General features: G+C 31.3%; 2 protein-coding genes across 3 annotated transcripts; both read left to right on the top strand.

The window, feature by feature from the left end:
- The first annotated feature begins 23,793 nt into the window (after positions 1-23,793).
- Positions 23,794-32,050, top strand: LOC134691058 (uncharacterized). Of its 2 annotated transcripts, XM_063551255.1 has the most exons (6): positions 23,794-24,405; positions 26,214-26,327; positions 26,991-27,125; positions 28,016-28,145; positions 29,658-30,414; positions 31,037-32,050. In XM_063551255.1, the coding sequence occupies exons 1-6, from the start codon at positions 24,030-24,032 to the stop codon at positions 31,904-31,906; spliced, it is 2,382 nt and encodes a 793-aa protein (XP_063407325.1). In that variant the 5' UTR covers positions 23,794-24,029; the 3' UTR covers positions 31,907-32,050. The 2 variants fall into 2 exon arrangements, with proteins under 2 accessions (XP_063407325.1, XP_063407326.1); XM_063551256.1 differs by lacking the exon at positions 26,214-26,327.
- LOC134691059 (uncharacterized) lies at positions 31,901-36,367 on the top strand. Its single transcript, XM_063551257.1, has 4 exons — positions 31,901-32,128; positions 32,694-32,789; positions 33,336-33,431; positions 34,683-36,367. Exons 1-4 carry the CDS (start codon positions 31,994-31,996, stop codon positions 35,241-35,243), a joined length of 888 nt encoding a protein of 295 aa, XP_063407327.1. The 5' UTR covers positions 31,901-31,993; the 3' UTR covers positions 35,244-36,367.
- The last annotated feature ends 35,722 nt before the right edge of the window (positions 36,368-72,089 follow it).

Here is a 72,089-nt window from a genome sequence, read left to right on the forward strand (position 1 = left end):
TGCACTGATTGTATTGGTTCATTATACCTTGTGTTAACTCAAAAACTGATATGTGTCACTGAACTACAAGGTTACGTTTTCCATTCGATATTATCTTTATCTATAAATGAATTTGTGTATCTTTAATGTTATAAATATATAGGCAATACAGGTATCCATCAACGTTCAAATGAACAATTATAGACAACTCGGTAGTCTCCAACAATTAGGAAAAATCCTTCCGTAGGGTTGCGTTTAAAAGGCCCCAACATGAAAAATATGAACAGTTCATTTGCCAAAAAATGAACGACCTGATTCATGCAATTTATAACCAAGTAATTTAAAAAAAACAAAAAAAACAACATGATAGACATTTACCGACGACAACCAATCAACTGTAGTTATTTGACTATGATCAGGTACATACAAAATATGGCGGGGTATACAGTTTGTGAGTGATTTATATTTCCTAGCCTTTGATATAGGTGGAACCGTATAGCAAAATATTAAAAAAAAACTATAAACATCAGTTTGCAAAACACTTATATGTCAGTTCCTTCAGCTTCGATAATATTAGGCAAGCATTCAATGAGAATGGTGGTGAAGTCTGTATGAATATTTTTTTTTTGTAACTTAAATATTTGTTTAAAATAAATAGAAATATCGTAACGTTTTCAACTTAGGCTTTGTTGTTAGGGATTTTACTTGTGACGTTATTTAAGTTATGACGTCATGTTCAGTGTAACAAAAGAAACGCAGTTCATCAGATAACGTGAATTCATATCAAAGTAAAAGAATTATCAAAATCATAATACTAGTATTGTGTTCCTTGAGTTTCTATATTTACTAGACTAATCAAAGTAACACGATAACGAGGCCAAAAGAATGAAGTACATGTCTGCGTTCTGCGCAAATGCGGAAATTAAATAAAGCGACAACGAAAAAGTTTGAACGTTTTTGAGTTCTTTAGTACAATGAAAATTTCGGGAAATTTCCCCCATTTTTTTTTTTAATTAATTGTCCCCTTATCAACATCCATTGCATGTCACAATATTCTCCACAATAGGTTTTATGATCTATCATGTCCGTGGTAGTCTTGTATTATTTTTTTAAAACATAAACGTGTTCATCTTAATAAATCACATCTGCCAACATATTTCTTAAACTTATGACTGCTTCGGGTTTTCATAATCCTTTTCTAACATGATTGTCTTTCATATGTCAACTATTTACCAATTATTAATATTAATGTCGAGCATGATCAATGAGGATTTATGCAACTTTGAATATGTCATCACGATACTTTGATTTACTTATGAAATGTATATTAAAAACTAAAAAAAGTTCTGATACACATTTTTTTTAAACAAACAAAACTCTGAGCGATTATCTGTACAAGTCGATGAGCAATCATTTTATTTTTATTTTATTTATGAAGATATTTATTAGGTTACCTGCGTAGTTTATCGTAAACACACATAATGCGACACCATGAGTTGGTGTAATAAGCAACGTTGGTGTACCGAAAATATGTTTACATAAGAAAGTGACCTTTGGAAATTAGAAATTATGAATTTAGTATGAAAAGTACAATGAAGACTAACAAAATGCAGATGGACATGTTGGTTTGTGCTTATTATTATTTACAGAGATCTAAGGTACATGCTTCGATAATTATAAATGTGAGATTAAAACAATAGAGTGCATCACCGCCACGATATACATGTAGCACTGATGCGACGTAAAACAAACTCTGATCAGTCGACTTATCAAAATTCAATGAATTACATTACATAACACTTTATTTGCAATCAAAACAGGCAACATCAGTTCAACAATAACAAAACATGAGACGATTACAAAAAATTTAAGTATCAATCATTATAGAAACACATTTACTCGTCACTAAATAATGTCTCCAAAAAATTAATCCACACTCTTTAGTGAATGAAATTCCTTATACACAATTACCGATAATGATATATGATATCCAGAGTTAATGGATAGACACAATTACCGTCTTTAACGAACGCACAATAATGTTACTGATCAAGGACGTCTGCCATTTAAATAGTGAACAACTGTGTTAATTAGGATAAAGTGTGCTCCAAAGAGAAAGAAAGACAAAATTGTTTATCTACACACAATGTATTAGGGGAGCGGCGTATCTTCTAGAGGCTGAATTTAAGGATGAATATAGCATCTCTGTTTATTTCTACGTCAACGGTAGTTCTGTTTGCTATTTAGTGGGGTTGTTGTAATTAGTGGGAAAGAAAAACAACCACCTTCAAGAGGAAAACTGAGACACATTCAATTACAGTTATGAAAAGTTACAAATAACATATCATATTAGTTATAAAAACTTCATTGGCTCTAATTCAAAATATGAACAATGTTGTGTTGAGGGCGTCTTGAAATCTTTTGACAACTTCCGAAGTGCTTATTTTTAACCTTTTTCAGCTGGACCAAATCACTACTTTCTTTTAAAATTCTGGACCCACATTTTTTTACAGTGTAATTTCACCCCATACTTGCAATTTGAGGCATTATACATGGAGAAATAAATTTGGCCACTAGCAAGAAACAAACTTACAAAAATGTTCACTCGGGCACCAAAGCATCTGCATTTAGTAACTTAACAATCAAACATATTTACACTTGAATTTATATTATGTAATTTCCAAAGCCAAAGACAAAACTCAATCGACAAAAACATGTTTATATTTGTTGTTTAGACTTACTTTAGAATATAATGCAGGATCGAAATATTCTTCATGATATATGAACAATCAGAAAGGAGACACAAGAACACATAGAGATGAAGAATTAAAAACGAATATGAACCTAAATATAACATGGTTTGTAGGTATTCAACATATTTATTACTGCTGTAGAAAATCTTAACCACTGAACTCTTTTATGTCTATCTTTCTTTTTTTAAATATCACGTTGTCTGCCTAAGACAGTTGATCTAAAGTAGATTTAAAAGTAGCTTAACAATTATCATGTGGTCATTTGTAGGTAAAAATGCGGTATGGCGTTGAAATCATTATTGAAGGCCTTATCATGCTTATGGTGACCTCAATTTGATAGCTAACTTATATCTGATAAGGTCTCTTGTACAATGTTGTATGAATTACAATCCTGCAAAATATACTTGTTATCATACGAGTTATCAATATCGTATTTTACATTTTGTCATTATTTACAAAACAGCGTGCATTATTTGTAGGTAATAAACATATTCATCGCTGCTGTAAAACATCTTAACCAGTGAACTCTTTCATGTCTATTTGTCTTTTTTTAAATCACGTTTTTGCTGCCTAATATATTTGAACTACAAGCAGATTAAAAGTACCTTATCAATTATCAGATGGTAATTTATAGGTGAATATGCGGTATAGGGTTTAATCATTATGAAAGGCCTCATGGTGACCTCAATTTGAAGTGAACTTCTATCTGATAAGGTCTCTTGTATAATGTTATATCAATTACGATCCTTCAAAATATACTTGTTAGCGTACGAGTTATCAATATCCATATCAATATCGGTTTTTAATTTTTGTTATTATTTACAGAACAGCATGTGTTACGTTAGTTCTTATCCTTTTTTTGTACTTTTTTTTTTTGATGAAAAACAGATAGATATTTAAAAAAAATAATAAGCCCAAACAGATGGTGATTTTTCTTTGTTTGAAAAGACAATGTCTATGTATGTCTACCGGCTACGGTATTGGTAGTTTTTCAACATATAGAGATATAAAACAACTTGGTATGAGTGTCAGTGGGACAAATTTTAATCCAAATAGCAGTTTTTAAAATAAAACATTATAGGTCAAAGTACGGTCTTCAACACGGAGCATTGGTTCATACCAAACAGCAATAAATAACAGACCATGCATATCATGACGAAAACTAAATCTGACTTTAAAAGTATTGTGAAACAAATTGATTATTATCCAATGATTATCTATAACGCCAAATCAAAACACTTAATTTTTTTGTCATTCTTTGCATGGGTTTATCAAAATTGAATAATTCTTTTGATCCCTCGAATCTCCATTTTTAAATACACATTGCATATAGTATGAACAATTATACATTAGTTTTCTTTAACATCGATAATCATATCTAACAAAGGCAGCGCGTGTTTCCTATCAGTACTATAAGTTTAATATAAGTGCAAATCGTGGGAATAAAAACGGATAAATATGTCAGTATAAGCCTCGCCTTTGTCATTGGTCTCTGATTTATTTTATAAATCATATTGTTGTAGCTAAAAATAGCAAATTATAATTCAAACAATAATAGTTGTCAAAGGTACCAGGATTATAATTTAACACGCCTGACGTGCGTTTCTTCGTAAAGATATAATGACTGACGCTCAAATAAAAACAAAAGTTATAAAGCCAAACAAAATTGAAGAGCATTGAGAATCCAAAATTTTAAAAAGTTTTGCAAAATACGGCAAATTTCTGGGATAAATAAATCTTTAGTTTTTAAAAAATCAAGCTGTGTACACAGGAACTTTATAAAAATGACCATATAATTGATATGCATGTCGACACCGAGACAAATGAGCAAGTGCTCCCAAAATCTAAAGAGACAAAATCAACCAAATTGAATATGACAAACGGTACTCTGAGTTATATAGTTTAATCAGCTATCACTACTGGACGAAAAAACAACTGTCCATACCAGTAACAGTCGTTGTACGACTGTCTTTGTCTGTTAAAGACAAGTAATGACTGTCAAATCTATCATATTTCGTTGCAACAGTTCATTTATGTCTGTCCCAACGTTTCTATGGGTTGTGAAAGTCAAATAATGCTACCATCAGTCATTTCAGAACTGTTTCAGTGGTTTTCGGCGTTGTCATAGTCAAAATCTATTGATTACAGTCTTTCTTATAGTTGTCGCAGTTGCATAATGTCCGTCCCAACCTTTTAATAGTTGGAATAGTTAAAATCTGTTTGTGTCAACTTTTCAGACGTTGATGCAGTCAAAAAATGTTTGTCACAACGTTTTAAGAGTTGTGACAGTCGATAAATGTTTGTTACAACTTTCTAAAGGTTGGCACAGTCATTAAATGTTTATTACAACTTATAAAAGGTTGACACAGTCGTTAAATGTTTAAAACAAACACTTCATAGGTTCATACAGTCGGTAAATGTTTTAATACAAATATTTTAGCGTAACGGTAGCCCATCAGTGTAAAAAAAAATTACGTCTCACCCGGCTCTCAAGATTTAATTTTGTTGTGAAATAGTCCATAACTTATACTATTCTCGTCTTTTGTGCGATTGTAAACATGTTTGGCTGTTTATTCATTTATTTTGCGATCGTTGTTTGTCTTTTGTCGTTTTCCATTTATTGCCGTGGCATTGTCCGTTCATTTTTGACAGTCATGTGCGTTTGACTTTAAATGATCCTTTTTTATTTTATAATATCTGTTATATAACATCTTCGTTCATAACTGGTTTTAAAACCAGAAGCTTTCGTTTTAAATAGAGTTTTAATATTATTGCAGAAGAATGAGAAGATGATAATGGATTCATTCAAATTTATACTTGAAAAAGTTTTGATAAATTCTGCGCAATAGAAAAATGTACAAGGATGTACTTGAAATAAATTTAAAGATTATGACTAAGTTACCAATATTGTACATCATAATAAAACAGTTTTAATTCGAATTACACCAAGAGGGACATTTCCGATGATTAAAAAAATAATTAGTAAAATCTGTCAAGTTTCATAAAAAAACGGAAAACAATTCTTCACCGTAAACGATTTACCCTCTTTAATTTTTTGTCGGCAAAAAACCCCAGACCTCAGGTCGGCAAACTTTATTTTTACACAGGTAAAACTACAGATGTTAGACCACATGTTCAATAATCTGAGCTGGAAATTACAATCGGTGAGTAGAAATTATCAATATTTTAAAGCATGTCTATCGAATAATCATGGATTGATAATTTTGAAGGGGAAAATCAAATGTGCACATTTGTCGGCTTACAGACCTTACAATATTTGTTCTCATTGGCGGATCCAAGGGGAGGGTTCCGAGGGTTCGACCCCCCCCCCCACTTTTTGCTGGGCCGCTCAATGCATTTTAATGGGGACATATAGTGGGACCCCCTTTTTTGTCCTGGGTTTGACCCCCCTCTTTTTTTTAAATTGCTGGATCCGCCACTGATCCTACGGAATCTATATTGAGATACCCCGATAGGCTATATAGCTATGAATCGAGTTCTATATTACCACACTCGTGCATAGTTGCATATTCCTGGGAAAATATAGGCTTTGAGCTGCAATGTAAAAGTTGTGCATCATAATAAATGAAATCAATGAAAGTTAAAAAGGACACTGTTCCCCTCCCCCTATTATCATGTGTATGTCATTTATTCCCTTAACTATTTTGCATACATCACCCTGAGTGGAATACAAAAAAGGTTACTCTAGCTATCCTCTCCTTTTTTGTGGGAAAAATTTGGTGGATTATATAGGGAATCACTCATGCATGACTGGATCCGTGCCAGTCAGCGTCCCTGTCCCTTATGAAAAGTTCTGGATCTGACCTATATCTCATGTAGTGTACATATTGTATGTTAAATTACTAACTCGGGTCCTTAATTTGCATGAAACACTTGTCACTGGACATTTTATATAACCAACAACCAACCGATCTTTACATGTACGTATCCATATTAATGTGTTTCTTATCATGCTTATGCTGGATTACTAGGATTTCCTTGGTTTTGTTTTATCACCTGATAATTTCCTTGGTTTTGTTTTATCACCTGATAGTTTTTGTTCTATTAAGAATGCATTGTGACGTCACAATTTCCATAAAAAAATCATGCATAGTCATGATAGTACAAAAACTCAGTCTGCACGGTTAGCCACTAGTCCGATGCCCCAGACTAGTAAAATTTGATTCAGAGTAGTGAGTTTTTGCAAAATTTTGTTTGGACCAATAAGAAAAATGTCAGAATATTTGTCTTCGGACTAGTAGTTGAAAACGTTTTTGGTGCAGACTGTAAAACATATGATTTGATCATAAAATGTTATGAAATTATTAACTAGTGACTTATTTAGCAAGTGTCCACTTTCATTTAGATTTAAAATAATTCTCAAATCATGGACAACAAATTAAAACATTATCAATTTGATAATAGCAGACATTAAGTGAATAGGTTATTAAAATAGCATTAATAATCAAAATAAAACAATATTATTAAATTAATGTTCCTGAAACAAGACACAGAGTCATAAACAGTTGCCATTTACACACACTTGATGAAACAAATTGTGTTAATTCAATTAGTAATTGTTTTATCATGTACATTGATGTACTACATTGTTTAAAAAACACATATTAAAAGAGCAAAGCTAGCATCATAATTTTATTCTTTTTAGATTTAACATAGAATTTATATTAAATCACTATAATTTGTTAATACTTTGAACCTAAACTATATATATAATTATTTCATGTGAAATTTTTATATAAATTGTGCCCTGTTAGCATGGTTTTTCAAAATTCATTTGTGCCATACATGTTATCTCACTTACAAGTAGTAACATTCATTAGTCTTTTTATTTATTCCGCAATGATTAAGGACCTTCTAATCATGAGTCATATTTTTTGACAACTTTTTGGGTTGATGCATCATTGATATATCCCACATCTCCTTTGATCATGTGCATTCACATACCACTGCAGATTTTGTGCAAAGTATTTTATGAAGCTCAAAATATTTTTTATAGATATAGTATTATCCAGTAAGTTGTCATAAAATTTAATGTGTTAATGGTACATGTTGTATCTACTAATTTAGTCTATTTATATTTTTTTTTTATTCAAATTCAAAATAAACAATTAAAATATTTGTATTTACTGAATATGACCATGCAAATGTGACCTTAAAATAGGTAATAATCAGGATGTTAACATTGGATATCCATAGGTAATAATCAGAAATGATGTAACTAATATACAAATTAAGACACAATGCTAAGTTTATTGCCCTGGGGGATAACAGTTAATCTGTCATTGGTATAATGATATGATTTTATAAAATGTTCACAAATTATCATGATTATCAAAATTGTCCTCTTCAAAATTTTAATAACTTTTTCAAAACAAATTATGATTTAAGATAGGATATACTATTATTTTGGATTTAAATATGCAAATTTTAAAAGTAATCTAGGTATTGATTTATTAAAAAAAAAGTGTTGTCTGATCTGCAAAGCATTATTTAATGCAAGCTGTAATAACAAATGAATAAGTAAAAAGTATTCAGGGTAACACAAAAAATGTAAAAGTTATTAAACTCAAGGATTTAAAACATTGCCTGGCCTGGGATGGTTATTATTTACATTACAAAGGTTTATTCATTATATGCACTGGATAAAGGCAAAGTCAATATCATCTACATGTATAAAGTAACAGTGCATTTATTTATTTATTTTATTTTTTCATTCCTTAAACTTTTCTTTTGTCATGTTTGTAGTATCAATATATTTCATATTAAATGATAAACACAATTAAAATGAACAAAAGAAATAACCTGTTGTGTTTTAAGAGGGAAATAACTATGTCCATGATTTCTGACTTTAAAGAATTGATGAAATAAAGTATGGTGTGAGCCTCAGTAAGACAGTAACCCTTCAATGAAAGTACACAATCACACTTAAAAAATCATTAATGCAGGAAAAAAGACAACACTATATAACATTTGGACCCCCCTTAAAAGATTTATTTTTCTTGTTAATAGGGACTTGAAAATAGAATTGTATTAGTGCTTGAATTTTTCGGTTATCAAATGAGAATTGCTAGTTTTATCCAGGTAAATACAGTTATTGTAATTAACTTTCTTATTATTGCACACAATGTATATACATGTAGTATTATATATTTCATGTATTTATTATTACATATTACAATTATACATATTTGGTGTATGAAATGAGTGAGGTGAATAAATGTCTAATTTATTACAAGACTTGCATGGGACTTTGACGTCAATGAAAATGTCATGGTTCATTGAACAATGCTTAGTTTTTGTTGTTTGATCTATTTCCAAATTTTTCTCAGATGCTACAGTATAAACTACATGTACATGCATGACATGTATAGGATCACTAGTTTTGGCATATTATTGGATATTCATAAGGTGTACAAGTTTGATTGGCAGGCTTTACATCTGACCATGACCTCATTTCATGTTTCATTGGGCAATGTTCAATTTTCATGGTTTGGATATTAAGAATGTTAAGTCTATTTCACAGACAGTCATGACAGTATAAATCACTAAATTTTGTGTATGGAATGTCAGTTTGTATGGTGTACATCATCTGTCTGGCATGGTTAATTTTACTGTGACTTCTTTTTCAAAGGTTTTAAAAAATGGAAAGTTTGAGTGATACTTGTACATGTACTAAAACCTTCATACATGTAGGAAAAGCAGACATGACATTTCAGCATTTGCAGTCACTCTTGTTTACATTTGACACCATTAATCATGTCTACCATATCGATTATACACATGTAGCTGCTTTTTGATAACAAAAGTCTGACAACTATTAACAATAGTTATAATTCATTTAATAATACTAGGTATTGTATAACATGAATACTGTATGATAACCAGAATAAGAAGATGTGGTATGAATTTCAATAACACGACCATCAATCGTAAGCCAAGTGATGTAATTGTTAGTAACTGTACATCCTTCAACAATGAGCAAAATCAGTTCCGCATAAGTGTGATAATGAAAAACCTATAACAGGCCTAGCCATATTGGATGATGTAACGCAATGTAAACAAGTTTAGATGAGAAACCCAAGTTTGATTTTTATACCATGTATACAAAAGCAACATTGATACATCAATGATGACAAATATATTGTGTTCAACCAAAAACTTATACTCGAATAGGTGATTTTCTGCCCTTATTCAAGTTTTTTTTCTACAAATCCATTCTATCTGCTTTTGAGTAAATGTGTTCTAAATATATGACCCAAGATGTTGAGCAACATTTTCCCATTGTTTTCCATAAACACAATAAGCATTACAAAGTCATACATGTATAATGCGCTATTTAATAGTGAGCTTTTTGTTGTAATTTAATTATAATATTTATGTTTGGAAGCATATTTTTGGGGTTTTAATTTGCTATTGTCCAGTAGCAAATATTACATGCATGTTCAGGAAAAAAACACAATTTACAATGAATACACTTGGTAGGTTCTTTAATAGTTGCCATCCGGGATGAAACGAGCCACTGAATCTGGTTTTTTTTCTAAGGTGTATATGTTCCAGACAGTATATGAGTATTTGGACCGGACCGTATACGTATACGCGTACGGTCCAGCTGATCATACATGTTTTGGGAGAATATGGGTTAAATTTAAACAAACACTTTAATATTTATACAATTGTAATTATTACAAAATAGATGGATAAAGTGAATAAGCGAACAATTGAAATTAAATGTTTTTTAATTGTATATTCGTGAATTCTATTTTGTTACTCTGGCCAAAGGTGACACTTGCTTCTAATAAAAACGTCGTATTTTTTACATTTACAGTGGCGGATTCAGAACTCTTTCTAAGGTCCACTGACTGACCTAAGAGGGGGCCCACTCCAGTCATGCTTCAATGAATCCCTATATAATCAACCAATTTTTTTCCACAAAAGAGGGGGCCTCCCAACCGTATGCATATTTTGAAAAAGTACGCATATGGTCCAGACTACGCGTACGTTCCAAATACTCATACGGTCTGGAACATATATATGAATTCAGAATATGGGACCCATTTTCGTAATTTATAAATGTGACCATTTTTAATATTTCCATTACTGTACTGTCATAGATATAGGGAGATGGGGTGTGTGTGCCAATGAAACAAATCTCCATTCAAATAACAATTTATAATAGTACACCATTATAGGTCAATGTAAGGCCTTCAACACGGAGCCTCTGCTCACACCAAACAAAAAAAATATTAAGGGACCCAGAATATTGTCTACATCTAGTAACATAATTCATTGTTAGTTTTCTTTACTAATGGAATAGTATGTCATTATTGTACAAGCATTTACAAGATTAAATAATTTGAATTTGAACAATTGAAATGGGAAAATATTTTGGATAAACGTAATTAGTACGACATCTGATCAACTGAAACCACGTAAGAGAATCCGATGTCAGTCTTTAGAATTGACCAAATACATCAAGTTCTAAACCGTGATGTGAAAAAAAATAAAAGAAGATTTGATTTTCCTGTCTGAAACAATGCGAGTTTTCTTGTTTTGAACATTTGAACTTTCACTTGCGCTAGTTATTTTGTCGGGTCTTGTATGTACAGTACGTCCATCTACTATAGTATTTACAAATGTACAAAATATGTATGGTAAATTGTTTGCGAAAAATCCGGTGAAAATATGAATTTTTCTCACGAGTGATAATATTTGTTTACCTCAATCGTGAATGCTGACGTGCTATTCATATGTATCATGTGTATCATGATTCAATTACAATTGAACTCATAGACCATTCTGTACAATATACAGTACAAAGTCGAGTTAATATTGAACTATTCTAAAATAAAATACGATAAAATAGAATAAATTAAATTTGGATAGATTTAAGATTTGTTTTCCATAGCTGCAAAAGATGTGTTAATGTCCGTGATAGCTTTGATTATATTTTTTACATGTATAGAAATCAAAATGGTTAATACGGTAATATTTATAATTTTTAAAAGAAAAAATGTAGCCCCGAATAAAAGCTCAGAATAAGTGTCTGAAATAAGCCCTCAAAAATATAAAGCAGTTTTACATGGGGATAAGTTTGACAAGTGTGTGTATAGTTCCCCGCTAGGTTTAGAGTATATCATGTATATTGAGCGTTATATGAAGTAATTTGATTCGTAAAACTACTGGTATTGAAAACAATTGTGTATGCATGAATGATTTCACACCTTACTAATTTGATAAAAAAAAATAATATTAAAAATTGTCAACTGTTAATTCAGTTATAAAGATACATTTGGTTTACAAATATATTGGGTAACGTTTTTCGATTTTTCTGTTAGCAGTTATATTTTATCTAGTGAAATTGCAGGTATCTAGTGCTGGTTCCGATTTTATTTGTTCGAAGAGATAAGGGCGAGGAAGTGTTAAAAAAATATATAAATTCAGCACATTATATAAATAACCGAGGAATACAAAAATGTGTTCAGCGGCAAATATTTCAAAATACTATTTTTTTTTAAAATCAATATCTATCTAAAATTAATGTATTAAATGGGAATGAAAAGTTGTTTCTCTTTGTCACAACCTTATATTTCACACGGTAAAATTGTTTTACAAATAATTTAACCTTTATCCCGGGCCTGACTGTCCGACATTTTGTATCCGTGACTTTTAAGTATACACAAAGATCAATGTTTGGAAGTTGCTACGCTTATAAATAAGCTTTGCCTATACAATGGTTGAAGCTATTATATTTTAACTGTTACAACTTTTTCTGCGTTTAAACAGTTTATTTATGACTGTTTCAACGTTTTCCGTGTTGGGGCAGTAATAAAATAACTGTTACAACTTTCAAATAGTTGCATCAGTTTTATTACGACTGTGACAACCCTTTAGGAGTTTAATCAGTTTATTTATGACTGTTGCAACGTTTTTCGAGTTGGGACAGTTGTAAATCAACTGTTGCAACTTTGAAATAGTTGTATCAGTCCTTTAATGTCTGTGGCAGTTATTTCTTGCGTTGTTGCAGTCGAATTATGTTGTAGACAAACACTTTTAAAGTTGGGACAGTTACAAAATAACTGAAGCAGTGAAATTTAAGAACTGTTACAACTTTAACAGACCTTATCAGTCTTAGAACGACTGTTACTGGTATGGACAGACGTTTTTTCGTCCAGTAGTGTATGTGATTCATCATTAATACATGTAAGGGAAACACATAATTAAGATTGAACAGCATTCGTAAATTGCATTACCAATTGAAGCATGACCTTTAGAATTTAAAAGAAATAATAATTCTGCAATTGTCACATAACAAACGTAACCTGTAATTAAATAAGGTAAATGAAGTTTTCAGAACTCATTAACACTATTTAATGAATGAAACTATGTTTATCAATTATCGATAATGATATAGGATATCAAGAGTAAATGGATAGTCAACATTCGGTCTGCAACGAACTCCAAATAATTTTACTGTTCAATGACGTCTACCACATAATAAGTGAGCAGCTGTGTTAGTTCTGTGTTTGTCTCAAAGAGATAAAAACAAACAACATGCTTGAAGTGTGTTTCTTTCAAACAACACTTGTAACGCATAGCAGTCTCTATTTGTTTTTTGTTTTTTGTTTTTGTTTTTGCGGTTTGTATTCTACCAGATGTTGAGTATATATGTACACATTCTTTAGTACAAATAGATAATGTACAGCGGTATGTTATTTTCCATTCAATTTCCATAAATCTTGACACATGTTCACTCCTTTTTAGGGGGGGAGAATCAAGGAGTTGAAATTCACCTCTTTGTTGATGTTTACACACTTTTTTTATTGCTATTGGTTTTTTTTGTAGAAATATTTTATTGTTGGAGTCCATTTGATTGGTTGAACTCTGAATCAGTCTGAAAAAATAACGGTTTTGAAGAAAATAAATGTTTTTGCCTCTACATTATTTGAACAATATTAAACTAAAGTTTTGTAGTATTGTCAATATGTTAACTACACATATCTTATAGGTACAAATTAAAGTTAATACTAAACCGATTTCAACACATATCTAACATTTATGAACATTAAGGTATACATGCATTTTCTGATGACGGTCATGAGTGTACTGTTCATCAATTCCGGAATTAGCCTTACTATGTTTCACAACACTCATGGCTTATTAATATACCTATGTTCTGTTCACATTTTTTTTTCAAATGTAAAGAAAAATATAATTCGGAATCTGAGAGGTTGCATACAATAATTAAGTTTTGATTTGGCAGAACTCGTTAACAACCCAATTGACTAGCACTTTCAAATTGTAAAATTTTGTTATCATGTGTTTTTGAAATTAAAGGATTAGGTAATTTGTATTTTATTTCGAATTACACGAATGCGACCTATGTGATTTAAGACAAAAATACTCATTAAATATTGAAAATCCTGTAGTTGAAATGTTCGTGAATTTGATTTAAACGCATCGATTATAATCAGTAGCAAAAGTCAATGTTAATTAGATACTAATTGCATTACACATTGATACCTCACGAGTCAATACTGATAAATAAAGTAAAGTTAGGGTATTCAATGCTAGGCATTTCTTACACCAATGCAGATGTCTTTTCCGATATAATATTTCTACCCATTACATGTAATTATAGTCATTTAGCGATAATGGAAATTGTAAGACGGATTTTACTGGTAATTCAAAGTATTTTTATACTTCAACTTGAACGTAAGTAATTAAATAAATTAGATTTTATGCAATGAAGATTTGTTGCTTTACTAAGATATTAAAATTGAAATTAACATAAAGTGTAAAAAAATGTATTAAAGATAAATATATTAATGTTAAATATGACTGATTTTTGTCTCCTTATTAAAAATATTAATATGTTAATTCAAAGTCTGTACAAAAAATGTGCGTCACTATTGGAACAAACTGTGATCGGGTAAGCATAGTTTAATTAAACTTACATAATGTTCTGAGTAAATTTAATACTTGTTCTAGTAATTACAAATATGAAATGATACATTTGTAAATCATAGAAAGTTTGACGGCAGTTTTTAGATTAAGAAATCATATATAGTGTATAGAAGTTATATTAAAGTAGACAACAGCTATTTGATTTGATTTTGATATTTACTGTTACATGTTAAAAGTGGTATTTGCTTGTATTAAGTCAGATATTTGACAGTTAGTTTCCATCCGTTTGATGTGTTTCGGCTTTAGATTTTTGCAATTTGTTTTAGATTTTTTCTTGGAGATTGATGTTTTTGTTATTATCTGGGTTTTTTTTTCTGGCATCGAAACAGTAAACGTACATTGTTAATTAACAAACAGGACTGGATAAGGAATATAATCCCATTGTTTTCATTAATCTTTTTATTGGTCTGTAGTTAAATATCATGTCCCATCTACTATTAGGTGAATATATACCTCGCATGAACATTCGGATATTGTAGTATTTCAATTGTCTGTTAATATCATTGATATCAATTGGAAATGAAGAAGAGGTTTGAATTTAGTTTTGTCTGCGTAAGACTATATATTGGTTCAATTTTAGTTACATCAGCTGGACAATTTTGTATACAATTTAAGTAATCTAATTTGTAAAACCATTTAAAAAACTTAAAGACAACAAAGTTCACAAATTCTCATAAAGTGATTGTATGTAGGAAATTATTTGTATGGTAGCTCAATGCTGCATTACCATAACAAATACGAATTTGTTTCATGTTTATGTATATGTTATAAAACATAAAAACATTTAAAATTAAGAAGAACTTGAATGTTTTGCCAACGTTTAGCTTGCTTATTGTCATTATCGATTAGGCCAGCTGATAAACATTTGTTTTTGGATAAAATAACTCGAACAATCAGTAACTGATATTAAATGATGCACTTGAATTCCAATGCTAATATAAAACAAGACTGTAACATAAAAACAATATACCGCATAACTTGGTTCGAATAGATCTGAAAATATGTAGCTCAAATACACACCACAGTACATAACATATTTATAAAGCATCTTTCTGTAATGCTGTAGATTTTGATAAGTCTAATATTAACGATCCACTTGAGCTCACACTCATACATACAAACAATTTACTATTATTATTTTCGTTCCGTGTGAAACATAAGGCTGTCACAGTCGCTCTATTTTGGGCTATTCTTTTTGATTTGCTCCAGCTATATCCAGTTTCCTCCAGCTCATTGTGCCTTGATCTTCTCCAGCTCTGAAATGGTCTCCCCAGTCTCCGATGTCCTTGGGGTTCCAACCTAAAGCCTGTCTAGTGCTGTTACCTTCAGGTTTTCCCAAAGTGTGCCAAATCCATTGCCATGTTCTATAGCTGTTTTATTGCTGGTTTCTGGTTGGTTCTTTCACATAAGCATGTTTTGTTAATGGTTTCTGGCCACCAAAATTTACAAATTTGGCGCAGGCGTTTTTTTAAGAAACCATTGACTTGATGTTGTACCCCTGCTGTAAGTCTCCAGTTTTCTGCACTATAGAAAATGACCGATTTTAAATTTGATGTTGTAAATTTGAAGGTTGATAATTTCTGTAAATGCTGTTGATTTCAAAACTAGCTTCAGCATAATAAAAAGCTGATCTAGCTCTACTTATTCTTGTCCTCATGTCTGCATCTGTCTCAACAGTTATATCATGCTTTCTAAATAAGTAAATTGACATACTTCTTCAATATGTTCTCTTTCAGTTGACACTGTTTCTCCTGTTCTTGATTTTACTTTCATAATTGTGCCCTCTTGATGTTGATTTTTAGCTCTTGTTTTTTACTGTTTCCTGTTTCATTGAGTTTGGTGGTGTTCTCTGTCATGCCTGCACACGATGAGATAACAGAGACAGATCATCTGCAAAATCTAAGTATTCTAGTCTATGTGCAAAGTTCTATGGTATACCTCTTGGTTATGTGTTTAGTACTGGCTTAGTAACCCAGTCTATAACTATCAAGACTAGTGTAGGGCAGATAATGCAGCCTTGTTTCACACCAGTATTTACAAGGAAAGGGTTGGTTAATGATGATTCATGTATCACTGTACTGTGCAATCCTGATACAACGCCTTAATCATGTTCAACATATTAGTTCGTATGCCAAACTGTCTTAGCAGTTGCCAGAGCCTTTCTCTGCTGACACAATTGCACGTTCTTTCAAAGATCATTTTAAAAACTTAAAGACAACAAAGTAAACACAGTCTTATAAGGTGATGGTATCAAGGATATTATTTGTTTGGTAGCTCAATGCAGCAATACAAAAACACATACGAATGTGTTACATGAAAATGCATTCATGTATGTTATTAAACATTGAACACATTTAAAAGTAAAAAAGACTGTACTATAAGACGAATAAACCACATAACTTGGTTCTAACAGATCTGAAAAAAATCAGTTCAAATACACACCAGTATATACATTTTTTAAAATGCATCTTTTTATAATGCTGTCGATTACTATAAGTCAAACATAAAAGGACCAAACTTAAAAGATCAACTAGAACAAAGACAAAAACATACAGCGAAAACAACAAAAAATACATATCTTCTTATAACTACATCTGTCTTCACGACTGAATGTAAACATTAGTTTAAAATCAAATTGAAGACATAATGCATGTTTAGCTAGACTTTAACCTTTTTAAAACTTCTTGTATATTCCGAAGTTTTTATATATTAGTTATCAATAATTACCATCGAATTTGCTTTTTTTTCACTTCCGGATATTGACAGTTTCGGTTGAGAAAAATTTTCTTTTTCAGTGTGAACATTGCATTCCTGAATTCAGCATATCTTCGTTGAACTGAAGGTATATGTAAAGTCATCTTAAATTCATTTTTATACATAAGACACATGTTTCGGCTTCTATAGATTCGTAAGTGACATGGGATTAAAACAGTCAACTGAAGAGTATAATAAAGTACGAAGTTGAAGCGCTCTGATAACCCAATATACCGTAACTATTGTCTTAATACATCTAAAGTAGACTTTTGTATTTTAATAACAACATCTTATTTATAATATTGACTATATAAATGATAATTCCTGTCAAAACATGATTTTGACTACAAACTATACCCAGCACTAACATGGCACAATATGGTTTAATTTACTAACCATATGTACCAAGCGTGCAATGTGTACGTTATATGATAATGCGTCAGCTATAGACTCGTAAGTTAAGCTCGTTTACGACATAAGTAAAAGTCTGAATTATGCACGAAGGTAACCAAACACATAATTAATAAATCAAAATTACAAATGACTCTTGACATTTCTATATATAAATTTAGACTAATGCAGTTTTATTTGATACGACATCAAACCAATTTTTATTATACTGTGGTAGATGATTATGTTTCTCAATGAATAATTACATTCATTAGATGATTTTTTTTCTTAATATACATTTCAAAATGTCATGTTTTGCATTTTCTCTTTGTAATGTAAAACTTTTAAAGTAAGTTCTTGAATATATCACTCTAATTATGTCGGCGTTTATATAATCGTGGTTGCTTGAACTTTATGTCGAATTACTAATATCGAATTTTCAAAAAAGAAAGGAAACAAGTATATTATTAGTATACAATATTGGATAGAAATTGCTAACTTGGATAATCCAGTGTATGATTCAACTTTAAGATAATCTCTACATGTGGGGAATACAACATATAAATAGAAAGGTTAAATAATACATTATATGGGATGATGATGGAAAGATTGTATAACATTTTAATCGGATTAGTGTACAACTGATCCATTTCATACACTAATTCATTTATGATTTCACATAGTCAGAGTTACCTAAATGGGAACAGTTCTGTACCTCTTAAACTTCTTTCTGGATATTCCGAGATAACAGTTTTTGAATTTCTGTACAACAGCTATCCTGAGACTGACATATATTCTGGCGATAGCGGTTTTACTCTAGTAAAACTTTGTATAGCTGCTGCCAGAACATATGAGGAGAGATGACAACGATATATTTGCTATTAAAGGAGTCACTGCTGGCACATTACTAATTACAAAATTATAATAAATTAAACCCTCAAATGACCATTACAAGCAGTGATAAGTATTTTTGAATGTTATTTGCTCTGTGTTATGACAATTGAAATATGATATAGTATTTGTTTTACATAATTATTTTATCATATTAAAATGATGTCAACCCTATTTTTCAGGTTGTAGCACATGTTTCTTTCATAATCAAGGTTTTACTGTCGGTAAAGCTATTGTTTTATTTTGAACAGCGAACATTGACATCCAATTTAATACGTCATATCATGACATAAATCTATTTATTTTGATTCACTACTCTTCAACGTAAATATCTTAAATAAAGCAAAGTATTTCTTTTTCAGTTCCATATGTTTCCTAATTGATTGCTTCTTTAAGACATATTGATACATCAATCTTGTTGGATCTAGTATTGAATAATGTTTCTGTATTTTTTTCTCAATACGATTGTTCTTCATTATCGTAAAAAACAACAAAAAATGGCAGTACTCTGAAAATGCCTTTTTGCTAAAGAAGAAGTATTAGCGCATCCATTGTTGTAAAAGAAGGGCAAAATATACCAGTGGGAAATTCAAACTCATATATGTAAAATAAACCGACAATGACATAGCTAGAAAAAAAGAGACAATGAGACAAATAAAAGCATGGTAATGACGATTTAAAGTACGTTAGGATTTTCCCCGTGAATTTTTTTTAAATGCACATAAGAGTCAGTATTTAGTGGATGGTTCCATTTTCATCGCTGAAAAGTAAAACCTGTCTTTAAAAATTGACCATGTTGACATTCAGAAGGTACTTATACAGCCCAATCTAGTATAAATGACCTATAGTTTCATTTTATTTCTTTGACCGATACTAAAAAATTGATGAACGCTGATGACCATTCTTTACTGAGTCCCTGCGTTACCATTTGCAAAAGAAAATTACTGCCAGTATTCATTAAACATTCTTGTTCTTTTGTATGTTTACTTATAATGTTATTATGTTTTATCCAAGTTGACTTGTTAAGGTGTGCATGAACTATGTATTACTCGACATAAACACTTTATTTTCATTTTACTGTCTCTCTGGATATACAACTAGTATGTTTTATCATGTCTTTTGTTTATAAAAGCTGAAATTGAGTTAATTGCAGTGTTGTGTAATATATCTATGTTTCCCAGGAGCTCAGCTAAGACTTATAAAATTCTATAAATAATTTAATCTCAAAGCATATCTGAAGAAATACAATTAAAATTGACTTCGAGATAAATTATTCCGATTGAATTGATGATCTCGGTATTATCTTATTATTTGTAGTCAAGGTGTTGCATATTTATATGAAGAAGCATTTGGAGATCTAACAAATGCTAGATTTTTTATCAATTTGAAGTTAAACATTTAACAGCCCTCCCTTTTCACAAATGGGACGTACCGAATTAGATATTTTACCGAATAAGTAATAAACTAAGCAACACAACGGGTGCCTCATGTGGAGCAGGATCTGCTTACCCTTTCAGAACACCTGAGATCATACCCTGTGTTTGGTGGAGTTCGTCTTGCTTAGTCACTAGTTTTGTATGTCTTGTTTACTATTATGTGTCTGTTTGTCTTTTTATTTTCATTCTATGAGTTTGACTGTCCCTTTTGGTATCTGTGTTCCTCTTTAATAACAAAATTCCTATCACAAGAGAAAGCCAAGCAGATACGTGTATGTACACAATCTTAAAGCAAAATATTCCATAATAACAAGCATCGGAATGACAGGAATAACAACTTTCATATTACTGACTTAGTTACGGCATTCTCACGATAATATTTTCAGATGAACATGATTGCAGATTACATTGCAGACAACCATTAATATTAAACTGAATGCACTTTCCTATCATAAACGTTTTTCCCTTATCAACATTTAAAACACACATTTTATAATCGGTGTTAACGTTATTTAAAAATAAAATGTATACGTAAGAGCGTTTAAATGAAATATTTTAATAAGTAAACCGGTTACTGACTCTTCTCTGTATCGGTTGTGTAATTGTACTAGACGACATGTTTAGTAGTTCTCTAGTTTGTTTGATCAATATTTCATACTGTCTTATAGTAAAAAAAATAAACAATTATGTGAAAAATGCATGCAATGATAGCGTTGTTTACATTTCCTTTCACTGGGAACGATCAAAGCCGAATGCATAGAGCCATGGATACACTACTATGTAAATTGAGAGGACCTGGTGATGTTGTTTGTTACGATAGTTTATTGATATATTCTTTTTGCTTTCCTCTTTTACAATATACTACCTTAATGACAACAAAAAAGGATAAATTCCTGTTATTGCAGTGTGCATTTTCAAAAAAGGTATCGACTAGCAGTGGATAAGATATTAAAACTAGTAGACTTTAAAATTGCGTTTTATATGTAAATTTAGGCAACAAAAGAATACAGCAGTTCAAAAGTCTTAAATTGGTCTAACCAAAATATATAATTTTGTTAAGCAGCCTCTGAAAAAAACCCGACAGATTCATCCCCAAAACAGCTTGACGACATTGAAAAAAGTGCTTATACTTATACAATAACGCAAGATATTCGAAAAATTCCGAGGGTTTCGCCGTGTTTGAAAATATGTATACTCTGAGTATAACATGCACATAAACATACAGATATGTAAAACTTAAATGTTATCGTTTGTTCTGCCTAAAATACTATTACATTAAATAAATACTAGTAATGGAAAGATTTCGTGTTATTCAGTTGAAAAAGGAAGTATACGTATTTTATCTGTGTAACGGTTATATTTTCGAAAAAAAAGACGAAATATTTTGAATAGTGGCACGTAGTCTGATATTTTATAGTTCCAAGAACGAGTGTTGATCTTATATATTCATTGTACTCATTCATTGTGAAAAATACTTCATTAAATACTTTCATCTTAATCAATGTAAAACATAAGCATTAACCTCTAATGTTATATATAGGTTACAAATCATTTACCAGAGCTGGATACTTTTTAAAAGGTTATTGTTTCACTAACTTATAAACACCAAATTACATTTGATTTATTGTTCTCTATATGCATTTCGATAGAGAACTCGATGCAATCAATATCTGCAACGTTCTACATCACAAGGAAATAACATATAAAATTCCTACTTATTTTCAAAATCAGTCTGTTCCTATTCTATTCTACAGTTACACCAAAACCATTGCATCTAAAACATTTAACTATAAATAGGCATTGCATGACCTTGACTTAAAACAATATCTTAAAACCCCTCCGACATGTGACTGTTACCACTCGCCTTATAATTACAGCCCCTCTGGTCATGTTATAACTGGGGATCTAAACATAATTCAACATGAAAATATCCGAAAGGTGGTGTCTCATGGTCCTCAGTTTAGAGAAGCCCAACAAATCAATTGGAACCATAACTTCAAATTAATTATGGATTATGTTGAGGACTACGCCAGAGCATGGGCTAAGCGAGAAGAAGTTGAACTGGACACTTTATCACAATGGGTTAAAACTCTTGGTCTCTGATAAAACGTCGCATTCACAAGTTGAAAAACTGTGTGAACGATCGACCAAAGTCCGTTTTCAGAGACAAAGAGGCCATGAAATATCTATCAACTCTTCATGATAAGTATGTTGTTGTTCCTGCGGACAAGGCTTCAAATAGAATTGTCTTTGTATGTAAATCGTATTACTACGAATGTCTTGTAAAATAATTGGGTATAACGGAGCACTCAGGTAATCCCACATACAAAGACATATCATTTGTAAAGGATGAGATTTTAGCAAATCATAAGTCCTTCATTGCTTCAATGAACATTACATTGAACACCAAATCGGAGGACTTACCTTGTTTGTATTGGATACAAAAGCTTCATAAAATTTCGTACAAACGACGGTATATTGCTTGCTCATCCTCATGCGCCACTAAAGAATTGTCCATAAGATTGACTAAAATTATGTCCGCAGTGAAAGAAGTCTTCAGAAATTCTGTGAAACTGTTTACTCGCGTAGTGGTGTTAACCATATGTGGATTCTTCAAAATTCTAAAGAACTTCTAGACAATTTAAATCTCGGTCTTTTTCTGAAGTTAGTGCCATCACAACTTTTGATTTTTCTCAACCCTGTTTACCACCATTCCACATGTAAAATTAAAAAATCGCCTAAAAGAAATTATTCATAATGCCTTTCAACATAAAAATGGTAGCATACTCTATAAATGTATTACTTTGGTATTTCATAAGGCATATTTCGTTAATGGTGACAAACAAAAAGGTAAAACATACTACACAGAATAACAAGTTGTCAATATGCTGTAGTTTCTTATCGAAAAAGTATTTGTTGAGTTTGGAGGTAAGTCAAAAACAAGAGGATCAAAGAAGCCAGATTAATAAACATTTCTGATTGGGTTCTATTGATATATCCCCCAGAACTAGAGATTAAAAAAAAACCAGACACAGCTTACTCCGCCTCATTTTTAGACTTATATCTCGAATTTGACTTACACAGTCATCTCAGTACCAGAATCTATGACAAACGAGACGATTTTAATTTTGAAATTATAAATTTCCCCCACCAATGTGTTCGTAGATAGAAGATGCGTTTGTATTTTGTTAAATTGTCCCTTTTAAAATTGTTATACGAAGGTGACTGATGCACTCATATTTTGACTATGTTATTAAGAGGCTGTCCATTTGAAAACCAGGCAAGGGATGCATAAATGTTGGCACATTAAATTTTCTTGAAATTAGTTTTTTTGCATTAAATGTCCTTGTCATTAGATGTAACAAATGGTGTGTATTTATTTTTTGGATGAAAGTTTGATATAGTCTAAAAATTTGGGATGTTTTAGTACCTGGTTTTACCCTTTATGTCCATTGTAAAAGTGCAATTTTTAAAATTGTTTTTTTTTTTGTTCCACATTTATTTGAAAGGTAAAAATTGTTTAAATAGTAAGATAAATGTGTAATTCATACTATTAAACTAAAAAAAATATTGGGATCTACATTATTAGTGCCTATTTCTTTGTTTGAAATATATCATAAAACTAGTATCTGGATTACCTCCCTTTGAATACCAGTGGGAATATTTTCAATGAATATGTTATTTTGTCAATAAAATATTACAATTAATATTCTATCAATGATAATAAATTACAATATTGGGGAAAACACACAAAGACTGTGATAATACTCTTTTTATTGAAAAAATAAATTAAAAAAAAATATTTACTGCGGATTCATTTACTGCATTTGTATACAAGAAAATGGAGGGAATAAATGACTGCTGCAGTTTCAGCAGGTTAGGAGATTGTTCTGGCCATATCATCCATTTTCTTGATTGCCAGAAAGATGTTGTTGCCCACCTTAGATATTTAAAAGTGTGTACTACAGGTTCAAATGTAAATGAGCAGGATCTGATACTGTATCGCGCCGGATTGTTTGATGTTGATGCAGCCTGCAGGCAATTACTACTGATTTGCCAAGCCCATAGAGATTCTCTTGGGACTTACTGGAAAACAAACAGTTCGAAATGTGCCTATCCAGTCCATTCATCAAAGTGTAAAGGAGATAGAGCCATTGACTTTAAAACTTCAAAAGAACTATTTTTCTTGTATCAATCCTTGATACCTGTTGGAAGTGGTAAGTTACATGTAATTCAGGTTGTGCCCTTTCCCTAATATGTGTCTATTGCCCAAAGCCTGCCAAGCTTACAGAACAGGTACATGTACACATGCTGTATATAAATGTCAGACTCATATCGACACCCAATTTATATGTCATTATATAAAACAAACATCCAAATCAACATCTGATTTTTGGGTATCAGGACCTGTGGAACTGCTGCAATGACATTTTGCATCGAATGACTTTATTTATGGCTTTTTTGTGTCTTTCAAAATATAAATAAAATACAGAAATAATTGCAGGATAAAGACAATAATTGTCTAGTGTTTTTACAGAATATCTGTTGTATTTGTACCCGGCTCGAAACAGGTGTAATAACTCGCTAAATGCTCGCATACACCTATTTTCCTAGCCTTGTACAAATACAGCTGATTTTTAAAGACACTTAACAGTTATAGTCTATATATTAATATATATATGCAGTTAGGGAGCTACCATTTGATTTTTAAAGGGGGGTATGAAAATATTGTCCTGCAATTTTACAAGTTTATCTTATTTTTGTTGGCCCAGTTGCTCAGTCATCATGCCTATTTTTTACTCCAAACTCCTGTCCCGTAATTTTTTTACCCAGAATTCCAATCCTACATGTACCTATAAATGTTTTTGTGGCAAGTGTGCAAAGGACAAAATCACACACAATACATAGAACATATACAAGTTATCAATGAATAGGGCCTTTATTCCTGTTCTCCATCTTGACATTCACCCCACGGTCTTCAACATTGAAAGAATAATTTTACCCTACAAGATGGCCACTAGCATGACTAGGGTCCGCTGAAACAGTACTATTGATAAACATAACCATGTTCAGGTGCTTGCTCTCCCCCCACTGTGGCGTGCCTACTTGGATGATATGTGTGTACGGCATTTTTCAAGTCAAAAGCACCGGGGATACAAGAAAAAATGCAGTGATTTTAAAAGAAATTACCCCATAAACAAGCTTTGAAGCTACAAATGTTAAAAGCACTCGATGAATTTCAAAACTTGTAATTACGGGCAGGTTTGCCGATGCCAAATAAAATAATGTGTGTGTTTCCTATTACATTGTACATCTTTGAAAAAAAGAGTAGGTACATACATGTATAATATAATAATACTTTATTTTCCGAAAGCAATACAGCTTATGTAGTTAGTGAGTCTAGGAGGGAAATCCTTACTTTTAAAAACAGTGCTAAAGAAAAATGGCAAAACAAACTTTAAGGTACATGTAGGCTATTTTTAAGCTTAAATATAGGGAAGTACATTGTAGAAAACACATATATTTTTTATTTGACCTTTCACATACATTGTATTTGTCAATTGCAGTCATATATTTTCCCAACAAAAGACCAATACATATAATATATCATTATCTATGCTGAGTTTATCATATGTAAAAAATTAGAGCAGTTTTAAAATGTACGAAATGACACAAAAAAAAATAATGACTAGGCCAATATTTTGAAGAAATAAAAAAAATATTAATAGCCATAGGAGGTCAAATTAATCAAAGAAAAAATGCACAAGTTGCAGATAAATGAACTCGATTTTTTTGTCTGTTTATGATTATTCCATATTACATGAATATCTTGACTGACTTGAAATTTCCCGTCTATCAGACCTGGTTTCTTCCCCTTTATTACATGTAAGTAAAATTCCGAATATTTTAATCTGGATTTTACCAGGTCGTTTTTTTTTTAATTTTATTTACATCCGACATAAATTTTCTCTTTGTTTATATTGGCCTTGTAAAATTTGTTTATCTTTTTTTTAAACTTTTGCAGGAATATGTAAGCCATGTAGAACTTCTCACCCTCATGTGATTTCTACAAGGAGTCAAATATACAGGACAACATCATATGGTGATGATACAGAATCAATAGAACTTGCAAATTTAGGTATGATTTACATGTATATAAATTGTTGTCTACTCTACATGTATATAATTTCAGTTATCCAGTGAACATATATAGTGAACGTGTAAATTTATGAAAAGCTTTAAGAAAAGCTTATGGTCTATGCCATAATTTCTGGTATTCAGTGGATCTGTAAATTTATGCAATCTTACGTAAAACTTAGATTCGAAATTGAAGTCAACTCGAAGTTCAAATCTTGAAACACAAAAAGCAAAGCTGCGTTATCATCCATATTTTCTGGTTCTTGCATCCGTCTGTCAGTTTGTCCGCCTATCCCGGATAAGTTTGAATTATTTAGTAAAGGAAGTTTGTTATGAAGTAAAAGTCTCACTAATTTAAAACCTAGTGCACACGTCCCTAATGATGATAAGATTTTTAATCTGAATTTAAAGTTCGGACTAGAAGTTATTAACTCTACAATAAATTTTGAAAATTAGATTAAATTTAGGCCACGCTTTGCTAATGCTCCTTTGACTTATTTTTTTAATATCTGCAGCATGATACTTTTATTTTATGAATTGTTTTGGTGTTTTTTAAGAAACTTTTTTATCATTCACTTTCTTCATGAATAATTAAATGCCAGGCTTTTTCTTGATTTTTAATTTTAAATTTAAACTATATATTATATATATATTTTTTCAACAGATATTTACCATGAATTCGAAGATGATAAGGATGATTCTTGCAACAACAATACAAGTACCAAAAATTATGAATATGCCACAGAAAAAGAGGAACATTTCACCCTTGCCAGCTGCAGTCAGACTTCTGATTGTGCATGTAAGTAAATTAAGTACATTTTGTAATACAGAAAACCAAAAAGCTTGTTAATGAGAAAGTTTGGGGACACAATGAATAAATGATTATGGTCCAAATAGCACAGTATGATACATTTCCCCGGAGATGAAAATTCCAAGAGACCAAACAGTCCTTTAAAGGGCTACCAAATTGTTTAAAAAAGAATCTGTTATTGTTATTTTTAGTCAACATTTATTTTTTAAATATCTCTCTGATTTTAAATTGTTACCTCTCTTCCCTGAATTACTCACAAAAATACTATTGAAACAATTTATCGGAATTATATGATAAAGCGATTACATGTAATACATGGCCTTTTCCATAACAGCCTGGGTATCATCCCTCGACCTATATTGGCACTCAACTAAAGTCTCCAGGTGTTGTGTGGGTCACTGAATGATACCATGGCCAATATGGAAAAGACCATGTATATTAATCTACCGGTATGTATAAGAGCTGTTGTCTTTAAAAAAGGAAAAAAAATACTTTTTTGCAATTTCTAGCTAATTATATAATTTCATTAATTTGCAGTGTAAATCATAACAGATAATTAAAAACTTTTTGTTTCACTCTTGGGTAAATGAAAGGGTCATGAGATTTCTAATTTTTCCAGGTACACAATTCAGGCTTTATAGAGCCTCTATTAATATTGGAGGATCCAGGGGGAGGGTTGTTGGGGTTGGAACCCCCCTTTTTTGGGGCGATCAATGCATTTAAATGGGGACATATAGTTGGAACCCCCTCTCCCCCTTTGTCCTCGGTTTGGAACCCCCTTTTTAAAATGAATCCGCCCTTGATTAATATTTATTGAAGAAATAACTGTTAAAATACCCAACAGAATAAAATATTCATATACATGTATTTATTTTCAGCTTATTTCTTTCCAACTCAAAGTACTGCCACGGTGAGCAGCCATGAAGAATGGGAACCTGAAATGTCTGGCTTAGAGAAAGTCAATGCTGTTATCAAACTTGTTTCTGATGGCTCTTTTTCACTATTGAGGTAATGTTATTTTTTGAAAAAAATTTGGTCGTACATTGGTATCAGGTAGGCATCGTCGTAGTGGTTGTCTTCTGAAGACATTTGGTTTTCGCATTCTAACTTTAGTAAAAGAAAATAAAAATCTATGAAAAGGAAGGTTGAAATTGATTTTGGGTGTTTTGGTCCAAACAGTGTACATGTAGAAATAAGGGGCCAAAAAGGTTTAAATTGAACATTATTTGATTTCATCAAAAATTAAATTCTTAGGGTTCTATGATATGCTGAATCTAACAATGTATTTAGATTTTGGATATTGGACCATAAAAGGTAAATGTCCAATTAAAGATTTTTAAGTTTTTTAAGTTGAAGTTCTTCGACCACATGCAATCTGTGTCAGAAACCTACATTGTATGTTGTGTAAACTATTTAAAATCACAATCCGAATTCAGAGCTGTATCAAGCTTAAATGTTGTGTCCATACTTGCCCCAACCATTCAGGGTTCAACCTCTGTGGTCAAAATAAAGCTGCGCTCTGTGGAGCATCTCGTTTTACATGACAAGGTACAAGGTAGTTTTTGATGAAGTTAGAGTCCAATCAACTTGAAACTTAGTACACATGTTCCCTTGTGGTTGATCGTTTTACTTTTAAGGCCGAATAAGTTTTTTTTACCCAATTCCACTGTCCATTGAACATGGAAAATGATAATGCGAGTGGGGCATCCGTGTACTTTGGACACATTCTTGTTGTCAATAGTATATGCTTGAAAATAACAGAAGAATGATGTTTAAAAACATTTTTTTAGATTTTGTAGCTTAGTTCATCATCCAAAATGGCTGCCAGCGGGAGACTTATTTTAACTTAGGACCCTATAGGAATTACATACAAATGTCTCTTTTGAGAGAACCACTGAATGGATTGAAACAAAACATGGCATGAATGTTCCTTATGGGGTGCTGTCTAAATGTTGTTAATTTTTATCCACTCCATCATCCAATAAGGGCGCCAACAGGGGACTTAGTTTAACATATAAGACCCTACAGGAAATACATGCACATTTCATTTTTTAGAAAACCACTAAATGGAATGAAACCAAACATGGTATGATTGATCATTATGAGATGATGACCAAGTGATGTTACTTTGTAGCTTTATTCATCCCCCAAAAGGGCTGCCAATGGGGGACTTACTTTAACTTAGGACCCTATAGGAAATACATACAAATTTCTTCTTTTAGAAAACCTTTTTATCGATTGAAGCCAAACATGACATGAATGTTCCTAATGACTTAGTAATGTGGTGCTGACCAAGGGTTGTTACTAAGTTACTTGTACTTTTTTGTAGCCAATCCATCATCTAAGATGGCTGCCAGCAGGGAACTTTGTTTAACATAGCTATAGGACCCTACGGATAATACATGCAAATGTTCTAATAATCTTATTAAAGCCAGGTGAGCAATTCTGGCGCTCATTTGCCTCTAGTTTTGCTTGTTATCTCTCTATTTACATGTATATAAGTTTCTTCTTATATTTCAGATCTCAGCTTACAATACCTTGGGAATCAGCGTCAAAAAGAACACAAAGTTATTACTTGAAAAAAGCTGATGACTTGGTATTAGGAACTTTACAGCTGATTGCCCCAAACCAGTCAGACACCTTATTTAAGAGCATTGTCCAAAAGAACAAGACAGTTAACCTTGATTGTCCTGATAATTATCTTCCGTCTATGATTGCTGCATACCAAGAAGCAGATTCTCCATATCTTAAACGTCAAATTTTATCACTATTTGCAAGTAAATATTCTAAAGAGGCTTTATTTACCGCAATACCTGGTTTGACAAAACACAAGATAGAAGCTGCGAGAAAATATGGAAAGGTCAAAGAAACAGAATTGCTAGATCAAGACCATAATATGACTGCCAAACTTCCCATCGAAAAAGTTCAGCATTTTGTAAGTTTTGTATCTCAGCCACAATATGTCCAAGATGTTGCATTTGGAGAAAGGATCCTTAAACTATCTACTGGACAAAAAATACATATACCTGATGTTGTTAGAACAGTAATAGGCAGTCGAATAATTTCATCTTACAAAGCATATTGTTCAGAATCAAACTTTGAACCGTTGGGAAGATCAAGCCTGTACAACATTTTGAAGCAGTGTTCAGCAAGTCAGCGTAAAAGCCTTAGTGGTTTAGACAATACAACAGCAGATGGTATAACATCTTTTGACAAGCTAATCAGTTTGACAGACAATATGGAGGATTTCACTCAAAATGAAGTTCATGATTTCAAGGTATTTTATTCAATATTTTTAGATACAGATGCCCTATAATTTGTCCTACAATATGTCTTAGTAAGATCCATATAACTCGTTTGCCCACCATAAAGGAATGTTACTTTGTAGAACTTGTTTTCATGTGGACAGTAGCTGACCAATTCTCAAAGTTTTCTAGCAGTTATGAATGCGCTAAAAGAATATTTAGACCTCATACGGAAAAAATAACAAAATTTGCAATGAAAATATAAATATCAGATGTATAGGTATTTACAATCTTGTAACTTACATACAGTATGCTTTGAAAGTCCATGATCTATCTTCACGGACAGTTCCAAGATCAAAGAACTCGTATGAGATTACATCTACATATATATGAAATTCTGGAAAAATTACATGTTTGCCCAAATCATAACTTTATACATGTAATTGTTTGAACATAATAATAGAAGGATGAAACTATGTATGAATGTAGAGTAATTTTTTTACAGTGCAATTGTCAGTTTGTAATCACCAATGACTCACCCTGCAGCATGTCATATTTCTAATGCATTTTACAGTTGTATAATTTTCATATGAATATAAAGCATGTAATACATGTATAAGGGATAATATGAATACTTTTTTTTTTATCTTGCAGGACATTCAACGAAGATTGCGAGCTTCAAAGCGGTATTTGTCTTGCGATTACAGATGGCATGTTGCAAAATCATCAAAAGTAGCTGATCATTGCATGCATTATGCTCTTAGTGATTCAAACGTAAAAGATTTACAAGAGAAATGTGATCATACACATGACGAATGTTGTGAACTGTGTACAGATATGAGCTCCGTAATTGATGACCTAGAGCAGATTGTTATAGATGGAACATTTCCATCAGAAGAAATGAAAACTGAATATCTGCATGACTTCCAAAGCTGCAAGGAAAAAGTGTTTCAGTGGAAGCAACATGTATTGAGAACAGTCAGTCAAGAACAGGCAAAACATTTGGTTCTTGAGAATCTTCTTCCAAATGAAATTTTTATAGTTATGGATTGGGCCATGAAATTTCTTCCATGGTTTGACCGTGAAAAGCAAACTGATTTTTATGGTAAAAAGGGAATTAACTGGCATGTAAGTGTTGTATTATCCAGAGGTATTGATATGAAAATCAATACTGACTGTTATGTACATTTGTTTGACAGTATCCCCCAAGGATGGTATGCTGTTGCTTCAACAATTGAGAGCTTATTAAACTGCATAAAAAGCAAAGATGAAACTAAAGATACAGTATATCTTCGTAGTGATAATGCCTCCTGTTATCACTGTGGACCACTGATGGCTGCTATTCCAGAAATTTCTCAAAGAACAGGGATAAACATTTTTCGGTACGATTTCAGTGAAGCTCAAAGCGGTAAGGATATTTGCGACAGAAGAACTGCTCCAATGAAGATACATGCAAAACGGTTTGGAAATGAAGGGAACAATATTACAACTGCAGAAGAGTTGAAAAGAGCCCTTGAAAGTTAAAGTGGTATCATGAACACACATGTGTATGTTGCTGAAGTTGATTTTAGTGCACAGACTATGAAAAAATGATCCATACCAAACATAAATATGTACAACAATTTCAGCTTTGAGATTGGAGGTCTTAGAATGTGGCAAGCTTATGATGTTGGCATAGGTGTCTTCATTTCATCTAGGGATTTGAAGAAGATGTCAAATGGAAAACAAGATGAAACAAATCTTAAGGTCAGTGGAAAATTTAAAACAAGCCAAGTGTATAGTGTTATTTTAGGTTTAGACATGCAGGAAAAGCCCTTTTAATCAATAAACATTCTGACAAAGTGTGTTTTTCTAACCAAACTAATCCTTTGACAAATAAAAATGTTCCAATAAATAGAAACACCAAGTTCAAATGTAAATAACTTTTTTTTAATATCAAATCTATACAATTGGCAAGGTTGATGGTAAATTGAAAGGCCCAAGTAAAAAATTGTATAACAACAAAATATAGTTATTATTTTTTGCCCTAGGTCTTCTCCTTTTCTAGAAACATGTCAAGTTTAACATGGTATTACACTGTCATGCCTGTTATTTTTTACCCTTGAAATAAATTCACAAAAAAATTTGAATTTCAAAGAAAAAAAACCTGATCCTAATTTTAGAGTGGATGTAAAAGGAAGCACAATTTTTTTTTCCTTTTTGTCAAAGAACACTAATGAATTCATATTGAATAAGAAGTGTACAATGTTATAACTTTAAAATTACTACAACATGTTTGTATTATTAATATTTTTGCTTGACTATATTGTAGATACTGGAAATGCCAAAAGTTACTAGGATAGGAAAGAGTAAAATAAGACCAAGAAAGAGCCTTAAGAGGAAGCACAGTGAAACAAATAATGAAAAGGTTTTCATTTTTTTTCTTAGTTTTATGATACAATATGAATAAATGAATAAGAAGATGTGGTATGAATGCCAATGAAACAACTCTCCATTTAATACACAATGTAGGTAAAGTAAGCTAGGATTTTTATCAAATCAGCTGTAAAGGACCCCAAAATGGGCAGTAAAAATCTTGTCAAGCCAGGAAAACAACAACCTTATTATAACGTATACAAAATAAAAATGAAAAACACATATTAACTACACCAACACACGAAAACAACAGACTGAATTAGAAAAGGTTTTTACAAAATGCAGCAAGTTTGTATGTTTTAAGTTCATCTCCCTTTTGGACTCCTCAAATGTACATTTTACATGAATGTTGAACTAAGTAATAATATATAAGCTTTAAAAGTCCAAAGTTTGCTCAAAGATCCTTTAACTTACTAAAGTAAATTTTACATGTTTAAAACTGAGTTATGTAAAATTTACTTTCTTAACTGTTATCACCTATATCAATTTTAGATAACAATATTGGAAATAAGTGTTTATGATTAGTATATTTTTACAGGAAAGAAATGAAACAGGAGATGTTGAAGACAATATAGAGGAAATAAATGAGGAGAACACAGAGGAAAATGCTGCTAGTCATGAACAGATGAATGAGGTAACAGATACATATAGATTCTTACACTAAAACAAGTGTACTATGATAATTCTTCACTCGAGACAGTTAAATTTTATTATTTAAAGCGCAAGGCTTGTCGAGCCCTTTAAATAATAAAATGTAACTGTTGAGAGTGGAGAAATATCTTTATACACGAGTTAGAGTGTCGGAATCTGTTTCTCTAATGCTTTTTATCGTTCTTTTTCAAAGATTTTCAGAAAATTGTGTTCTTTATATGCGATGTCATCAGGCAAGGTCGCCTTTTTTCATGACGTCACAATAGGAAAATGGAGAAGAAAGCAAAACATTTTGACGTCATAATCAAATTTCGACTAATCATTTGCCGTGAACAGATTTTTCACTAGTGAGGAGAAATATTTTTCTCAAACCGGTCAGGAAATGTGAAAATAGCACAAAAATTAGAGAAATACAATGTATATTCTTTTGTGGTTAACATCACTATCCTTTCATCTTGCAACAGAAATTAAGGATGGACCAATCTTTCTAGACTTTGACAATATTGTTCATTGATATAAGAAGATGTGATGTTAGTGCCAATGAGACAACTCTCCATCCAAATAACAATTTAAAAAAGTAAACCATTATAGGTCAATGTACAGCCTTCAACACAAAGCTTTGGCTCAAACCAAACAACAAGTTATAAAGGGCCCCAAAATTACTAGTGTAAAACCATTCAAACAGGAAAACCAAAGGTCTAATGTTTGTTTAGGTTTTATTAGTGTCCTGTGTTGTTAATGTCTTTATACCCCCAAATAAACAAGTTTTCAGGGATATATATAGGAATCACCCTGTCGTCCCTCCATCTGTCTGTCCATCACATCTCATAAGTGCAACTCTTCCTAGTATTGATGTAACTTCAAACAGTTGTAGTACACAACCTAAGGATGTGGACAAAGGAAAATATTTAAGGATGGAACTATTTTAAGGGAGATAATTGACTTTACTTAGTAAAATATACATCTAGCAATAAATGGCAACAAGTCTTGTTAGTGCAATTACTCCTAAAAAGAATAAAACTGATGAAACTTTACCCAGTTGTTGTACACAACCCGAAGATGTGCATAAAGTAGGATATTTCTGGTCTGATTTTTTTCAGGGGAGATAATTGAAATTACTTAAGTTTAAATACACACAAATTCGTTCAAAGTATACATGTATGCATGATAGAGTGATTCAATTCTGCTGTTTTTTCACTTCTTTTATACAAATGTAATTTTTTTTCTTTTGCAGACTGATGACTATACTTGTGGTGAATGTGGTCTTATATTTGTTAGTCTACATGAATATAACATTCACCAGGACATTGGAAATCATAAGATCAGGCATGCTGATCGAGTAAAAACTTTTTGGAGTAGTAAATGCACTAACATAAAAGAGTCAATGACAAGTGTTTTTTCAAAAGCAACTGATGATCAGACACCACAGTCTAAAACACAATGTTCACTACATTCAGGATGGTCATTGAAAGGAAGAAGAATGAATAAGAGATTTAGCATAGCTGTAAAAGACTATTTACTTAATTTATTTATGGAAGGTGAACAAACTGGCCGAAAATATACTCCAACAGAGGCTTCCAAAAAAATAAGAGCAGTCAGGGATGAAAATGGGAATAGGCTTTTTTTGCCAGAAGAATGGCTGAGCTCACAACAAGTACAGGGTTTATTTTCCAGATTTGTCAATCAATCTGGAAAAATTCCTAAAGAGGAATCTGATGATGAACTAAATGATGCTATTATAGAAATTACTCGTCAGGAAAATGAACTTGCACTAATTCATTCAATTTGTCAATGATTTTTGTCGAGCCTGCAACTTTTGTTGCAAAAAGCTCGAAATAGGTAAAGTGATCCGGCGGCGGTTACGACGGCGGCAGCGTAAGCTAATTTAAAAGGTTTATATTTTGGAAGGTGAACGACAAGGAGGCTTCATTCTTTGTATATACATTGTAGATGCCTCATGTCACAAAGTTTCTGTCAGTCACATGTCCAATGCCCTTGACCTCATTTTCTTGGTTCAGTGACCACTTGAAAAAAAAGTTCAGAATTTTTGTAATGTTGAATTCTCTCTTTAATATTATAAGTAATAGGATAACTATATTTGGTATGTGCATACCTTGCAAGGTCCTCATGCCCGTCAGACAGTTTTCACCTGACCTCAACCTCATTTCTTGGATCAGTGAACAAGGTTAAGTTTTGGTGGTCAAGTCAATATCTCAGATACTATAAGCAATAGGGCTAGTATATTTGGTGTATGGAAGGACTGTAAGGTGTACATGTCCAACTGGCAGGTGTCATCTGACCTTGACCTTATTTTCATGGTTCAGTGGTTATAGTTAAGTTTTTAAGTTTTGGTCTTTTTAACTTATATTTTATGCCAAAGGTCAACTATATTTGGTGTATGTAAATATATTATGATCTATATGTCAGTCCCGCAGGTTTAATTTGACCATGACCTCAATTTTACGGTTCATTGCACAGTGTTAAGTTTTTGTGTTTAGGTCTATATTTCTTAAACTATAAGTAATAGGTTAACTATATTTGTTGTATGGAAGCATTGTTAGCTGTACATGTCTGTCTGGCATGGCTCATCTGATCTTGACCTCATTTTCATGGTTCATTGGTCTTTGTTTAGCTATCATGGTTTATGTTAAGTTCATGTGACAGTTGTATTAAAGCTTTATACTTAGGAATATCAACATAATAACAATAATTAGTAAAGAAGACGAGACATTTCAGTGTGTGCACTCTTGTTCTTTTATGCTGGAACTAAAATATTTATTGCAATGTTTTGACCAACCTATTGTGATATTCCTTTAGATTTACAGTTTGTTTCTGCTTCATAATTTTTATGTACATGTAGCCATCATGGTTCAAGATTTAAAAATTCATGACACAAAATTCTAATATATATATATATATATATATATTATATATGTATTTGCATGAATTATAGCAATGCATTAGGGTTTTAGCTGAGGTGCTACCAGACTATTGGGGATGGCGGATAGGGGTAAAGGTGTTAAAAATTGTTTTCAATAGTTTATATTCCTGTCAAACCCTATAATTTACACTTACTTTGCTTGTTTTAATAAAAGGTCAAGGTTTCAATTACTAAACATGATAAAAATAAAAATATTTCAGAAATTAGTTTTTGAATGGAAGTTTTCTTGTGCACTATGGTACCATTTAGACTTTTATTGTTGTAAATTGAGAGACAAGAAACATGGAATAAATACTTGCACCTGTCTGCAAGTTTAAGGAGGTCATGGTTAAATTCTTAGTTTAAAAATTTGTAGTGCATGTACATACAATAATTATTGCTGACGAAAATAGAATTGGTTGGGATTGGTCTTAGAAACGGGTATAAATGTGAAGTTCATGGATACTTTCCTTGCCTATTTTATTCTGTAATTTTTGCAATATTGTGTTCTTTCAACTTATCTTGAACATGTTGAACCTTATTTAAATATTAGATTGATCTATTGGAATAAAAATAAATCATTGCCATCACTATTTGCTTATTTGTGAGTTTGTGTGTAATTTAAATACATGATCATCTTGCATCAGGATCTTATATTATCCATGGAGAAATTGAGGCTGCACCAATGTTAAAATATATTAAACAGGAAAGCAGTAATTATTTTTTTAGTTACTGATACCCCTTTCATTAAGAATAATGAGATTTGACTTTATTAAAAGAAAAATATGCATGCATGTGTAGAAGTTTGATCTGGCAATAATACAGTTTGAAGCAGTTTTTTGAGCTGAGAGGGGTATGCTGTTCCGATTTTTTTAGCCTTACAGGAATGTGATCCCACCAAATTTTTTGTTTTTTTTATTAAAGAATATGATAATCTGTTAGCTCTATATGGTAAATTTCCAATATTTACCATGGATGGAATTCCAGAAGACTTCAAAAATGGCCGATTTTGGCAAAATGAACAATTGGTGTTTTGGATGTCCTTGTTAGGTGGTTTTTTTCCTTTGTCAATATATTGATTATAACAAGTAATTTATGGAATAGGTACACTAAGGTGGATATTATCTTGTATCAACATAGTTAAGCTCTTTAAATTGTGATTAAGAAGAAATGTTGAATTGAAAACGTAGTAAAAATCAGTTTTTCTTGGCTTTTTCTAAGGCCGAAATGATGATGCTCGTGTTGCCATGGCAACCGTGCACATTTTTTTCCGTAGACATTTTTTTTTTTCATTTCATGTCTTAATTAGACCTCATGTAAAGTTTCATTGAAATCTGAGTCCCATGATGTGCCAACCATTGCCTGAGTTTTCCTTGGACAGCCTCTTAATTGTGACTGTCTATTTAACGCATCATGTAAGTATAACGGAATTTGATGAGACTGTTCTTACAATGAGAGGCTTAGCGCTATAGAACCAGGATTAATCCACCATTTCCTATATTTGAAAAAGCCTGTACCAAGGCAGGAATAGGACAGTTCTTGTCCATTCGTTTTTTATGCGTTTTGTTATTTGATATTGCCATGTGATTATGGACTTTCCGAATTGATTTTCCTCTGAGTTCAGTATTTATGTGATTCTACTTTTTCCATGTTTTGTTTTTGTTTTTTGGGCGATCAAATTGCCACGTTTGTTAGATAATTGAAACAAGATAAGTAGCCTGTAGTTTACTAGGATTTCGTTTGTATCAGTATTTCACATTTGCATTTTGTCTTGTCATATTGGTGTCTTTAAATATTTTATCTGTGTTATTTGCGTGTCTGAGTGTTGAATGGCATACGATGATTTGTCGTATCACTGTTAAGTGACATCATTTCGTTGACACATTTTTGAGTCCATATTAGCTTTTTTTTACACTGTTCCTAAAGACTAGCATAATAACAAGCTTCACATTTTTTAAACCGGCAGTTTCAGTGATGAATAATCATGATAATTGTCATTAATATATATATCATACTGTGGTTTTAAGATAATAATTTCCCGTGTTTAAAAAAACAAAGCTTACAGCAGATGTATGGACTATAATTCATTTCAAGGTGACAGTACGTTTTATTGTTGTCCTACACGAGTTATAAAACAGGCAATGCCAACATGATATATTAAATATATTGTGTACGCAAAACATAATATAGATAATGTATCAACAAGTAGAACAGACATTCAGCTGTGATGTATTGTCATGCATCTTTGCTTATTTTGATATAACTATTTTGAATCGTTTGATAAATTCTATGTTACTATATTCCTGGTTTTTTTGGTTAACAACGCATATCAATATTCTAAATGATCACGAAGCTAAGGCCCTTCTAAGATATATATGATATGCGCATTATATTTAGCAGAAAACATGTTATTTTTAATAAATAGACATTTTTTTTTGTACAAAGGCACATCCTTAAACACAAATGTATATGACATATGTGTCTTAAGGTAACATTATGTTTTTTTTCTTTTCTATTAAGTATGTGTAAAATGGTCTTGCGTTTATAATATGTAAGTAACGTCATTACACTAAACTATTCAGTGTGTAATGGTTGGTATATTGTTATCTAGACTTTTCGAATGGAACCTTTCTAGTCCTCAATTGCGAAAGCCATTCCATTGCAGCAAACGAAATAATTGTATATTAACTTTGATGTTTATTCAAGTAATAACTTTCATCTTTGTCAAGGACGATTGAGCGCTTAATTAACCACATTTTTTAGTAAAAAATAAGTATTAAGTATAATAATCCATGGACAACGTCGAAAGCAATTTGATCACAGATAATCATATATACTGAGATTAGATTTTTGTTTTTTAGTTAGTAATAACTTCCAACTTGCGTTAAGGATGAGTAAGATGTTAATCAACCATATGCGTTGCTACACCTAGCAATTATTATATGGACAACATGTAAAATAAACGTCAAAGAATATTATTTTAAGGTTATCAAGCGTTAATTTAATGAGTTCAGGAGGTGTTCAAGGTTGATGAATTTTTGTCAAACTTGGGTAATTTCGAATTCTGTCAATGCGGATTAGTAATATGTACTGTTTCAGCTCTAATTATTTAGTATCAGCCATAACATGTGTACACTATTTATTTGGGATATTTGTTGGTTTGATTACACAAAGATCCTGTCATATGATCACAACATAAATGTATGATTCAAATTTCCGTTCGTCAGACAGTTTATTAATAGCACCATCAACATTGTTATACTAAATAATTTATAAACAAATACACATTTGAGCATTTGTATAAAAAGATATAGAAAAAAATGACTTATTCCTGTGACAGCATTGTAGATTATTTGTTGGTGAAAGGTAACTGACCCTCAATTCGTTTCAAATAGTTCATTCCGAATTGTCTCCAAGTAATTCATGCATTTCGAAAACATTTAATTGTATATGGAGCCTACATTGTTTGTGTTTTAGTTTATATAAAGTTTATAATAAGTCAATCCGCAGACATGATATCATGAACGAAACTAAACTAAGCCACACTTCCACAGCTGACAACACGACAATTGCAACATTTAAAGCATTCTACTCAGACAATGCATTATTTTGTTTGTGTATCTAAGACTTTAGTTTTCTATGTTGTGTACTGTAGACTGATAATGTTTTTTAGTCTTTTTCGATTTTTAAAAAATGACGTTGTCATTTTTTTTCAACTTATGGAAATGAATGTCTTTTTTTGGTATTTTAGTTCTTTCTAATAAATTGTGAGCATACAATTTTAGTGCAATGACTTGTCCATCTACAGAGAAAAAAAGCAAGAATTTAGAGATAAAAAAAAACGCTTAATTATACAATGATCTTTCCGAAAAGCTTTTATCGAAACGTGAGTTTTCGTTATCGTTAAAGAGTTGATTTCTTATATCTTTATTTTTTTGTAAATACCATATATATTTTTTCTATAACATACTTTAACAACAAATTGATCAGGAAGACTCCTGATTTGTAATCGTATCCATACAACATTTTCAAAATAGTAAGAAAATAGAGAGAAAAATGAAAATATAATAAAAAACTACTTCATATCAAAATTAAAAGCACTAATTTAACATATCAATTTTTTGCGTGAATTCATAATAAGAAGTCAATTCCTTATTGGGCTAGTATATCTGTGTCTGAATGGTTTTATTGTTAAGTCTAGTACTGCAAAGACTATTTAAAGAGGATACCAAATAAAATGGTGATCTTTAATTCTGTCCAAAGTGAATCATAGTTAGTGTAGCCATTAAATGTCTTAACATACAACTCAAGTTAAACACAGGATGAATATATGATCTGTGCAAAAAAGACAGGATGCTGTTGGCATTAATAAAATGTAAAATAAATTCACAAGGACGTTCCCCGGTTAGACTATAAGTACAACAAAGGTTAACATATTTTTTTCCAATTATCAAAACAATTGTATCGGGTTCCATCCTGTATATACGTGTATTTAGACGTAGCAGTAATTTCAATTTCCGGGCGATGACGGAAAGCAGCTGCTAAGCACAAAAGAGACCGAGTGTATTTTAATCTCATGCTTAATGATTGCTTGTATTTTGCACTTCAAGAACATTAGCAAGAAAATGATATACATTTGTTATTGTTGGTATTGAAGTATTGACTTTGTTTTGTTTGAATGTTTTTTTTTATTTAATGCAAGGCAAAGCGGTAGTATTCAAATTGTTTAACTTATGTTTTAAAAGTGCTTGCTTTTCTTTTAGTGAAAGAACTAACCACAACCAATGAGAGTAATAGTAAAACATATTCATATTAAATAAAGTATATAATCAATAAGATGAAAAAAATTAATGTGCCAAGTTGAACTTTTGAATAATTTGTAAACTAGAGTGATTCTAAAAAGGTAATACGTTTTTGACACATTAAGAAAGATGTGTAAAAGCAACATATCTTGTAGGGGTCTTTATGTTCAAAATAATTGAGTTACATTTAATTTGAACATTCTATTGAGAATTTCCCGTTTTGAATTTCCCTTGGATCTCGTTTTTTATCAATTACTTTTCATTCCATTTTTTGGAAAGTCTGTATTTGTGTATGGTGATTGTTGCTGTCTATTCAAATTGGAACTCTAAAATTTTGGACATAGTTTTATCAAATCATGAACCTCTGTGCATCTTTTTTCCTTTTCAACCAAGGGAATACTGTTAAAAAAATGTCATTATAACTTGCTAAATGTACTTCTAATCAGATAAGGTGCATTTACGTGTGAATTTATTTTGTAGAACAAGAAATTATCATGTTCATTGCAAGTCTGTAATTATTGTATGTAATCTCTCCATTGAAATAGAAATTTGTTTTCTTAAAAGATGTGTACTTTGCAAAACCTAAAACTGATTTATAAATTGCATTTGTAAAGATGTTTAGGAACGTTCTGATTCAATATCAACAAATTCACATCTAAATGAAAAGTAAGTTATTTCTTATAACAGGCAATGACTTATGTTTAACGCTTGTCCTTACATTTATACATACCAATATTAAGATATATATTGTTAGACACGCATTGCAGTTATTAGTTCTTAACACTATTTTAAAGTCAAAAGAGCTAATTATAACGTGTACATCATTTATAATTTTGCTAGAATTGCGTTTTGATTATTTCCTGCTTTGGTTAACCATGTTAACAGGTTACATGATTTTTAGCTAATCGATTGGAGAAATATTAAACTGCAAACAAACAACTTATAGGAAGTGATTCGATACGCTGATGATTAAAACGATGAAAAAAATAATAACCTTGAGTCTTATTCCATACGAACATTTGACAATGATTATCGTAAAAAGAATAACAAATTAATCAACTAGAAAATCAGTGGCCATCGACACTATATATGTTATTAAATCACAGATCTTTTCATGCTCCTTTTAAAAAATACGCCAACGCGGGTATGTTAAGGCATTTTTTTCAGGGGCAAATAACTCTTGTGATGCTCATGAATATTAATGAGTAACGTTGCGTCTCCATAGTGACGACGCTGTCCGCTTCAGTTCTCTGGTCGTCAATCGCTCTTGTATTTTGATCTTTTTATTGATAAACTATGTAGAATTAGATAAATAATGATAATTTGTTGAAAATAAAAATTATATGTCACATTATTTTACAAGCCATAACTTGTATTGTATGAAAATCCTACTTGTCGATCTCGCAACGGAGGCGTGGCTTGTTTTCCTTATTTGGAAAACCGATTCAACAGGAAGCTTGAAATCCACATGTTTTGAACGGACGGAAATTTTTTGTTGCAAGAGGCGAATAATGGCCCATATACCCAAGGATTTCATCTTACAAGCCGAATTGTACGCCATAACTTGACTATGAGTAAGTATTCGGTCGTCTTTTTGCTGTTTTCTGTAGCCGACTATCTTCATTTTGACAAAAATCTACCCTTGAAGTTGAAATTCTCCCCCTTTTTTCCATCTGTTTTAGAAATTATCCCTGAACCTAGTCCAAATACCTATGACGTCTTGATGGGCTATTATATTTTTTTTCTTTGACGCCTTACTTCGTTGATGTAAGGCGTCAAAGAAAAAAATTATAATAGCCTTTCAAGACGTCATAATTATTTGGACTACCCTGAACCAAGGAATTGCATAGTAAACTATATTTTTATATGCATGAACTGTCTTAATTGCGAGTCATTTTATGGTCCACAGTGTTTATGTGCAATTTAGGTGAAGTTTTAAAATACCCATGAGCTGTTCAGGAAATTTGTTATGCTATAGTTTCACTTGTTGGTGTAAAAAAAACATAAGCCCCCCCCCCCCCCCCCCCCCCATCCCTAAATCTGCCTCTGTTTGTCCTGTACCCAAGTGTAAATCTTATATATACAATGTATACCCTTATTTTATTCTGTATGCTTCTTTGTACATATATACATGTTTTAGTTCTTTAATATGTATATGAATAAAAGGAGATGTAGGGTGTACATTCATTTGACTTTGTACATTTTTTGTGTACATAATCATATATTATGAGACAGCTACAGAAGTTCTTTATGTTCAACATTTTGTACTACCAGAATAAGGTTCATTGTGTTGCTATACTAGCCAGTCTTTATGAAATAAGTAACATGTGTATAGGCCACACCAATTTTATTCCTTGTTTGACCAACCAACCCGCCCCCAACTATTTGTTTCATAACAGGAAATTTGTTATTTATTTTTTTATCACCCTTACTGCATTTGTACTGCATTTGAAAATGCAATCATGTCCATTTCCCACATCATTTTATGTAAATATTATAAAAAGATATTAACACTTGTTTTCAAATCACTGTCTTACCTGTATTTATTGTTTAAAACCTATAAGCACCGGACCACACTGTATAAATATATTGTGCAATTTTTTTATTAATAATTAAACCTATATATCCCAAGTGAGAGTACTACGATATAAATATATAACAGAAAAAAATGCCTGAACATTTGTTTCCTTCCCCTTACTTACAAAATATGTTCATTGTCAGAATTGCAAATATATTGTATGCCGGCAGAACAAAACAACCCATACTCGCTGCATGTCATGATGTGTATGTACCTGTGAGGATTGATTTGGGGTCTTGTCATTCAGTAGTTTGTTGATTTGCTTCATAGCCTGTTATTTCTCAGTTTGTATATATGACACAAATGTATGAGATTGTTTGTTTTCTTGTTTGAATTTTGTACACTAGTTATGTTGGGGTCCCTTATGCCCTTATAGCATGCTTTTAAGTCTGGGTAATAGCCCTAGCCTGTGTAAAAGGCCAATAAATGAATTTGTTATTATCAGGTTGGGAAGAACCCTTCCTCAAGTAAGAGGTTATTTTACTGTTATAGAAAAGAAAAATAGAATAAAGCAAGGGTTTGTATAGTGCTACTTTAAAAATCCTTGGAAAAGCTTAGAATGTTTTACTTAAAACGAGGAAAACTACATCATATTTGAAACAACTTTTCTAAAAGAGGCGTCCACACTTTCTGAATAATATAAAAGTAAATGATATTTTTAGTTAATTAAACATGTTAAAGTCCAGAAGTATAACAAAACTTATGGACAAGTTTTGACCATTTAATACCAGATAGCTATATAGAGGGAGGGTAGGAGGGGTCCTGATCCCGAAATCCCGGGCTTAAACAAACGCGCAATCCCGAGGTCCTGAATTTAAAAAAAATAATCCCGAAATCCCGAAATTCAAAAAAAAGAATTCCCGGATCCTGAAAGGGTCAATCCCGAAATCCCGAGCTTAAAAACACCGATCCGGAAGTCCTGATAAAGGACCTGTCCCCCTCTATATAGTTCTTTTAGAAAATATAAGGCGTTTTGTACTAAAAAGTGGTTTTTTTTTACCAAAAATATATAATAACTTATACATTGTTATATGACCTCTCATAAATGGGATATTCTATAACATTGTGGGGTGGTTCCCAACTGGATTATGACTTTGATGGTGATTTGTCTCTTTGGCGCACATATACAACATCTATTATTCAATTATTTTTTGGTGTACAGGGAAAAACACGTCATAAATTAAAGAAATGTCAGGGTACAAACTTGTGATAAATCAAGCTTTAATATCATGAATATTGTCAAAATCTAATATTTTATGCTTCACCTAAAACAATTGCAACACTGGGTTGCTACATGTGTATATATGTTGTTTAATGCTTATTTGGTATAGGCTTGGAAGTTAGAACATTCACTGTTCTGAAATGTACCTGTATAATAATTTTAAAAAATAAGACGTAAAATAGATTTGTCGTTTCGAACTCTTATATGCATTCTGGCTAATATTTTCAAAAGTGTTCACCAAAAAGTTGTGATTGGCTTCACACGTACGAAATATTTGAATTCCATCCAATGATGTGGCGTTATTTTCACTTTGGTGTACGAACAATGAGATTACCATTTACCCATATAGTCCTATATATAGATTCGGGAAAAGGCGAATAACCTACCTGAACCTTTTTGTTTCAAATCGGAGACTGGAAACATGCATACATAAATTTAAATTCCTTTTGCTTTGACTTAAATTAAATTATCTAATATGAAAAAGAAGATGTGGTATGAATGCAAAAATGACAACTCTCCAGAAAAGAACAAAATGACACACAAATTAACAACTTGAAGTCACGGTAGGGGCCTTGAACAATGAGGAAAGACCATACCGCATAGTCAGCTATAAAAGACACCGAAATTACAATGTGAAACAATTCAACATGTTCAAATGAGACAGGCACATATATTTACATACACACATAATGTAGCGGAGTTATTTTTATTTTGCAAAAACTTGTTATTTTGATAGTTGGTGAGTATTTTACAAAATGTTAGGTGGATATTGTTAAGTTTTTAACACATCTCTTTTCACTGAAGTTTTGCATGTAAGTTTGGATTACAAGATAATCATTGATAATTAGTCCTTCATATTTATATATGAAAAATATTTTTATCAGTAATACTGTTATACATGTACTGCATGCTTACTGGATTTGTTTTTGTGTACACAATTGTCAATTGTTACTTTTTGTATTACAGGTTCAAGATGACAATGATGAGAACAAAAATGCAAAGGATACAAGTTTGCCTTACATTTACATTGCAATACATGACTGCAGGATATATGAACAGAAAACATGGACAACAATGTGTAATTCACGGCAACATAACTTTTTGAAATTGAGTAAAGATAACTTTCCAACCAGAAGTTCCACAGTGTGATCATGGTGATGTCAAACAGCATGTTAAAAATGATTAAAAACAATATAGTAAGACTCAGCTTAAAGGTGAAAGGAGGACCCAGTTTTTGACACCTACTTTTTCTTGCCTTTTTTTCTGGACAGAAAAAAAACCCTACATTAAAATAGAATGCAGAAAGTGACCGTTAAATTGTAAAATTAACGGAACCTACAGAATGACAGATGGAAACATGTGTAGAGAAAAAACCTCATGTAATCTATAAAGTAATTCAACATCTTGTAGCAGCCTCGTAGAGATCGTTCCACAGCAGTAAAAGATGGTCAAAGGTGACCAGTTCTAATTTCAACATGAACACAGACATGTCAGACAGAGATTAATCTCAACAATTACAATTTGATTAAAAAGAATGTGTGCACATACATTTTATACATGTACGTCGTACAATGTTGTACCTGTAAAGTGGAAAAATTACATGTGCAATTTATTACGGACAGAAGACCAACAAAACAGGGCTAAATGTTATAGATAACTGTAAATTTACATTATGTTCATAAGAACAGCAGTATCAACATTTGAACAGTAACATCATCCATTAATGTTTTGTCAAGCATGTGTATCAAAACATTAATTTGATTAAATATTTCTATTCATGCAATGTTCTTACATGACAATTTCATGAGCAATTAGGCCAGTTTGATTTCAGATTTTTATGAAAGTTCTTGGATGTTTCATCATGTTCATCACAACTATTTATAGGTTACTGTACAGCTTTCAACAATGAGTAAAACCCTTTATCATTTGCATTTATACATACAATTACATTTGTACATGAGTTATGCTACCTTGAATACTCAAATTAACAAATAATGACAGACAGCAACTAAAAAAGGACAACATAAGCTTTAGCTCAAGCATGTTGAGAGACTGGCACATAAAATGTGACATAGTAAATATAAAAAGAAGATGTGGTATGATTGCCAATGAGACAATAGTCATGTGATAGTAAACATGTTTTTGAGAGTTTTTCTGTGAAATTAACATATATCATGTATATCAGATTAAGAAAGGGCATATCATCTACATGTACAGATGTATGGGTACATACAAAACTAACATGGTTTCATTGCTAATGAGACAACTCTCCCTAACACGGGCAAGCAATTAAATGATGTAAAAATAAAAAAAAATAAAGGTCAGTGTTAGACCTACAACTACGACCAAATTTTATACAACATAGTCATTTAGCTGAAATGCTCGGCCTTGAAAATTGTACTGCCTTTAACAATTGAGGGTGTTGCAGTACAAAATTCAATAAAAAGAAACCAGAAAAAAAAATCAACCTTGAGAAATCCTTAGAAAATTATGTAAATAATGACAAATATAACATGCAGTGGTGAATACAGGTTCAAAGTTTGAAATGCAGGTTGTTCAATAGAAGGTGGTACCATGTACTTTTAATTCTAATGTTACGGTAAGTTTCATGTACATTCACCAGCTAAATTTAGGATTTTTTTATTCTTGCAATATACATTGTATTTAAAAGAATCTACTACATGTATATGGTAAAGAGTGTCGGTCAACATGAATGACATGTAGATATCAATGAATACCAGCAATTGACAAAGTTCAAACTCAGTCATGTCTGTAGACAATGCAGAAAAAAAATATATATATTAATAGCTCAATCAAACTTGATTGGTGTAAAACACACAAAACATGCACAAGGACTCATAAAGAAATATTTAAAGAAGTTAAACATATATAAAAGCAACAATCTGGTACATGTACTAAACATGAATCCCAGTAAAAGTTGAACTTGAAGTATGTTCAATTAGACTGTATTTGGACAGAAAACATACTTTCAGTCAGATACATTGTACATGTAATCATAAAATATTGCCATTTCCATTATCAAAATAAGACGCAGATGAGACTTCTATCATTGTCTTTGCTTATTTATTTTTCTTCTGTAAAGTTCCATACCACATATTGCCTATTGTAAACCACTCAAAAACTACATGTACAGTACTGAAAATTCAGAAATAATTGAATGCGAATAATGTGACTAGGTAAATATCGCAATAATAAAAACTTGCATTCTTAAACATTTGTAACTGAAACATGCACATTTATGAGGAATTATTAGAAATCTCAATAAATAAATATTTTTTAGTGAAATTGAGAATAGAATTAGGGGAATATGCATGTCAATGAGACAACCCAACCAAAGAGCAAATAACAGCTAAGACATCCATTCTTGAATAATTGCAATAATAAATGATCATATACTGGAAATAATGTATTAGATGAATGCAAAACTTTCAGTACTAGTATTTACAGTTTTAAAAAAAATTGCTGGGTATCCTGAGTTTACATGTTTTATAAACTGATTTTATTTTAAGTTTATCCACATTTTTTAAAGAGGGGCCGAGTCAACAAGAAACATGTATCAGTGGCGGATCCAGAAATTTTCATAAGTAGGGGCCCACTGACTGACCTATGAGGGGGCCAGCACCAGTCACGCTTCAGTGATTCCATATATAAGCAACCAAATTTCCCCCCCCCCTAGATCCGCCTATGTGTAAGCAATACATGGTCACACAAAAGACTTTAATGCAATTTGTCTTATATCAAATAAGGAGATGTAGTATGATTGCCATTGAGACAACTATCCACCAATCACATTTTCTAATGAAATAGCTATATAATTAAGTAATTACACTATAGGAAAATACCTCCTTTGACAATAAAAAAAATCATACTGAATAGGGTCAATAGTGGGCTTAATATGGCTTGGACAAAAAAAATCAATTGAGAAACTTAACAGTCTAATGTATAAAAAACAGATACATGTATGTCAACAGACATGAACCAAATTAAAGCAAGCCACTGTCCCTTTAAAACTGTAAAACACCAACACAAAATATTTGTTTTGGTCACAAAATGAAATGTGATGTTTGATATATGTACACAAAATACATGATGGATGAAATGTAATTGCATGCCAGTACTGACTGGGACATCACTTTTGGAAATGAATATCCTTGCCTAGTAAGTTGGAACCCAGTCCCCCTTTACTCTGGGTTGGGACCCCCCTTTCTTTTTTTAAATGGCTGGATCCGCCCCTGACATATATATATATATAGAACTCAGACAACCAACATATACACCATATGCATAAGACTACTTTTTTAAGTTTAAGCGACCAAATTTGCATAGAGATTGGTATTACAAATTATTTATGAAGGTGGAACTGCACTTTTGTCAGTCTCTTTTTCCAGGAAAATTCGACATTCTACATACAGTTGAAACCTGAAGAAGTGCGTCAAACACGCACAACTTGTTTTACTATCGTCGGTTACTACAAAGGTCAAATGATGTCAACGGATATTGTCAATAAGATCAATTTATGTTGAGGTTTAATAATGTCAATACTACAGCATCGTCAACTTTACAGAGTTGCGGTTCTTTGATGATTGTTCGAGTCGTCAGTGCGCTTGAATGACATAGACAATTTATCGAAACCATAGAAACGAAATCTAAATTCACAAAAAGCGGGTTACCAGAGACGATATTTCTCAAAAAAGTCAACTGAAATAGAAAGCTATAGTTATAACCTAATAGAAAAGTGCTGCGCGCTTATTGAATATGAAACTGTAATCAAATTAAGAACGAAACTGTGTACAAATTTAACGTTATATGCTGCCGGGCAAACTAAAAATATTATTTTAATTTAATATGTTCACTTTTGGAAAATCGCGCAGCACTTTTAAGCAACGGGAAAGCACAGGGATTCGTTTAAAAAAAAGTTTGTTGATTTTTATTCAGTGTAGTAACCCGCTTTTTGCCAATTTGATTAAGGCATTTTACCCCTGTGGAAGTCACGTGACCTAGGCGATCTTGACCAAAATTTCGGTTTACTGAATCCTTACTACATGAATATATAAATTCAACAACTAAGATTTATGAATTGTTGATAAAACAATTTTATTCTTGAAATATCATATTTTGCCCCTATTTACGTTTAAAAGTGCCTTAACCTACCTGCGAAAGATGATAAATCACAAAAATCGTCTTAAAAACATCATAATCATGCGGTGTTGTATTTTTTGGGTATTCAAAACGCCTCCCGATATATCTTTGGTTTATTGATATCGAGTTTATTGCCTGTGAAAGCAACGGATTAAGGTGATTATGCGAATAATTACTCTACCCTTCAGTCAATAATTATCCACTCCTTTATAGACAAATTAAACGATAGCGGTTCTGATTTATTTCATATAAAAATTAAGAACCAACGTGGTTACACGTATACTGTCAATAACAATAATCCTTATCCTAACAATGAACGTTCCCAGTTTCAATGAATATTTTACCTAAACTCATGTCATTAAAAAGATGCAGTTGATGAATTGTTCATGGTTCATATAGGCGCACTATTATGCAAGGCCCCTATCATATCTGTAATTCATTATATATGTTGTATTAAACTGACCCAGAATATAAATTAGCTGTCTAAAATTACAAAAACAAATGTTCGTATCATGTAAAAATTGTCAATTGAGTTTAATTAAAGTAATTGTGTAAATTCATAACATTTTAAAAAAAGAATGGTAGTGTCACCATTACCTTTCAACTTTGATAAAAGGTTGCCAGTGTCTTTCAAGGTTTTTGCAAGCTTCACCATACGATATTTTGAGGCTAGATCGCAATAAAGATAAAACATAATCAAATTAAATTTTCATTTTCGCGAACCAGTTTGCTCCCATCATTCAAATATTGCTGACAAAATGGCTTTAGGAAAGCGATTAGTATGTATACGCATGGTGTAGCGACACAGATGCAGTGAGACAATTTGGTTATCAACATGAATATAAGTAAAGTGTTCACTTATCTTAATAAAGTAATGTACCGACAATGTTGATGATACTGATATATTTGTTTTCTGGACTAGTTTAAAATGCATACTTTTTTATGTGTGTGTCCCACAATATAAGGCACTGTTTAAGTGTTTGTTATATTTGGACAGTTATACTACAAATGTACGTCTGTGTAAAATTCACAAGATGAAAAGACCATTGTGTTAACACATATTTTCAACATATTGCTTTACTCAAATAGCTTGATTATCGTCTCTCACAGTGCATATTTTACCTAGTACCAAATATTCATTCATGTTTGATCACACGGGTATGAATGTATTGTTTTGTAATAAGCTATCTAAATTATTGCCATCGTTTCTTTAGAAAGCGTTTTATGTCCTTACTAAACTTAGTGTTTTATGTTTTACAAAGAGTTCAAAACAATATACTATGATTGATTGATGTTTGCTTTATGCATACAATCTAACAGGAATCATTTTAAGAATGTTCTGGAAAACGTCGTGTTGTGAACCGCTGTGATAATAGTTTTTGTAATAAAGGCAACAGTAGTATACCGCTGTTCAAAACTCATAAATCCATGGACAAAAAACAAAATCGGGGTAACAAACCAAAACCGAGCGACACGCATTAAATATAAGAGGAAAACAACGACACAACACCGAACCGCAACACACACAGAAACGGACCAAGCATCAGACAAAACACCACGAGAATAACAAATATAACATGAAAACCAAACACATGAATTTGGGATAGACAAGTACCGTGCCACGTCTTATCTCAATATCTCAAAAATAAGAGGAAAAACAAACGATTCAACGTTAAAATGCAACACACAGAGAAACGAACAATAATATAACAATGACCATCTTCCTGACTTGGTACTTGAGGCATCGATATCTAATGTTTTGATAAATTTACATAACTCAATTTTTGTTTGGATTGTGATAAGCAAATCAACAGAAATATATAAGCTAAGTATGTATATTAGTGTCCTTAGTAAAATTGGCACTAAGAACTTTCATATATAAAGTGGAATTATATTGCGGTATTGTGTTATTTTTTAAGATTAATTCCATCACAGATGATTACAATGGTATTAAATAAATGTCATGTCGATGTAAACACACCATTTTCCTATAATATCAAAGCAATCTTTTTGTAGCAAATACAATTACAAAGTTCATCTGAGACATCCGATTAGAGTTTCCTTAAAATTATGTTTGTATTTACTATGATTACATCTGGAGAAAGACTCGGTGACATTACTATTCATTATCACTCGACTTAACCTAGTTTGGTAAATGGATCATTCGGTTTAGGTCATACATTTTCACATGAAAAGTACGTCTCGTCTTGGTATCCTGCACTAGTTTGTCTACTATGAGTATTGTGGGCTTTTTCAACTTCATGAACTCATGATATGTAATAGAACGTTTTTTGTTTCTTTCCCAGCATAAAGCGTTGTACATGTAAGTACACCAATATCAAATTCCAATTTTCAACTCTTTTATACGTTCAGGATCATTTGATAAAGCGCTATTTGAATAAGCTAAATATATGATGTAGCTTTATATAATGGGAATAATGTTTCGCAGGCTGATATGGAAAAAAGGATCACAAGTGCTGACAAATCTAATTTCGTAATATTATCACACGACATGCCAATGTTACTCGTCAAACTGCAGGAGAACTCATCTCAATGGTTTTATAAATAAATTAATGTAAAAAAAAATATATATATAAAATAAAGCATAATTACTTTACAGATATTGACTTTTTTGAACAATGTAAATCATGTGTTGTTGGTTTTGGTTATCGTCTATATCATAACATACAAAAATATGTGTATCTCTCATAATGAGGCATATGATAAAAATATTTGATAATGAATGCTTTATATTTCGCGTCCGACTTCCGTAAACTGTTCAGCTATTGAACCTATACATTCGAGCAATATAACAGGATCATAACTGGTGGGCTGGTACTACATCTGATATGACAAAATGGCATGTAATACTATGATAGCTTTCTTACTGTAACTTCGTTAATAAATCGTTCGACAGGAACAAATCTATATGAAATGCAACAGGTTTTTAACGCCACACCACGTTATAAACGATTTTGAAAACGTTTGCATTTTTTAATTACAAAATTGATACTAGCTGGCTAGCCATGCTTATAATGTGCCTTATTCGTCCTTCTCATTCTTGGTATGTAATTGCAAATCATGGAAATTCAGAAAACTGCTCAAAATGCTTACGAAAGTACATATATTCGAATTCAGTTCTTTATGACATTTAACTTGTGTTTGAACACAGTCATGAGTTCTATTTAAACAATTTCTGACAATATTTGAACCTTGGTTATGATTGTTCTTCAAAAATAATAAGGTCAAACAGTGGCAATTTGTTGTCCTTGTATTCTACCACGATGATAATCCGATGATTCAGTATTCAGCCGTTTGATCAAGATTACTTCTGCCAGAATACTTAGCATTAAATGTTCTTCAGGAAATGACTTAAGAATTGTTATTTTACATTTGCAATTCTTTATATAGGTTTATCGCTCTTGTTCGTTAGAACATTCTCATTTTTAACAAAATAACCATTCGTATTACATGAACATTATTACACCAGGGTTTTCGTTATCACAAATAAATTGGATGGTGCGTAAATGGCAGTTAAATGCATATTGAACGATGCCGCTGTCCAGCATCCAAACAATATTTCGCTTGATTTCTCTTCAGGGGTTCAGTCGGGTCATCAGTACTGTATTCAACCGATAAGGATTTCACAAAAAAACTTCGCACCTCTTAAATGCCTTCAATAAGGCAAGGATGTAACATGCATATCATTATGAAATTTAACTGCGAAACGTGTCCCACAAACTTAGCGGTACTAATGTCAGGTCGACCGAATTATTGAACGAGGTAAGTCGTTACGGTGATTCAAACATAATCATACCATCTGTTGTTGTTTTTCACCTAAACCAAAAATAAAATCCCCAAAAATCATGTATTTAAAAAATTGAGTTTTCCAAAAATGTGACGTTTCTTTTGCGGTTCAATATGTAAAGAAAGGTTTAGATCTCACGAAATATATGTAAAACTGCGGAATTTTGAGACGTCTGTTTTCCTTTAAATAGTTCACCTTTTAGTGTAAAGTCAGCGGGAGCCCACCTCTTCGGAATAGTATTTTCTCTATTTGCGGAAGACTAATTTGTGGCCTTATGCTGTTTCCATCCTTTTCGTCAAATTGTTATCACTTCGACACGATGCCCATGTGGAAATACATGTGTTTTTTCACTCCTCTGACGGCAAACAATAATAGACGTTGTCAAAACGTCGATAACGTATGATCAGAACAAAAAACATTTTCTTTTTTAATTCGTTTTTAATGACTTAATCAGTTGAAATCTTTCACATAAACTAATGCAATCAACTGAAAAAAACAACACTTAAGTGTTTAAAAAATGTCTAAAATCTTTCTTTAGATGAAACAGATATTTGAGGCCAAAGTCGGCACTTACCGGATCTACTCCTTATCACTTCTTCGTACTATGAACATCATAAGTAGTTCATTGTTCCTCACATACTATTCTTGCATCTATACAGGAAGATTTTTTTAGCACTAATATTGTATAGATTTGTTGTTGATGTTCACCCAATATGTACCAAGTGTTAAATTAGTTCTATTGATATTAAAGACATTTCTTGGTAATCCTCCACGGTAGTAGTATGTCATTCTATTTTGTGATGTTATACTAGTGTGTCAGATAAGGGAGAAGGTTTGGCACCATTAAAACGTTTAATCCCGCTGCAAACGTTTGCACCTGTCTTTGGTCAGGTATCTGATGAACAATAGTTGTCAAATGTTTATTTAGTTCATATGAGTTTCTCGTTTCTTGTTTTTACATAAATTAGACCGTTTTCAATAGTTTTACACTAGCAATATTTGTGGCCCCTAATAGCTTACTGCCTGATGTGAGTCAAAGTTCCGTGTTGAAAGCCGTACCTTGACCTATAATTGTTTACTTTTATAAATTTTTACTTGGATTGAGAGTTGTCTCATTGGCACTCATAACAAAGCTTTTTATATCTATATATCATTAAGCAACACAAACAATCAGCAGCGATATACAATAATGTATGTTTGCTATTTTTTATAAAATTGAATCAAATTGATTGATCAAGTCTATGTTACTATATTCACTTTCTTTTATGATAACAACGCATATTAATTTTGTTATATATCTCGCAGGCAATACCTCTCTTTGATTTTGTTATTAACATAACATATGGACAACATATTGAGCAAGAACAAATTGTTTTATACTAAGATGTATTTTTGTTCAAATGCTTTAGGGAAATCCTTAAAAAAATATTTATATTAAACATGTGTTTGGGGATAGCATGCTTTCATTTATCTGCTAGGTATGCGTAAATGGTCAGGTCTTTCTTATATGTTAGTTGCGTCCTTTCACTAAACCGTTCAGTGTGTAATGTTCAGTCACGCTTTTCGATTGGAACCTTTCTAATCCTTTAATTCGAAAACAATGTCAATGCAGCCAATTAAGTAAGTGTGTATTAACTTTGATTTATATTGAAGTAATATATTTCGTCTTCTTTAAGGATGATTGAACTTTCAATTAACCAAACAGATTGTAACAATGAACAAAATAGTATATGGACACAGTATTAAATTTGTGTCTGAATGGATTCTTAAGATTAATCTTTGTAAACTTTATAAGTTCAAGTTGTGTTCAAAGTCTATATGCCATTGATAAGAACTAATTATATTGAACTTATGTAATTCAGACAATGGCATGCTCTATTTACCCTTATTGCTATTCGATCGCCATCAAATAAATTCCAGGATTTTTTTCAATTCAAAACAGACAAAGTTTGAGCAACAAAGATATGATGGTTGCTTAAAAACATACGAATTTCAAATATCGCAGATTTGAATACAAGTGTTGCAAATACTGTACATTGTGTACTACGGGTTATACAATTAAAATACAGGTGTAATACCACCATATATTTTCTTCTAGTATTCTTTGTTAAATTGACACTTTTACAAACAATTGTACAGTATTTACCTATATTTCAACCAAGAAATACTTTGTATGTTTAATCCTTTCTAGTGCTACAGTGAACATTTCACACTACATTTCATTGCATATAAGAAAGTAACCATCACCGGAAGTAAACAACCCAAGGTTAACATCGATATCTACTGGTTACCTGCTTTGATAAATATGTAACCTTAACTTTCCAAAATATTTAATAAGACCATCAAATCAAAAAGGAATGATTATTTCAGACACCCAACATACATGTGTATGCCTCAAAAAAATGTAAGTACATTGAAATGCAGGGTTAATTTTCTACAACTGTCATATTCAAGGGAATATTTTTTTAGACCTACTTTCGTATGCAACCGGATTGTACGTACCAATCCATGATTTGGTGGTATTACACCTACACGCATTACACATCTATAATTACACTAGCACTCCTTTGTTTTGGAATAAAAAGGAATAGCGGTCCTTGAAATTTTATATCTACGCTAACTATATCTTCCATTTTGATATAAATGGGTTTTAGTCTTCGTATTATGCACAGTATTATAAAATGAAAAGCGTCCTTAAGCTGCAATACTAGTTATGTCAATTTGATGTTGTGTAATTCAATTTTCAAACATTACTCTATCAAAAGAAACATGAACTAATTCTTCACGGATCGTATTAATCCTTGCAGTCAATTTAAATCTTGCTGTTCATGTTGGAAAGCTTGTATTCAAAAGTATACCTCAATATTAATATGTTGTTTTCTTTAGCGGTATTGTATATTGTATATTGTATTGTATAAAATAGCGTTATACTTTTGATTAATTTGAACGAATCAAATGGATGATACTTTGTTGTTAATGGTCAATAAGTCTTCAAAGAGTTGCCATATTATAGTTGGTTTATTGAATGATCAATCATGATAGTTTAATCTGTTTTCTGCATCAGTGGATTTGTCTTTTTGCAACAGCACCCAACATTACTTTAATAGGACTACATTGTAGACTGACATGTACCGATATATATATAGTTTATAATAAAAAAAACTATGAGATGACTGTTAACTTACACTAATGCAAAATTGTTCAAGAATTAAACAACAACATATTAACTGTATAACACAAAATCAGGCGCAATGCATACTCTTCCATTTGTATTTTGTAGGCAAATGTATTGAATTTGTGTTGCTACTTTGAAGTAAGTTATACCAGTGTACAAAAGAAGTGTTGGTAAGTTGTTATAGATATTAACATGTTATTTATTAATGGTTATTGGTCCTATGTAAATTACGCTAGCCATAGGCAAGTGTGATACTTACATAATTGCAACTGTCATCAATGTTCGTCTGACATATATTTCTCACTTAAATGACTATTGTAAATTATTAAATTCCTGGAATGCCTTCGTCTGTGAATTAATGATTGTTGTGTCTATGACAAGGTTATAATTGTCTGTAATATGACACAGTTGCTATTTGAAAATCAGGTAAGAATGCAATATTGATGGTTCTTTATAGTAACCGCTATGAATCTTTAATTTAATTCAACATGTGATAATAAATTTAAGGTTTAGTTCTAAAGACGAAATAGTGTTAATTGATTGTAATAACTTTTTGATTACTTTATTAAGAATTAGTGGCGTGAATACTAACCCAATAACCGAGTTTATCAAATGGCACATTGAGTATGGCATACTAAAAGCATAAGTCATGCTATATTCTACTATCACTAGTTTGTTGAATGTGAAAACTGCATGATCTTTTATATAATCTAGAAATAATTATGTTTTGTCGAACATGTCATGTCACATAATATTTCCAAAGTTCCTAATGAAAGTCGTTACACGTCATTTTAAGTCAAATTGAAATGTCCATCCATTTGTTTCAATTCGTACGAAAACGTGGTTGATACAGTAATATAGAACAGCGCTATTGGAGTATGGTATTAAGTGTTAATGGTTAGCCCTGTTACTTGTTACTATGTTACTGAACAGTTACAAAAGCGTATTTAACATTGCTAGTAGTTGATCCACGTATAGGTAGTTTTTCACCAAAAACAGATATAAGAAGACTTGGTATGAGTGTCAATGAAACAAGTAACGGTTATTCAGGTCAGACACTGCTGTTTAGCGGCATTTCGAAGTACAAACCATAAACCAGTTACACAGAACATTTTAAATATAAATGCGATAAATATTGTTGCCTTTAACTTTTTTCGTATATCTATTTATCCGTTTTATCCGGTACGCTTCCGTTAGGTGTCCGTTTTATGCGGTACTCGTCTGTTGTATATACGTTCCACATCCGTTCTGTCCGGTACGTCTCCGTTTCCCGTCCGTTGCATGTCCGTTATGCATTCGTTAGGCGTCCGTTTAGGTTGGTCAGTACATCAACGGACTTCCAACGGATATCAATTCTGTCAACTGACAACTTTTATTTTCTTCCAATAGGCGTCCATTCGTCTTATGCGGTAAGGTTTGACCAAGGCTTTAGGTACACATAAATTGTCTGATGACGAAATTGTGTTCATCAAATCTAAAATTAGCCATCTATATTTCACAACACTCATGGATTATTTATAGACTTATGTACTGTCCACATTTTTTTCAAATGTAAAGTAAAATATAATTCGGAATCTGAGAATTTGCATATCAAAATTGCATTCATTAATGGTGATCATACTGCAACTACTTTACGGGGTTTGATTTAACAGAACTCGTTAACAACCCAATTGACTAACACTAATAAATTGATCATATTATTCCTCATTTTTTTTTCAAATTGAAAGATTAGTTATTTAGTGTTTTATTTCAAATTAAACGAATGCGAACTGTTTGATTTAAGAATAACATAATTATTCATTAAATATTTAAAATCCTGTAATTGAAATTCAATTAAATCTGATTAATATTCATTGTGTAATCATACGTTTTTTGATTGAGTTAAGTCTGCCCATTGATATTTTATCGTATGTTTTTCGATGTTGTGATGTGATGCTATTGTTTCAGAAAAAGGGAGAAGGTTTGGGCCCATTAAAACGTTTAATCCCGCTGCAAATGTTTGCACCTGTTCTAAGTCAGGAATCTGATGTACAGTAGTTGTCGTTTGTTTATGTAATATATACGTGTTTCTCGTTTCTCGTTTTGTTTATATAGATTAGACCGTTGGTTTTCCCGTTTGAATGGTTTTACACTAGTAATTTTGGGGCCCTTTATAGCTTGTTGTTCGGTGTGAGCCAAGGCTCCGTGTTGAAGGCCGTACTTTAACCTATAATGGTTTAATTTTTAAATTGTTATTTGGATGGAGATTTGTCTCATTGGCACTCACACCACATCTTCCTATATCTATTGATTATAGTCAGTAGCAAAAGTCAATGTTTATTAGATACTAATTGCATTACACATTGATACCTCACGTGTCAATATTGATAAATAAAGTAAAGTTAGGATATCCAATACTAGGTATTTATTATACCAATGCAGATGTCTTTTCCAATATGATATTTCTATCCATTACATATAGTTTGTCATTTAGCGATAATGGAAATTGTTCAAAGGAATTACATTGTTAATTCAAATCATTTTTGTACTCCAGCTTAATCGTAAGTAGCCATATAGTTATTATTGTTTTGATTTTATGCAATAAATATTTGTTGATTATTGCTTCTATCCAAAAATTAAAACTAAAACTAATTGAAAATTTGCAAAAAAATATGTTAGAGATTAACAAAAGAATATAATAAATGACGGTTGTAATATTTACTTTTGTAATCTAAAAATTAATTGATTCAAAGTCTGTAATTATGTACACTATTACACAAACTGTGATAAAATGAGCGTTGTTTAATTTTAAAAAAAATCAGTTAGATAAACACTTGTTCTAGAAAAAAACAATGAAATAATAAATTTGGAAATGATAGAACGTTGACGGAACTTATTAAATTAAAATCACAAATATATTTCATACAAGTTAAATAACAGTGACATTTACTTGTACTAAGTCAGGATTATGACAGTTAGTTTTGATGTGTTTAGGCTTTTGATTTTGACATTTCGTTCTAATTTTTTTCTTGGATGCTGATATTTTCTGTTATGTTTTTTTATTTACTTCAATGACATTGGAACAATAAGTGTACATTGTATTTCGACACCCAGGCCGGTTTATTTTCTATGGATATTTCTGCAATTACGAATGCATTATATATCATGTATTATCTACAATCAAATGAAAATGTAAAACATGAAAAGAAAAAAGAAAATGTAGATTGTATTGGTCTATTCAGCATTTTAAAAGTTCATGATTCAAGATTCAATGTTTTTTTTTATGAAAGTCGATGTTTAATAAACTGCAAAAACACAGGCTCTAGTGAGCTTTTCAAATCGACATAATAACATTATATATAATACACATACAAAAGTCATGAAAACAACTCAAATTTCAACGTTAAGTACACAATAAGAAACCATAGATGACATATATAAGTTTAAAGCATAGTCCACGTAAATAACATCACAAACTTTAGGATAAGAAAACAAAAATTAAATAGTGATGCAAACGAAGCACTGGCATACACATGCGGAAACTGTCTTGTTTCAATTGTCTGTTATAAATCATTGATATCATTTAAAAAAAATAAGAGGTGTTTTAATGTTTGAGAGCATTGCCAACAAAATAGTATTCTAATGTTTGGTCCAATTCAGCTAAGGTATATATTACCTGGGTTCAAACCCTTAGTATTTTAAAAACAGCTAGCTAATACCAATAACCATATCAATGATAATTCATGTTCTATACCCAGCAGTGTTATTGACACAATGTTGATAGATTAAATGACCATATATACCAGCATCAAAATGTGTACGTGAAATAGTAGTTTTTCTGGAAAGGGCTCATAAGTGCAGTTCGAAATAAAAATAAAAAAAAATAATTCAAAAGGCTGAATAACGTACGAAGGTAAAACAAGACTTAATTTTAAGCAAATGACACTTGACATTTATCATTATAAACACTATTTTTTTTATTTATAAGATACGATATCAAAACTTTTTGTAATGTACTGTGGTAGATGCTTTGTCTTAATGAATATTCAAGAACAATAATTAAATTCATTAGACGCTATTTTCCTAATATACATTATCAAATGTTATATTTTACATTTTCTTTATGTAATGCAAATATATTGACGTAAGTTGTCGAATTAATTTAATTATTTCAGCGTTTATATAGTAATATATGTTTGAACTTAACATTTAATAACATTATCGAATGTTTAACCAAACAAAAAAGAAAACAAGTGTCTTCTTATTATCAATGGTTATACAATATCAGATAGAAATTGCTAACTAGTATGATATAGTATTAGATTCAATTTTAAAGCTACTTTCTCCATGTGGGGAATACTCCATAGAAATGTAAATGTTGAATAATACATTGTATGTTGTGATGATGGAAAGGTTGTATAAAATTCTAATCGGATTATTGGCATAAGCGTGTCCAACTGATCCATTCATACACTAATTTATTCATGATTTCACACAGTCATAATTACCTAGTTGGGAATAGTTCTAAACATTTTCAACTTTTTTTCTGTAAATGCCGAGATAACTGTTTTTAAAATTCTGTTCAACAGTTATCCTAAGACTGACATATGTTCTGGTGATAACGGTTTAACCCTAGAAAAGCTTAGTACAGCTGCTGCATAGATCATATGATGACAGAGTTATAGGGAGTCATGGACAGTTCTTTATTTGTATACAACGATATTTTTTTTTATCAAAGGAGTCACTGCTGACACATTATTAATTACAAAATCATAATAAATTTAACCTTTCAATGACCATTACAAGCTGCATTGATTATTTTTGAATGTAATTTGCTCTGTGTTATGACAATTGAAATATGATATAGTATGTGTTTTACATAATTATATTATCATATCAAAATGAGTTTAAACTCCATATTATGCAGTCTGTAGCACATGAATCTTTGGTAATCAAGGTTCTACTGTCGGTATAGCTATTATTTTAATTTGAACAGCGAACATTGACATATAATATAATACGTCATATCATGACATACATCTCTGTATTTTGATTCACTACATTTTCAAGTTAAATATCTTCTCTTAAGGAGGCTCGCGGGTATAAGATTTTCCGAAAAAAAAAAAAAAAATAATTTTTCATTACAAATTTTATTCCCTTCCTTAAGTAGTTGTTACTTTATCATATGATCCAAAATTCATTCCGAAAAATCAATTCGTGTTGGCCCCAGGTGACTTTTAAAATGTTGATATCACTGAAAAAGCTCCAAATTATCTCCCTTTGGTGCAAAAATGCCATTTTTTGGCATTAAAATTGAAATATCTTTGTTAACTCATCGGTGACCTATATTTTTTATTGTTGTTTTCGAATAAGCTGTTCATAAACTAAATAATTGTAAAATTTAAGCGCTTTCTGTAATTTAGTTCTTTTTTTATTTCGATATTACCGATATTTCTCCTATTAGTTCAACAGAAAAAAAGGACAATAACAAAAATGTATGCTTCTTTCGAAGGCAGATAGTGAGCGTAAATGAACGGTGACCCCATTTTTTATTTCATTTTTCTATTAAGAATAAGTTAAAGTTCGTTTAAAGAAAAATATAGATATATCCTATATAAAATAAAAAAAAATGATTTAGACCCGCGAGCCCCCTTAAGTAAAGCAACGTATTTCTTTTTTAGTTGCATATGCTTCCTAATTGATTGCTTCTTTAAGACAAGTTGGTACATCAATCTGGATGGATATTGTATTGGATAATGTGTCTATATTTTTTTTCAATACGATTGTTCTTCATTATGGTAAAAACTACACAAAATTGGCAGTACTCTGAAAATGAATTTGTGCTATCTAAGACGTTTTAGCGCATCCATTGTTGTAAAAGAAGGACAACATATACCAGAGGGAAATTCAAACTCATTTGCAGACATCGATTAAAATTAAGATGATGAACTTTCCTTATCAACATTTAAAACACACATTTTTTAATTGGTGTTTACGTTCTTTAAACATAAAATGTATACATGTACGTAAGTTAGTTTAAACGAAATATTTTAATTAGTAAACCGGTTACCGACTCTTCTCTTTATCGGTAGTGTAACGATACTAGAGGACGTGTTTAGGAGTTCTCAAGTTTGGTTGATCAATATTTCATACTGTCTTATAGTAAAAAAATAAACAACCTTTTTAAAATTGCATGCAATGGCAGCGTTGTTTACATTTCCCTTCACTGGGAACGCTGAAAGCCGAATACATGCAGCCATGGATATACTATTATGGTCATTTTATTTTTTGACGATAGTTTATTGAAAAAAACATTACGTTTCTTCTTTTACAATATACTACCTTAGTGATAAAAAAAGGATACATTCAGTTTATTGAAGTGTGCATTTTCAAAACAGGTATCGACTACCAGTGGAGAACATATTAAAACTAGTAGATTTTAAAATTGCGTTGCATATGTAAATGTAGGTAACAAAACTACACCGCAGTTCAAAAGTCTTAAATTGGTCTAGCCAAAATTATTGATTTCATAAAGCAGTCATCAGCCTCTATAGAAAAAAAAACGACAATAACATTCCAAAAACAACTTGATGACAATACAAAACAGTGCTTATATTTAGAAATAATGCAAGATATTCGAAAAGGTCAGGGGGTTCCGCCTTATTTACAAATATGTATACTCTGAAGATAGCATGCACATACACATACAGAAATGTAAAACTAAAATGTTATAGTTTGTTCGGCTTTAACATGCTATTACATTAAATAAATACTAGTAAAGAAAAGATTTCTATTTATAAAGTAAGGAACGGAGGTATACGTATTTCATCTGTGTAACGGTTATATTTTATAAAAATCAATATCTTGAATCGTGACACGTGGCCTGATATTTTATAGCTTCAAGAACGAGTGTTTTGTATTTGAATTCATTCTTGTCATATTGGTTTCTTTAAAAGTTGTATCTGTGTTATTTGCGTGTTTCAGGGTTGAATACCATACGATGATTTATCGTATCAGTGTTAAGTGAAATCATTTCGATGACACATTTTGGAGTCTATATGGGCTTTTGTACACTGTTGCAAACACTACAGATTAGCGTAATAATAAACATCCAATTTTCAAAAGATAATAATTTCCCGTGTTAAAAAACAAAACTTACAGCAGATGTATGGAATATAATACATGTCAAGGTGACAGTACGTTTTATTGTTGTCCTACACGAGTTATAAAACAGGCAATGCCAACCTGATATATTGAATATATTGTGTACGCAAAACATAATATAGATCATGTATCAACAAGTAGAACAGACATTCAGCTGCGATGTATTCTCATGCATCTTTGCTTATTTTGATAAAACTATTTTAATTCGTTTCATAAATTCTTTGTTACTATATTCCTGTTTTACAACACATGTTAACAACACATATCAATATTCTAAATGATCGCGGCGCTAATGCCCTTCTAAGATAGATATGATATGTGCATTATATTTAGCAGAAAACATGTTATTTTTAATAAATAGACATTTATTTGTACAAAGGCACATCCTTAAACACAAATGTATATGACATATGTGTGTTAAGGTAACATTATTTTTTTTTTCTATTAAGTATGTGTAAAATGGTCTTGCGTTTATAATATGTAAGTAACGTCATTACACTAAACTATTCAGTGTGTAATGGTTGGTATATTGTTATCTAGACTTTTCGAATGGAACCTTTCTAGTCCTCATTTACGAGAGCCATTCCATTGCAGCAAACGAAATAATTGTATATTAACTTTGATGTATATTCAAGTAATAACTTTCATCTGTGTCAAGGACGATTGAGCGCTTAATTAACCACATGTTTTAGTAAAAAAAAAGTATTAAATATAATGTTCCATGGACAACGTCGAAAGCAATTTTATCACAGATAATCATATATACTGAGATTAGATTATTATCTTTTTAGTTGGTAATAACTTCCAACTTGCGTTAAGGATGAGTAAGCTGTTAATCAACCATATGCGTTGCTACACCTTGCAATTATTATATGGACAAAATGTATAATAAACGTCAAAGTATATTATTTTAAGGTTATCAAGCGTTAATTTGGTGAGTTCAGGAGGTGTTCAAGGTTGATGGATTTTTGTCAAACTTGGGTAATTTCAAATTCTGTCAATGCGGATTAGTAATATGTACTGTTTCAGTTTTAATTATTTAGTATCAGCAATAACATGTTTACACTATTTATTTGGGATATTTGTTTGTTTGATAACACAAATATCCTGTCATATGATCACAACATAAATGTATGATTCAAATTTCCGTTCGTCAGACAGTTTATTAATAGCACCATCAACATTGTCATACTTTATAATTTATAAGCAAATACACATTTGAGCATTTGTATAAAAAGATATAGAAAAGAATGACATATTCCTGTTACAGCATTGTAGATTATTTGTTGGTGAAAGGTAACTGACCCTCAATTCGTTTCAAACAGTTCATTCATACTTGTCTCCAAGTAATTAATGCATTTCGAAAACATTTAATTGTCTATGGAGCCTACATTGTTTGTGTTTTAGTTTTTATAAAGTTTATAATAAGTCAATCCGCAGACATGATAGCATGAACGAAACTAAATTGAGCCACACTTCCACAGCTGATTGTATTCCACAAGTTCCTCTTATGAAGTTTTTATCTATCTCAAACCGGGTTTGTAGTAATTTGCAACACGACAAGTGCAACATTAAAAGCATTCTACTCAGACAATGCATTATATAGTTTGTGTATCTAAGACTTTAGTTTTCTATGTTGTGTACTGTAGACTGATAATTGTTTTTTTGTCTTTTTCGTTTTTTTAGCCATGACGTTGTCAGTTTCTTTTCGACTTATGGATATGACTGTCCCTTTTTGGTATTTTAGTTCTCTCTGATAAATTGTGAGCATACAATGTTAGTGCAATGAGTTGTCCATCTACAGAGAAAAAAGCAATGATTTAGAGATAAAAAAACCGCTTAATTATACAATGATTTTTCCGAAAAGCTTTTATCGAAACGTGAGTTTTCGTTATCGTTAAAGAATACATTACCTATAGTTGAAATATTATATATTTATTTTTTGTAAATACCATATATTTTTTTTCTATAACATACTTTAACAACAAATTGATCAGGAAGACTCCTGATTTGTAATTGTATCCATACAGCATTTTCAAAATAGTAAGAAAATAGAGGGAACAATGAAAATATAATAAAAAACTACTTTATATCAAAATCAAAAGCACTAATTTAAAATATCAATCTTTAGCGTGAATTCATAATAAGAAGTCAGTTCCTTATTGGGCTAGTATATCTGTGTTCGAATGGTTTTATTGTTAAGTCTAGTACTGCAAAGACTATTTAAAGAGGATACCAAATAAAATGGTGATCTTTAATTCTGTCGAAAGTGAATCATAGTTAGTGTAGCCATTAAATGTCTTAACATACAACTCAAGTTAAACACAGGATGAATATATGATCTGTGCAAAAAAGACAGGCTGCTGTTGACATTAATAAAATGTAAAATAAATTCACAAGGACGTTCCTCGGTTAGACTATTAGTGCAAAAAAGGTTAGCATATTTTTTTCCAATTATCAAAACAATTGTATCGGATTCCATCCTGTATATGAGTGTATTTAGACGTAGCAGGAATTTCAGTTTCCGGGCGATGACGGAAAGCAGCTGGAAAGCACAAAAGAGACCGAGTGTATTTTAATCTCATGGTTAATGATTGATTGTATTTTGCACTTCAAGAACATTAGCAAGAAAATGATATACATTTGTTATTGTTGGTATTGAAGGATTGACTTTGTTTTGTTTGAATGTTTTTTTTTTTATTTGCTGCAAGGCAAACAGGTATTATTCACATTGTTTAACCTATGTTTTAAAAGTGCTTGTTTTTCTTTTAGTGGAAGAACTAACCACAACCAATGAGAGTAATAGTAAAACAAATTCATATTAAATAACGTATATAGTTTAGGGTATATGCTATAATTTTCAATGGAACAAGTCTTCAAAAAGATGAAAAAAATGAATGTGCCAAGTTGAACTTTTGAATAATTTGTAAACTAGAGTGATTCTAAAACGTTAATACGTTTTTGACACATTAAGAAAGATGTGTAAAAGCAACATATCTTGTAGGGGTCTTTATGTTCGAAATAGATGAGTTACATTTAATTTGAACATTCTATTGAGAATTTCCCGTTTTGAATTTCCCTTGGATCTCGTTTTTTATCAATTACTTTTCACTCCATTTTCTGGAAAGTCTTTAATTTTGTATGGTGATTGTTGCTGTCTATTTAAATTGGAACTCTATAATTTTGGACATAGTTTTATCAAATTATGAACCTTTTTGCATCTGTTTTCCTCTTCAACCAAGTGAATACTGTTAAACAAATTTCATTATAACTTGCTAAGGGTACTTCGAATCAGATAAGGTGCATTTACGTGTGAATTTATTTTGTAGAACAAGGAATTATCATATTCATTGCAAGTCTGTTTTAATGTATGTAATCTCTCCATCAAAATAGCAATTTGTTTTCTTAAAAGATGTGTACTTGCAAAACTAAAAAAATGAATTATAAATTGCATTTGTAAAGATGTTTAGGAACGTACTGATTCAATATCAACAAATTCACATCTAAATGAAAAGTAAGTTATTTATTATAGCACGCAATTACTTATGTTTACGCTTGTCCTTACATTTATAAATACCAATATTAAGATATATATTGTTAGACACGCATTGCAGTAATTAGATCTTAACACTATTTGAAAGTCAAAAGAGCTAATTATATCGTGTACATCATTTATAATTTTGCTAAAATTGCGTTTTGATTATTTCATGCTTTGGTTAACCAAGTAAACAGGTTACATGATTTCTAGCTAATTGATTTGAGAAATATTAAACTGCAAACAAACTACTTATAGTAAGTGATTTGATACGCTGATGATTAAAAAAAAATGACACAAATTAATAACCTTGATTCTTATTCCATACGATCATTTGACATCGTAAAAAAAATCACAAATGAATCAACTAGAAATCAGTGGCCATCGACACTACCAACGGTGGACATGTTATTAAATTACAAGTCTTTTCGTGCTCCTTTTTAAAAATACGCCAAAGATAATAAATCACAAAATTCGTCTTAAAAACATCATAATGCGGTGTTATATTTTTGGGTATTCAAAACGCCTCCCGATGTATCTTTCGTTTATTGATATCGAGTTTGTTGCCTGTGAAAGCTACGGTTTAAGGTAAAAATGCGAATAACTGCTCTACTCTTCAGACAAGAATTGTCCACTTCTTTGCAGAAAAGTTAAACGAAAGCGGTTCTCATTTGTTTCATATAAAAATTAAGAACCAACGTGGTTACACGTATATTGTCTCAGAGATAAATCGTACTATAAGTTTATACACAAATTCTATAAAACTAAAAAAATGGCCATGGATTTTCTGATTTACATAGTATTTGACCGGGACTCAACATACTGTGTTATACTAATGATATATTTTTACTAGTACATAATTCATGCGTATGAAAAGTGAGTGCATTAAAATGACATTAAACAATTAATGACACTTACACGTACTAGGTAATTGTATCAGGTTTGCATTTCTGTAATATTATAGCACTTGTGGTTTTGTCATTTGTTCTTACCATATTACCGGTATCAAATCTATATAGTATGCACCGATTTTCTTATTTATTGCTCCTTGTGCTAATTCACCAGGTAACATGTGTGAATGAACTTTCAATGTTAAGTCTTCCATTTTAAGTTATTTTTATTTGTAATTGGATGGTTGTATCTTTAATGTGATTTTATATTGATATAGCGTGTCATCTATAATCTTAATTTGATAATCCTTTATTCTAGACTCACGAATTTTGATAGGTTTACTGATAAAACGAACAGTTTTCTATTATAGTTATATTTTCCTTTGTTTGTATAACTTGGTTTTGAACCTTTTGAATGAAAGTAAGAGGTTTTGCTAGATATAAATTTAGGTTGAACCAGTTGTTTTCTACAAAAGAAAATGTCTCTTCCAAGTTTGATATGTTTGAGCTGAGTAATCTGAGTTTGTTTTTTTTGCAAATATAAACGTTTTCCTGATAACATAGGATATCTTTACTAACATAAGGCGTAAATTAAAGACTGTTCTGAGATTTCACGATCGTTTACTAACATAATTGTCTATCAGCTGTCAATAATTTACCAATTACATTAATTAGTGTCTTATATAATCAATAAAGCTTTACGCAGCACTGAATATGTCATCACGATATTTTCTACTAGAAATATTGGTGTCACTTATGATCAATTAGGATGTATGCAACTATGAATATGTCATCACGATATTTTGTTTTACTATTGCAATATATTGAAAAAACAAAACGTTCACATTGGTAATACATACTAATTCTTTTTAAACATGTTAAAACGCACTTTTTACAACGAAAAGACAGTGTCCAACAATTGATTGTATCGAGATTCAATACATCGATATGATATATAGCGTTTACATTTTACATAAAGAAAATTTGAAAGACACGTTGTTTTGTCCAGAAGACAATACATTGATTAACAATTGATTGTCTCGAGTATCAGAGCACTGATGTCCTATATATCTTTTGATTATCAACATTGAAATTATTTCAAAATGGAATAATGGGTCACTATTTCCTTTGATGTTGTATAAAGGGCTTTCACAAATAAGAAAAGTAAGTATTTGTAAATATCCAAAGCTGATATTTGATACATACATATATGTGAAAATGATCCGTCGACTCTGAACTAATGGCTAACAATAAACTGACATGCCTTTTAAAACTTGACATGCTTTTGGGTTATATTTGTTGATGAACACTGTAATATGACAAAGATATGATACGTGTACTCAATTGGTCATTTTGTATGTAGTGGAGTATTTTCTCTTTAATTGCAATCATACCCTATACTCTTATTTTAGCCAACATTGTTCAGTTGCTGGGTGCCAAAAATCCTTATCCTAATAATGAACGTTCTCAGTTTTACTGAATGTTTTACCTCAACTCAGGTCATTAAAAAGATGCAGTTTATGAATTGTCCATGGTTTATATAGCCACAGTCTATGTAAGGCCCCTATCGCATCTGTAATTAATTGTTTATGTTGCATTGAACTGACCCAGAATATGAATTAGCTGTCTAAAATTACAAAAAAACTATTCGTATCATGTAAATATCGCCAATTGAGTTTAATTAAAGTTATTGTGTAAATGCACAACATTTTAAAAAGAATGGTTTTCAATCTTGCAGTGTCACCATTACCTTTCACATTTGATAAAAGGTTGCCAGTGTCGCTCAAGGTTTTGCAAGCCTTACCATTAGATATTTTGAGGCTAGATCTAAATTAAAAAAAAATATTCTAATTATTTGTTTATTTACGAACAACGGTTTGCTCCCATCATTCAAATATTGCTGACAAAATGGTTTTAGTATGTCTTTGCATGATTAAGCGACAAGATGCAGTGACATAATTTGGTTCTCAACATGTATTTATTTAAAGTGTTCACTTATTTTAATGAAGTAATGTACCGATAATGTTGATGATACTGATATACTTGTTTTTGGACTAGATTAAAATGCATCATTTTTTTTTGGATTGTCCCTCAATATAAGGCACTGTTCAAGTGTTTGTTATATTTGGACAGTTTTACTACAAATGTATGTACGTCTGTGTAAAATTCACAAGATAAAAAGACTATTATGTTAACACATATTTTCAACATATTGTTTTCCTAAAATAGCTTGATTGTCGTCTGTCACAGTACATATGTTTCCTAGTATCAAAAATGCGGCATCGATATATAATGTTGTGATGAATTTACATAACTTCAGTTTTCGTTTTGATTGTGAAAATCAAAAGAAATATATAAGCTAATTATGTAAATCCCGCCGCATCTTTGCACCTGTCTCGAGTCAGGTGCCTCTGGCCTTTGATAGTCTTGTATTATTTTAATTTTAGTTTCTTGTGTACAATTTGTAAATTAGTATGGCGTTCATTGTTACTGAGCTAGTATATATGTGTTAAGGGACCAGCTAAAGGACGCCTCCGGGTACCGGAATTTCTCGCTACATTGAAGACCTGTTGGTGACCTTCCGTTGTTGTTTTATTTTCTATGGTCGGTTTGTTGTCTCTTTGACACATTCCCCATTTCCATTCTCAATGTTTTACTAGTGTCCTTTATAAAATTGGCACTAAGAACTTTCTTAAATAAAGGGGAATTATATTGCGGCATTGTGTTATTTTTAAAGCTTAATTCCAGCACAGATAATTACAATGGTATTACCAAAAATGTTATGTCGATGTAAACAAACCATTGTCCTATAATGTCAAAGCAATCTTGTTCTAACAAATACAATTACAAAGTTCATGTGATAACTCCGATTAGAGGTTTCATTAAAAGTATGTTTGTATTTACTATAATTACATTTGGAGAAAGACTCGGTGACATTACTATTCTTTATCAAACGACTTAACCTAGTTTGGTAAATGGATCATTCGGTTTAGGTCATACATTTTTACATGAAAAGTACGTGTTGTCTTGGCATCCTGCACTTGTTTGTCTAATATGAGTATTGTGGGATTTTTCAACTTCATGAACTCATGATATGTAATAGAACAGTTTCTTCTTTCCCAGCATAAAGCGTTGTACATGTAAGTACACCAATATTAAATTCCAATTTTCAACGCTTGTATACGTTCAGGATCATTTGATAAAGCGCTATTTGAATAAGCTAAATATATGATGTAGCTTATATATTTTTTTACCGTATGATCAAAGCTTTATATAATGAGAATTCCATATATACTCGAAATAATGTTTCGCAGGCTGATATGAAAAAAAGGATCACAAGTGCTGACAAATCTAATTTCGTAATAATTCCACACGACATTCCAATGTTACTCGTCAAATTGCAGGAGA

This window comes from Mytilus trossulus, chromosome 11 (assembly GCF_036588685.1).
Source record: "Mytilus trossulus isolate FHL-02 chromosome 11, PNRI_Mtr1.1.1.hap1, whole genome shotgun sequence".
Classification (NCBI taxonomy): domain Eukaryota; kingdom Metazoa; phylum Mollusca; class Bivalvia; order Mytilida; family Mytilidae; genus Mytilus; species Mytilus trossulus.

Excerpts from the sequence above, each read along its gene's own strand:
- LOC134691058 (XM_063551255.1), top strand. The coding sequence starts at position 24,030 with ATGGAGGGAATAAATGACTGCTGCAGTTTCAGCAGGTTAGGAGATTGT. Across the intron at positions 26,328-26,990 it reads AATAGAACTTGCAAATTTAG|ATATTTACCATGAATTCGAA; the intron begins GTATGATTTACA and ends TTTTTTCAACAG. Across the intron at positions 30,415-31,036 it reads ATGAAGTTCATGATTTCAAG|GACATTCAACGAAGATTGCG; the intron begins GTATTTTATTCA and ends TTTATCTTGCAG.
- LOC134691059 (XM_063551257.1), top strand. The coding sequence starts at position 31,994 with ATGTACAACAATTTCAGCTTTGAGATTGGAGGTCTTAGAATGTGGCAA. Across the intron at positions 32,790-33,335 it reads GTGAAACAAATAATGAAAAG|GAAAGAAATGAAACAGGAGA; the intron begins GTTTTCATTTTT and ends ATATTTTTACAG. Across the intron at positions 33,432-34,682 it reads GTCATGAACAGATGAATGAG|ACTGATGACTATACTTGTGG; the intron begins GTAACAGATACA and ends TTTCTTTTGCAG.